General features: G+C 41.0%; 1 protein-coding gene across 2 annotated transcripts; it reads left to right on the forward strand.

The window, feature by feature from the left end:
- The first annotated feature begins 2,495 nt into the window (after positions 1-2,495).
- Positions 2,496-49,637, forward strand: draxina (dorsal inhibitory axon guidance protein a). 2 transcript variants are annotated; one of them, XM_051675380.1, is made up of 7 exons: positions 2,496-2,734; positions 27,125-27,611; positions 28,670-28,869; positions 43,803-43,920; positions 44,183-44,275; positions 44,384-44,473; positions 47,822-49,637. In XM_051675380.1, the coding sequence occupies exons 2-7, from the start codon at positions 27,143-27,145 to the stop codon at positions 47,932-47,934; spliced, it is 1,083 nt and encodes a 360-aa protein (XP_051531340.1). In that variant the 5' UTR covers positions 2,496-2,734; positions 27,125-27,142; the 3' UTR covers positions 47,935-49,637. The 2 variants fall into 2 exon arrangements, with proteins under 2 accessions (XP_051531340.1, XP_051531339.1); XM_051675379.1 differs by having other exon boundaries at positions 2,497-2,734; positions 43,800-43,920.
- The last annotated feature ends 22,452 nt before the right edge of the window (positions 49,638-72,089 follow it).

A 72,089-nucleotide genomic window follows, 5' to 3' on the forward strand; every position in this document is an offset into this window, starting at 1 on the left:
GCCACAACAACAGCTGTGTTAACTTGACAACGGAAGTATTGCCCATATTTCTCGCTAAACTGTACACCTATATACATAGAATGGCAAAAGGTCGGGCAGTTTATTAATTCTTGACTTTATTTTATTGGGTTTACTTGCATGCAGACATATAAATTGTAGTGTAGTGGTTTGGTTTGAATAATTTTGATTTGCTTTGGTGTCTTTTCAATAATCTTCAATAATAGTGTTGTACTGCACCCAGAGCCCCTGAGCTTAGTGTGAGCCATGCAGCAAAAATAGGCTCAACGCCAAAACTATCCGCTCATTGCCAAGTCTGGGACGCTTCACCTCGCGACTCACGCTTGCAGTGTAAACGGTGTCATCTGTTAATATGGATGCCGAAACGAAAATGTGCTGCTCGTGCTTCGCTCACAGATGATGTGTGAACTCGGCGTAAGCATCACGGGTTTATTGAGCAGGCACAGATAAGCGCGAGCCGAGCCTACTCCTAGAATGTCTTCTGCAGCGCTGGGAATTAATTGTATTGATTTGGTTCGTTCTGATGTTTCATTGAAACACGAAAATTAGTCACGGACATCACAGCACCATAGTTAGGAGAGAGTGCTCAAAACACTCGTGCATCTCTGCTTGTACTGCGCGCGCTCAGCTCGCACTTGCGTAACCAAATAAAAGGGAGCGCAATCATTTTGATCAAATAAAAATCATTTTTGTAACACAAGTAACTGCAGAACAGAAACTATGATTGATTAACTGATAAATAAACAGTAATTCCTTAAATCACGTCATAGAAGGAAAATGTAACGTATTCTGATTATTGTTATGCATCACACCCAAAACTTGTATTAAGCATTCACAGGGTTGGGAGGGTTACTTTTGAAATGTATGCCACTACAGATTACAGAATATATGCTGAAAAATGTCATTTGTAACGTATTCCATTAGATTACTCAAGGTCAGTAACGTATTCTAAATACTTTGGATTACTTCTTCAGCACTGGCAGATATTTTCACTTGTTTTGACTATAAAAACTCTGCCAGTACAGTAAGACAAAATACACATGTTAAAAATACATTCTCTGAAAAACCTAAATATCTTATGCAATGTTGTTTCTAAAACAAGATACTTTTTACAGGAAAACAATACAAAAACTGGAGTGGTAGTGGTGTAGTGGGCTAAAGCAAATAACTGGTAATCAGAAGGTTGCTGGTTCAATCCCCACACCACCACCATTGTGTCCTTGAGCAAAACACTTAACTCCAGGTTGCTCCAGGGGGATTGTCCCTGTAATAAATGCACTGTAAGTCGCTTTGGATAAAAGCATCTGCCAAATGCATAAATGTAAATGTAAAAACTATTATCAGGAATAAAATGTTTGCCCTAATATAAAAGGTATTACTAGAAAAAAGAAATTATGATCCAGTGTGAATTTTCTTGATAAAAATATATGATCGTGCCTGGTAACATGTGCATGTAAAATGGCTAGAAATAGCATTTTAGCTTAGCGTAAAGCTGACAATTTACACAAGGTTTATTTCTATTTCTTGTGCTCCAAACTTACTTCAAACTTACTTCTCTGTCTGCTCGTATGAATGTAACACTTCATAAGAAAATGTTTCACCGCTGTTCAAATGCACTTTGGATCGCATCATTTATATGTATACATTTTTCCATCTGAAAGGACTAAATATTAAATGAAACAAATGACAATAAAATGCAAAGTAATCTCTACAGTAATCAAAATAATTTTTTAATGTAACTGTATTCTAAATACCAATTATTTAAACTGTAACTGTAGTGGAATACAGTTACTTATATTTTGTATTTTAAACACGTAATCCCGTTACATGTATTCCGTTACTCCCCAACCCTGAGCATACAATATAAAGATGATGCAATAATGGCATCTAGCCTTTTTAATTTATTTTATTTTATTACGACGATGTGGCCCACGACACCTTATTTCTCTTTGGATCTGGAAGTTTGGTCACCCCTGGTGTAATGCATTGTTACCTCAGGATTACAGTGAATCCATATAAATGTCCACATAAAGATTATCATAAGTAAATGGGCACCATAAAATGAATGCAAGTATATTATCCTTTTAGGCCAAATGTAAAATATATCTCTATCAATTCATGCGCATCCATGCTCTTGCGTTCTCTGTAAATAAGATGGAGGTGACGCAAAAGGAAAAAAGATATAGGCTACCTACAACGTAAATTGAAACGCGTGCTCACGCAAAGGTATCTCGTGCGCACGCGACAGGCTATTCTCAGCTATTATTTTATTCCAAGGACACTTTAGGGGCTCCATTTTTCTCCCAGGTATAAAGCTTATAAAGTAAAACATAAGTTCTTCCCCGTGTTAGGCACTACCTCTATTTGTGAGGTATGTTGCTCAATCTGATCCCTGGTCAAATAGAATCGTATTATATCGTTTTTTCCGTGTAATTTCATTTTTCTTTTCTTTTTTGTCCTGAGGTGTGTGGCGATCTTTTTTTGCTGATCCCCAGCTAATTTCAATTTCCTAATTTAATTTCATGAGAAAGGTAAACTCGTTTTGGGATGTTCTCTCATCTTTACTGACATCAGCCCTTACAGCGGCGCGCGTCGGGGAGCGCGCTCGAGCCTCCAATTATCTCTCACGCGCTGGAGATCTCAGCGTGCGAGGCAGCCAGGGCATCTCCTATGATCCGCTTCTTCACCCGTCTCCTGCTCAACGGACAAATACACGGTAAGACCTCTGCTCTTATTAGTGTTCAGACATGTTTTTTAAATATTGTTATTGTTTGAGAAAATGGTTTGATGGACACATTTTGTTAAGCTCTTTGTACTAAAATCTGGGGTTGTTCTTTGGTTATTTGCTAACAGATGAACACAACTTTTGCCTCTCATTTCTTATTCTCGTCCTTTTCAATCTGTATTTAAATTTGTACCATTTTAAAAATAATAGTTTAAAATGAGAGTTGTCTCGACAGTATCGATAACAGTTTGATCTTAAAACTTAACCATTGCAATCCACATTTTGTCACGGTTGTATGCAGGATACACCCTCTGCACAATCCTTGTAGAGGGGGTTATACTCTGGATTATACTTTAATTTCTAATTGCAAAAAAAAAAAAAAAATAATAATAATAATAATAATAATAATATATATATATATATATATATATATATATATATATATATATATATATATATATATATATATATATATATTTTATTTATTGTTTTTGCTCGTTATTTCCAAATGTTTTATATACACATTATTTATTTATTTATCTATTTATTTATTTTTTATTATTATTATTTTTATTTTATTTTTTTTGCTCACTTAAAGATGTGCTGAGAGGCATACAAATGTGTGAGAGTGCGTCCTGTGCACGCTTTTGATGTCTTCATATTCTGTCTTTATTTGAGGGGGCATTATGAAAGCGTGAATTTCAATTAGATCCCTAATATAGATCTTTCTCTGTCTCCACACATCATTATAGGTTAATTTGGTCTTTAATGATCAAAGGGTAGCCTACCTTAATTTGGTCAATTCGACATAGACTTAGTAGCCTACAACATGTGACAAAACTACATTTCATTTATTTGCTAATAGAATCCTATGACATCTGAACATGGGTTGTAATTTTTATGGCTATTTGTCCTGCACCAGCGGTAGGGCAAAACTGTGGTTTAGGACTACCGAACATTATTTCTGATGCAGGTTTTGTTCTAGAATTAATAAATGCTTGAACTGCAGGTAAGCAGGATTGGTGCACAGCTCAGAAATGGTGCTGAGAAAGTGTGTTGTGTACATTTCCTCTGGTCATACTTAATGTGTCTGGAACTATTTTAAAGCTCATATTGTTTTAAACACTAAAGGATGCTTGGTAATTCATAGCGTGCTCTACTTTTAGAGAGACGCACTGCTAAATAATTAACGCATTGTATCAAATATGATACATGTATTGATGAGCCCATCCAGTGGCATCAAGAAATTGATTATACCACCACACAATGGTGAATGAATGTCAAAGAAGTCATCAACAGCCAAATGACGTTCTGCTTTTTCTATCCTGGGGCTGATTGTGAAAACAGAACAGACAGACCAAATGTAGACCAATTCTACAACACCTCCAATATCTTTGGCTATTAAGATACCCCAAATGAGATCAATAAAGACCTTTGTGTGATTTGTGCTCCTGCCTCGATCTCCTGCTGGTTAACTGGAGATCAGTCTTTGTGGGACACCAGAGACAGCTGGTCTTTTTTGCTCCACAAATAAGCCACTGGCCTTTTCTAACAGTTAGCTCGTACAGAAACTGCCTTGTCTCAATAGAGATGTTTGAGTGTGGAGTGGACTGCTTTCATGGTTGATTGTTCTCCAAGGTAAATTTTTCTTATTGTCTTCACACCTCTCAAAGTGCTTACAAAGACTGCAGGCATGCTGTAGAGTGTGAGCTTGTGCGTCAGGGTGTTTTTGGGACAGGATGAAGGAGGTTCCCCTGCTGTGAGGATGAGGAGGTCTCTGCCAGGCTAGAAAATAAGAGGACACATTGCAGGGACCAGTTACAATGGTGAGAAATGTGATATTTGATGGAGCCCTAAATGTGTTGTATCTAAAGCAGTCACACTGGAGACAGGATAGTTCCCTATCTCTTCCTCAGCTCTCTTGGCAGCAGATGGGCCCTCCTTATTGCAATTTTAACACTTAGGCTGTTGTTACGAGATTTGTGTCCTTGACACTTTTAGAGCTGCCAAAACGAACAATGTGTGGTGTGAAATTGCTGAAACAGTTTGAGAAGAGATGGCTGCTCCCATTTGTATATATGAGTTTATTTCCATAATTTGAAGCATTCTTTTGTTTGATTTTCGTAATGTTGGGGGACTGCATGTGAGATTGTAATGTTTTGGTGAGATTCAAATGAGTTTATTTCAGATTCCCAGAGCAATATTGAAAATATGTGATTTGCAAAGCTTTGCTTTTGTTTTTCCCCTCTGATTGATCTCAGTCACATATAGTGTAATGTGCTTATAAAGATCGACTCGCCAACAGCGCAGTATTTAACTGCTTCATAGCCATTAAAAATAAATTATGTGACAAAGCAATAATCTTTCTTGCTTGAAGTTTGTAATGATACATTTGATATCATTATTATAGGGTTTTAGTTTTATCATTGAAGAATGTATTTCATTTTTATTCAGTCTAAGGATGTGCAAAAGTACATATTTTCAAAATTGATTTGTTGGTGGGTTATCTGAACTACTAGTTGACTAGTCAGTCTTATTGAAGCCCTGTGTAATTAATTAGGATGCCCACAAGACACAGATTAGTGTTTTAATTCTATTTGGGACTAAGTGCAGCTGTTCAGTAGGGTTAATGACATACAGGGCCATAACCACAATATACACTGAGGGGTACAAGTCCCCCCCAATAATCAGATATGGCCAAATTGTTCCCCCCAATAATTGATATCCTTGTTGCTGTTCTGCTGCAGTCCATAATGCAGCTGTATAATTGTCATTAAGTTGTTGCAGGAAAAACATAATTTTTAGCATGCTCATTAGTCTAACACTGCTCGTCAATGTCATTTGAGATAACCAATCAAATCGATGAAGGCGGGACTCAAGTTTAATACGCTAAGTGGGAACCTCGTGGATTATTCCAGCACCGCGCATCAGCGAGCAGTTCAGGTTAAGAGTGTTTGTATCATGTGAGATGTAAGTATCTAACTAAACATGCAATATTTGACCACTGTTTTATCATTAAAATGTTAGCAACTGAAAGTAATTTCCAAGGGTGCAAACTATTTCCAATTTTGCGAAATTCGCCATTTTGAATTGAAAATATGTCATGTACAGTACGTGATTCGGATGTAATAACTGTGAATGTGAAAACATTAACGGAACCGTTTTCAGCATATCAGGCTTAAGACAAAGAGCGAATGTGTGCATATTGTAAAGGAATTGAATGAATGTGGTAATCTGGTAAGTTTCTGAAGTACCTTTTTAGAAAATTCACTTGATATTGTCTTAGAAAACGATCTATAACACAAAGTAGAGCGTTTTCACCCTCAGATTAAAACTAGAACATGGTAAGACCTGTGACTTGAGGCTTCAATTTAGTTTTTAGGTTGTGGCAAGGACAGTGTCATATATTTTTTGTGCAAATAGTATTAGGTAATAATTAACAATCAATTTAAGATTTTCTAAATAATTTCTTTATGTCTTTAATTAATTCTGAATTTTTTACAGCATCTCCTAAGAGTCTTCTTTTAAAAGAGACCATTTTATTTTGAGGATGAGCCACCAGTTAAAGGAGTAGTTCACCTAAAAATATAAAATGTACTTTTACTCACTCATTTACTCACCCTTATGTTGTTCAAAACTCATATGCTGTTACTTTTTCTTGGAACATAAAAATAGATATTTTAAGCAGCTTTATTCCATAGAATAACAGTTTATAGTGAGCAGGAGCTGTCAAGCTTCATAAAGGACAAATATTATCAATCGTTATTAAAGGTTCAGTATAAAGACGTCCTAACTGTAGTCCATATGACTTGTGAACTTTATTCCAATCTTAATGGGGCCATAGAAAAGCTTAGTGTTGTATGGACTACTTTTGATGGTGATTTTTTTCCCTCTTTGGACCTTGACAGCAGTGGTCAATATGAAGTGTTTTTGTATGTAAAAGAGGGGGGGACAATGAGGGACAACTTGAGGACAGTAAATAATTTTGTGTATTTTCTTTTTGCTAGCCAGCTGATGTCATCATTTTACAGATACATCAGTGATTAAAAGAAATTCTAATTATGCCTTTCTTTGATACAGCACAACAAAGAAAGAAAAGATGACTGAAACAGGCAAATTGCTAGTAGGGCTGCACAATTAATCAAAATAATTAATGGCGACTACGATTACGGCTGTCACAATTATTCAGTTTAAGTCTACTCCTGTTGCGTTAATGGTTTCTATTTAGAATGTGTTTTTGCAGCGATTGAGTTTCTAACCAATCCCAGACGTGTGCGTTGAGCAATGAAACGCCAATGGCCAATCAGAGACTCAGTGAGTCTACAGTCAATCAGTCATGACAGCCAATCCTTTTGCACACGTTTTAAATAGTCTGACATCCAGTTGCTTGCTTACAGTATGTTTCATCTCTGTTTGCGATGGCACATGAAAATTAGTGCTCAAGAAACATCATCTGACACTCGAAAAGAAGATGCAGAACAAAGTTTGAAATATTTTCAATTCGTTGCATGTCGCAGTGTTTTATTTACCGTAGGTAAACAAATCATAAACGAGCAATGCGACAACTTAAACAATCCCAACCGTTATAATCAATGTACAGACAGCGTCTAAATAACTGATTTATTGTGTTGTTTAAACAGCTATATTTATTATTTGAGCATTTGTGAGTGCAAAACTCTGTTCAGTGAGCTTGCCCTGAACTGCAGGGCTCAAACAGTGAGTGACAGCTTCAGTCATTATAATGGGAGAGTTTGAATATTGTTGTTTTGCTCAATTTTTGTGTACAATTTATTAAAAAAGAATAACAGTTGTATTTATGTATTAAACAGCTATAAAGTGGCTTGTTTTGAAGTCAGGTTGTTTTGGATGTTTTGGACATAGAAAAAGTCTTGAATGTCATATTTCACGGACCATCTTCTTTGTTATCGCGTCTGCTCAAATAAATAACTATTGACCTCAACTGCTGTTGGTAGATTTAAATTTTAATGAATCACACAAACTCACAAACTGGCTGATCTTACCTTCCAAAGTGCAACCACTGTGACAGATTTGAGGCCAAAAATGATCTAACGATGATCTTATGTGAACAAGATCACAATACGGGATTTTAAATGCAGTGAGTAAATTCAGTCTAAATCGGCTGTTCAGTTTGACTATTGAACATCAAATATTATTATTTACTGTATGTGGGCAAATAATTTAAGAAGTAAAGACACATATTGCATGTCTGATGGTAGTTTTTGATTTTTATGCCATGTTTTTCAGGCTTTGGAAGTGTTAAATGTGTGAGGATGTGAATACATCAGCATGATACATGACACAGGCATATTGACTGAAATTAAAACGTGTTTAGTCAGTAGAGAACCTACATAACTCTCTTCACTTTAAACCATAGATATACCTTTATAATAACCTTTAGTAACATTAACAAACATTATTACAGTATGTAATGCTTAAAAGAAACTGCAGCTCAGCCCATAACCTGCTGTTCTGAAGAACCTGGAAGCACGATTGCCTGCTTGGTGATGTCACAGTAATTTCATCAAATAATCGTCATTAATAATCGCGATTACAATATCAAGGGCAATAATCGACAATTATGATTTTTGTCATAATCGTGCAGCCCTAATTGCTAGCAATGCAGACTCAGTGTTTGTCTTGTACTGTGTGAACTTAAAAAAAACATATAATTTAAAAACAAAAAATATCAAATTTTGGTTGCATTTAAAAAACTTGAAAGCATTTAAAGCCTTTATTCAGAAAATTATTGCATTTACCACATTTACTATTTTAAAGGACTGATGACACCCGTGACCCCCCACCCCCAAAATAACTGGGCTAAATAACAAAATAATACTTTTTATTGCAAAAAAATATATATAAAAATAGTACAAAGTACAAAAGTTATTTTTTTTTAGTATAACATTTTTTTATGAAATATGCATAAAAATGGGAACGTTTCTCATAGCAGGCAATTTCAAGTCAGACTGCAATTAATTGTATTGAAATTAATTGATGAAAGTGGGAATGTGTTACAGAAGCTGTGCTTTGATGACTTTGATGGCAGTGCTTTAAAGGGGATAAATTTAGAGATGCAGCATTTTTTTTTTTTTACTTCTTTAGCTTTAAAATTTTATATATTTAGTAGTGGTGTAGTCAGTCTGCCGGCACACAGAAACCCTTTCAGAGAATTTGCATCTCAAAATAAGACTTTTAAAGGGGTTAGGGTTAACTAGAGCTTATTTTTATTTATTTTTTTTATAAATATACATTTAATTCGTTCAATACTAAAAAGTATTGATAAAAATGGTTTAATATAATTAAAATTCGATCAGTTTACTTAATATTTGTGTGTGCTATATTTTTTATGCTTATTAGAATATCGTGCCATTGGCTTAGAAACAAGCTAACACCAAACTTGACTGAAATCATGATTTGAGTCTCCCATGTATACACGCTGAGCTGCCTATCGCACAGGGCTGCATTTCCCAAAAGCATCGTAAGCCTAAAATGAAGAAGACATTGGTGCCAATGGTCTCTACGATCAACGTAATCTTGCGATGCTTTTGGGAAATGCAGCCCAGAGCATTTCAAATCGGTCACTTGTGAGGTTCCATTTCAGGGCAAACGGAGGTATCCTACCTACGTAGGCAGTAGAGAGCAACGCAGTTCGCTAGGTTTTGGAATAGAGGCAATGTCTTTGAGCTTCCTCGATACTCGATAGTGCTGCAACTTCCTCAATGGGTAAACTCGTCTCTGCATTCTGGCAGATTTGTTGGGTGTGAAATCAACCCTCTGCCATAGGCGTCGTCCCCTCATGTCATTCAACGTCCAGCCAACTGCTTCTACATCACTACTGATGGATCTATGTGCCAAACATAACCCATTCCTAAACATTATCTCATGCAAATTCAAACTAAGGTAGATCTACATGTGCTTCCCAGAACAGAAACTAATCAGAGTTGGAAAAAGTCCTTACAGCGCCGTATGTTGAATATAATGACCTCATTCAGCATCAGAAAACTCTCTGAAAGTTTTAACCTCCTTGGATCTTCCAGATGAAGTATGGATAGAGAAAAAGCTTCGTCCTTTCATCCCTTTGAAAAGCTTTTTTGTTCTTCTGCTTTCTGGAGGTAGCAGGGGTGCAACAGATGGCTCACGGAGCCCCAGATCTCAGCAGGAGGAGATGTTGAAGACCTCACAGTGGAGGCTCCATCCCTCCTCTTGAGATGTCACAGAGTTCATTAGTGAGCCTTTTAAACTTCTGCACAATATCACCCAAGCTGCTTGTGGAGGCTTTTATCAGTTATTCACACAGAAGTAGGATCTGAAGTGTCTGAAAACCATGTTGTGCTCACATATACCCTCTGTGTGGTAACTCCACCACCTCGCTGTCTTTCTCTCTCTGTCTGCCTTACTTTCATTCTCTTTCTGAGTCTGGGTCTCGTTGACTTTCACTGAATTTCCAGCAACAACCTCAGCTCCATGCTGTGACCCTTTGCTGAACATCATATATAAATCTAGTTTGCCTGCTGTTACTCTACAGATGCCAGAAGCAGTACTGTATGAATCCATGGGGATCTCTGTTTGTTATTTGGCTGCACTGTATGTTGAATCTCAGATGAATGTGTCTGACATAGAGCCAGGCTTTTTTGATTTTTCTACTTTGATAGTATAGAGGATTTTTGGTTACTGGAATGTCTTTTCAGAAGACACATTTGATTGTTTCTGTCAAAGGGGCTGAAAATTACAAGGCAATCTAAAATTCTGTCTGTGCATTTTAAAATATGAATATCAAGAAGTTTGTGGTGCTTATTTCTGTACCATGGACATGCAAAAAAAAGAAAAAAAAAACTAACCCTTTGTATAAAACTCTGGTGCATGAGTTTTCCTGTACCACTTGTGCTACGGACATGAATGTCATGCTATTGCTTTTCTAAAAGGAGCAAAAAAATAAATGGTTGTGAAATAAATAAATAAATAAATAAATAAATACCATAGTCTTACATTGAATGAAAGTCCAAGCCATATCTAGTGAGCAGAATCTCATAAACTTGGCTCTTTTGACCACCTACCAACATCCTAGCAACCACCCAGAATACTGCGGGCACATGCTCCCTCAGTTTGAATTTCCAGATTCATCAACATTAGAATGAGGGTAAGAACAAATTTATGAGCATACACACCTCCAGCGGAAATTTTGCGTGAGGACATTTTCTGCGCACATAAGAAAGAACACTTTACTAATTACTAGTGAATGAGACCCATGCAAACAGTTAGCATAAAATGGAAAAATCTAGTTATAGTATTTTTTCTTACCATCAAAGTCAAAATCAGAATTTATAAGCAGTGCATTTCTCAGCTTAATGATGTTCTGAGAACCCTTTGGATATCTAGTCTTTTGTTCTGACCAAGGCATTTTAAAATCTGGAAATCACATAATGATAAACAGCCATCATATATGGAACAAATAGGCAACATTTCTTAGCCAAAGGCTGTATTATTGATTTTGCACAGCCCAGCATCTTTATAAATCATGCATTGGATACAGGTTCCCCACCTCCCTCAATCTCTCCTCTTTTGTCATCTCATGGTCAGCATACTCACTTTAACCCTCTGGGGTCTGAGGGTGTTTTGGGCCCGGAGAAGTTTTGACATGCCTTGACATTTGTGCTTTTTTCAGTTGCTTAAAAACATATTAATGGCTAAAGTCTGATAACACTGTATTCAGCACAAACGGCTACAGTATGTGAACAACATGTACATACATGTTTGTATTTTTGAGAAAATAACGTTTATGCATGGTTTTTGAAAAAACAAAAATTGTAAGTCACTGAAATAAGGCCATACAGTGCATCCGGAAAGTATTCATAGCGCTTCACTTTTTCCACATTTTGTTATGTTACAGCCTTATTCCAAAATGGATTAAATTCATTATTTTCCTCAATTCTACAAACAATACCCCATAATGACAATGTAAGTTTGTTTGAAATCTGTGCAAATTTATAAAAAAAAAATATATATTAAAAAAAAAATTATTCACAGTATTCACAGCTTTTGCTCAGTACCTTGTTGAAGCAGCTTTGGCACCAATTACAGCCTCAAGTCTTTTTGAGTATGGTGCTACAAGCTTGGCACACCTATTTTTGGGCAGTTTCTCCCATTCTTCTTTGCAGGACCTCTCAAGCTCCGTCAGGTTGGATGGGGAGCGTCTGTGCACAGCCATTTTCAGATCTCTCCAGAGATGTTCAATCGGGTTCAAGTCTGGGCTCTGGCCGGGCCACTCAAGGACATTCACAGAGTTGTCCCATAGCCACTCCTTTGTTATCTTGGCTGTGTGCTTAGGGTTGTTGTCCTGTTGGAAGATGAACCTTCGCCCCAGTCTGAGGTCCAGTGCGCTCTGGAGCAGGTTTTCATCAAGGATGTCTCTGTACATTGCTGCATTCATCTTTCCCTCGATCCTGACTAGTCTCCCACTTCCTGCCGCTGAAAAAACATCCCCACAGCATGATGCTGCCACCACCATGCTTCACTGTAGGGATGGTATTGGCCAGGTGATGAGCAGTGCCTGGTTTCCTCCAGACATGACGCTTGCCATTCAGGCCAAAGAGTTCAATCTTTGTTTCTCAGGGTCTGAGAGTCCTTCAGGTGCCTTTTGGCAAACTCCAGGCTGGCTGTCATGTGCCTTTTACTGAGGAGTGGCTTCCGTCTGGCCACTCTACCATACAGGCCTGATTGGTGGAGTGCTGCAGAGATGGTTGTTCTTCTGGAAGGTTCTCCTCTCTCCACAGAGAAATGCTGGAGCTCTGTCAGAGTGACCATCGGGTTCTTGGTCACCTCCCTGACTAAGGCCAGCTCTAGGAAGAGTCCTGGTGGTTCCAAACTTCTTCCATTTACGGATGTGCTCTGTGCTCAGTGGGACCTTCAATGCTGCAGAAATTTTTCTGTACCCTTCCCCAGATCTGTGCCTCAATACAATCCTGTCTCGGAGGTCTACAGACAATTCCTTGGACTTCATGGCTTGGTTTGTGCTCTGACATGCACTGTTAACTGTGGGACCTTATATAGACAGGTGTGTGCCTTTCCAAATCATGTCAAATCAACTGAATTTACCACAGGTGGTCTCCAATCAAGTTGTAGAAACATCTCAAGGATGATCAGTGGAAACAGGATGCACCTGAGCTCAATTTTGAGTGTCATGGCAAAGGCTGTGAATACATATGTACATGTGAATTTTTTTGTTTTTTATTTTTAATAAATTTGCAAAGATTTCAAACAAACTTCTTTCATGTTGTCATTATGGGGTATTGTTTGTAGAATTTTGAGGAAAATAATGAATTTAATCCATTTTGGAATAAGGCTGTAACATAACAAAATGTGGAAAAAGTGAAGCGCTGTGAATACTTTCCGGATGCACTGTATATCACATGCTAAACATTTGTTCACAAGACTTTTGAGAACTGGATCTTGTAGCCTAGCGTTTTTGCTACAAAATGATGTGAAAACCATCCTGATCACTCATTCATACAAAACAATATAGTCATTTAACTTTTGTAAGACACTTTTAGTGTTAGAAAGGCCATATGCGAGGAGGCGTGGATGATCATGAATATTGATGTGATTCACACCTGAGGAGACAAAGACCCCTCCCCTGAGAGAGAATGAATGTGAGGAGACTTAATGATTGAGTGTATTATCTGACTATACATTTTCTTTACATAAAGACTTTACTTAAAAACTTTAGACCTATACTACCCTTTAAAAGTTTATAGATCTGTAAGATTTTTTAATTTTTTAAAAGAAGTCTCTTCTGCTCACCAAGGCTGCATTTATTTGATCCAAAATACAGCAAAAACAGTGATATTGTGAAATATTTTTACAGTTTAAAATAACTGTTTTTATTTGAATATATTGTCAAATGCAATTTATTCCTGTGATCAAAGCTGAATTTTCAGCATCGTTACTGCAGTCTTCAGTGTCACATGATCCTTCAGAAATCATTCTAATATGCTGATTTTCTAATATATTTACAGCACATTTTACACATTTACACCCGAACAGATATTTGCATGCACAAGCTTCGTTGATGATAATGAGGCAGCATAAACACTAGTTAAAACATAATCTAAACATTCATATTATTTTTATATCACATTACATATTTAAATCATACAGCATACAATTGAAATACCTGCTTTAGCCGAAACAACGTTTAAATGTAACTAAAACTTGCCTATTAGGACATATTTCAAATGTCAATACTCTGAATCCTGGCTGGCAAGTCTGGAAATAGTCCAGCAAGTAAAATATGTCCATGTTTATATAAAATAGCATGTCAACTAATGTAAGTAAAACTAAATTACTTACTCATCTGGAATTGTATCCTCGGCCGGATCAAGTCGCTCTTCAAAATGTAAACGTTCATCGTTGGAGTCCCGCTCTTCTTCTGAGGAAAATGTGAACTCTTCGTCACTATCCAGGACCATCTGTAGAGCTTCCTCACCTGTGTAGCGTGCCATCTTCCAAACGTGCAGGAAAGTGAATGAATCTGATGATGAAACTTGATGTTTTTTAAGGCATTGTTGTGGGGTCATTTACCATTTGCATATTTGCATAGATCGCCTCAACACATTACCGTATGAATAGCGTGCTCTGTTGGTGGGTGGGATCACATTAGCGATAATGAGCTGAGCCAGGAGAAACTGTACATCGCTTTGTTTCATACAGATTACATTCCAGGAGAATATTTGTTTTAAATTTGAAAAAGTATTTAAAAGTAGACATTTTAAGCTTTCTTTAGACATATGTTTCATGTTTGTGTGATAAGTATTCACGGAGATTCAGTTCATTTTTGTGACGTGTTTCAGAAAGATGCTCGCGGAGACAGAGACGGCTGAAAGCGCACCCTGTATATTTTCTTTATTTTACAAAAGCACAGGGTTTTGTTGTTATTGTGAGTGTACACAAATAAATGTAGACCCTTTATAGTTTCTAGTGATGTCTTACACTTATCTGTATGCCCAAAAATGACTTTAGTAGTATTTTAAGTTGTTTCCGCTGTTATGCGGAAAAAATCCAGCAGGATGCGCCGGCGCGTCCGTCGACCCAAGAGGGTTAAAGGGATAATTCACCCAAAAATGAAGATGCTTGCATCATTTACTTCCTCATGCCATCCCAGATGTGAATGACTGTCACATGTTTGTGTGTTTTTGTTCTCTTTCATGTTTTCATGTCTTTTATTTTGAAATTTAGTTCCTGTTTCATGTGACTTCCTTGTCTTGTCATGTGAGCCTCATGTTTCATGTGTTTTTGTTCTTATTGGTTTTTAGTCATTGTCTTGTTATCATGTTCATTAGTCTTGTCTTCTCTTGTTTTCTTGTCTTCCCACGCCTGCCACGGACCACAGGCCATCGCCCACACTTGCCACGGACCACGAGCCAGCGCCCACGCCTGCCACGGACCACGAACCAGTGCCCACGCCTGCCACGGACCACAAGCTAGCATCCACGTCTGCTCCATCCCAGAGCCTGTGCCTGAATCCACATCTGTACCAGAGCCAGCACCTGAAGCCTCGTCCATCCCAGAGCCAGCGCCTGAAGCCTCGGCCGTCATGTCTGCCTCATCATGCCATGTTTCCACGCCTTCCTCGCCAAGCCATGTTGCCATGCCTGCCTCACCAAGCCTTGTTGCCACGCCTTCCTCGCCAAGCCATGTTGCCACGCCTGCCTCGCCAAGCCATGTTGCCACGCCTGCCTTGCCAAGCCATGTTGCCATGCCTGCCATTCCAAGCCATGTTGTCATGCCTGCCATGCCAAGTCATGTTGTCACGCCTGCCATGCCAAGCCATGGGGCTTCACCCCGTGAAAGTACAACATACCACGCTGCCTCGTCATGCCACGTTGCCTCGTCAGGCCCTACCCCACGGCTCACATCTGTCTTATCAGGCCCTGCTCCATAGCTCAAGTCTGTCTTCCCAGGCCAGGCTCCACAGCTCAGGTCCTCCTTGCCAGGCCACGCTCTATGTCCGCCGGATCCACTGTGGTCTCCTGCCGCTTTGCCTGGACTGCCCTGGTCTCCTGGCCATCTGCCGGATCAACCGTGGTCTCCACCCGCCTTGCCTGGACTGGCCTGGTCTCCTGGTCCACGCTGGTCTCTGGGCCCTCCACCCGCTTCGCCTAGGACACTTGGTCCATGGCGGTCTCTGGGCCCTCCGCCCGCTCCACCCTGGTCTTCTGTTGTGATGCCTGTTCCGCCATGGTCTCCAGTCCTGTCTTGTTCCCTGTGGTCTTTAGCCCCGTTGGGTCTCTTGGTGTCCCTGCCTCAAGGTCCAGGTCCACCATTTCCCCAATAACCCCCCCTCTCCCCACGTGTTTGTGTGTTTTTGTTCACTTTCATATTTTCATGTTTTGATTTCATGTCTTTTCTTTTGAAATTTAGTTCCTGTTTCATGTGACTTCCTTGTCTTTTCATGTGACCCTCGTGTTTCATGTGGTTTTGTTCTCATTGTTTTTTAGTCATTGTCTTGTTATCATGTTCATTAGTCTAGTCTTCTCATTGGTTTGTTTATTAGCCTTGTTATCAGTTCTGTTATGTCATTGGTTTATGTGTTCATTGTCTTGTTATCTTGTTATTAGTTCAGCCTTGTTATTGGTTATCTTGTTAACTTGTTTACCCAGTCTGTGTATATATAGCCCTCATGTTTGCCTTTTTTTCTTGTCGAGTATTGTGATTGTTTAATCTTGTAATGTTGTTTTTGCTTGTAGTTCACTGTTTTGTCATGGTAAAGTCAAGTCAAGTTCATGTTTATGTTTTGTTTTGCTACTTTCATGTTTTTGCACTTGGGTTCTACATCATCTTCGTCATCTTGGCTCATCTTCATCTGCTCCTGCTCTGCAAATGCGTTACAATGACTTTTTCTGCTGAACACAAAGATTTTTAGAAAAATATTTCACCTCTGTAGGTTCTCACAATTCAAGTGAAAGGGTACCAAAATTTTGACACTCCAAAATGCATATAAAGGCAGCATAAAAGTAATCCAGTGGTTAAATCTGTATCATCAGAAGTGATATGATAGGTGTGGGTGAGAAACAGATAAATATTTATGTCCTTTATTACTAGAAATTATCCTCCCAGCCCAGTAGGTGGCGATATTCCCAAAGAATGTGTTTTGCCAAAAACAAAAGAAGAATGTGAAAGTAATAGTGGATTTTAAAAAAACGTATCACTTAAATATTGATCTGTTTCAATATTTGTGGAGTGGTGGTAGTGGTTTCGCTTTCGTCGTATCGTATAATGATGCGTTTGGTTTTTATTTCTGCGTTGTGGCGGCGGGCAGCCCCATCCACCGTTAAATCTCATTGGTCCAAAATCCAGCTTCTCATAACAGTACATTAAGCATCAGATATGTTTTGGTTGGCTATGATTGTGCCGCATCACACAGCATTATTGTGTTCAGTGTGGACAGTCTGTCCCTGGAATCTTATCATATGGCAGCTGGTTAGGACAAGGTGTTAGGTGTTCTATCTATTTTAGTTTTTTTTTAAACTTCATACTTAGAAATGTAAGACTTTGAAAATCTTCCATTAACTTACATTGAATGTTCAGAATTCAAAATCTAACTGACAGCGAAAACGGCATCACAATATTAAATTGTGATTGGTCTTCTTTCTTAAATCTATTTGCATACTAAACCGTGATTGGTCTTGTATTCTTTGCATATATTTATCCATATATTATCACCTTTACACTGCACAGTGACTATGTGTTGATTCTCATGCACAGCCGACGGAAAAGAAGACGTGTGTTGAATGTCATGACAATTGCAAAGCCGGTCTGTTGCAGCCATTCATTTATGCAGAAAAAGCCTAAAACTAAACTTACCTAAATTCGAATTTTTTTACTGCTTTGCAGACACTGGTATTCCTTCAGTTTTTAATGTTGTTTTTGTGTGGTAAATGAGAGATACTAACAGACACCCAAAGTCTACAAGGGAGTGCTTATACTGAATAGAGACCAGCAATTGTGTGAAGTCTAAAGCTCAGCAGTCGCTCCAAACTCTCTCCTTGGTTTTGAAAAGCGCACAGTACGTAGAATTCACTGCAACAGCCAAAAACAGTCAGCGAGTATTCTCAAATGAAGCCCCTGCAATCTCTATACAAATTTCCTCTGGCAGCAGTTTTGCTCCCCAGCCTCGTATGCAATTTCCTTCACTTAGCCTTTGTGGTCGAGCTCTTAAATGGCCCGCAGTAATCCCCCTGGCTAGCAACCCTACACAACAATCTCTGCAGGGTGTGAGATGCATTTTTGTGTCGTGATAAGGCTGGTCCAACTATCGACCCACACACTTACTGTAGCTCAATACCCCATCCCCATTGATTACCAGGTTGCCAGGGTGATGAACTACCTCTGGCTACATCAGAGAAAGTCTCAGAGAGACCTAAACATACTAATGCTGACATCAACACAATGCAAATACAACCCTAAACCCATAAAAGCATGAGCAATAGCTCTATATAAACACTAATTTATACTAATGCTAATGGAAGTGCTAACACAAGCACAAACAATGCCAAAACATGCTTACACTACCTTTACAAAAGTAACACAACCATTGATGTTCTTTGATTGAAGGAATATGCAGGTTCAAAACAATTGTTACAAAATCTGAGTAGCAGTACGGAAGTGAATGTGGCCACTTACATTACACTTACACGTACAATGGAAGTGAATGGGGATAATCCGTAAATGTTAAAATACCCAGTTTCAAAAGTATAGCCAAAAGACATAAATAATATGCATGTTAACATGATTTTAGTGTGAAAAAAAATAGCTCAGGAACCTTTTCTGTATAAAATTAGATGCAGTTATACAACTTCGTTGCCAATGATGGCATAATGCTGTAAACCCTAAAACCCTGAAATGACATAAAAACTATGATTCAAACAACTATGCAGCTAAAATAATACACACGTTTTTAACAGAACATTTTAACATTTTTTTTTTATTATTATTATTATAAGCTTAACATTTTTGCTTTTAAACCCTCCAAAAAGTGGCCCCATTCTCTTCCATTTTAAGTGCTACACTGTAACCATTCGATTATTATTATTATTATTATTTTTAGAAAAAGAGAGTCGAGTCTGAATTATATTTTGTCACAAATTCTGTCGACTGAGCTTCACTTATTAATCCTGGAGTATTCCCTTTAAAAAACAACTAAAACAAAAAAGATTGGATTTATGTTTCATTCTGTCTCACACATACTGTCAGAAAACTGCTTTGCTCTTTATTTTGTTGCATTAGTGCTAAAAGCATCCTGTCTTTGTCGTGAAGTGAAGAAAAACAGAAATTGTCCAATGTGTTGATTTTCATTCACTTGAAAGCAGTGACAGGTCTGGATTTGGAAAGTGAAAGTAAACTATAACATGGAATATAAACATGGGAGACCATAGCAAATATTGTTGCGATGTTCCCTTTTGCTCCAACAGCAAAAGGAAAATCTCTTATTACATATCCACAACTTTCCTAAAGAGGATAAAATACTGTAGAGGGAGATGGATTATGGCTGTCAGAATAGAAAAAGGTGTCAAATGTCACTGCTTCAGCGGCTGCATTTGAAATCACATTGCAGCAGTATTGGCTAGTTTTCTAGATTTATTTATTTTATTATTATTATTAATGCCAAGGTTATACAGTGATGTATATAATAGCACAGTGATATAATCTTAATCATTAAATAATGAACATGAAGTGAGGAAAAAAAAGATTTCTAGATTTACCCTGCTAAATTAAAGCTAAAGTAGGCTATTTACTAGTGTCACCAAATTTCAAACAGCTTTCCCGAATACTCTCCCCATCTGCCATTAATGAAACAAACAGATGGTCCCACCGAAAACTCTTGCCATTAGTTGACGGGCCGCTCAAACAAACAGCAATGTTCTGATAGCGTCACAGAGCTACAGTGTTTACAGTTTTTGAGAAAATCAGCTAAGGAATGGTTTACTTATAGTTGTTTCTGCATATTAGGCTGGGATAAGATAAAGTATTTCAACATTGAAAAAGTTACACACTTAAGCTTTAAAGAGGAAATACACCATCAAACTCTGTACAAAGAGTACATTAAAATGTATGAACTCGTAAGTAGGAATTTGTCAAGATGATTTTAAGCATAATGCTAATGGTAATGCTAATGACCATTGCTTAAACTGATGTACTCTACTATTAACTACACAAAAGTAACACTACCGAGGACTGGATTGAAACCTGAGTGAATTTGTGTTCTCTTTCTAACATCCATTTGGTATCTCACTATGGGAAAACACCTCAGGCATGTCTGACCCTGGAAGCACCAATGAAACCACTTCTGTCAGTTGAAAGACCACTCAAAAGTCAGGATAAATATTTATTCTGTTGTCTTTATTATAAAGCTGCCGTAGCTTTATACTCTCCGGCACGTTGTGGTGGTATGATGGATTGGCTGGTCTAGTCACATTTTTAGGAGAGTCTCACTAAAACAGTTGGAATGTCATGGTGAACTTGATTAGTGTTATTTTAAATTCAAGTCTCTGTCATGATGACTGTGAGCTCTTTGAGTGGTGGAGCGAAGGAAAAGCGTCCCTCCCGTCCGTGCGTCTGGGGGTCAGACACGCAAAAGCCACACTCGCTAATCCCAAGTTTTGCTGCACTGCTCTTGATTCGTGTTGCGAGTTTTGAAGAGAAGGGTGCGTGTCGTGGCCACAAATAATGGGGATCCCTGTTTTTCTCTGCTGTCCGCAGACGTCTCAGACACGGAGGGAACTGGGATTCATCCTCCGCCACCCGGACTGAGGTGCAACACTATGCGACCATGAGGACTTAAAAAGCACATTGGGAATTGGGCATTCCAAATTGGGAGTAAAAGGGGAAAAATAAATAATAATAAAAAAAAGCTCATTTTGCTAAAGGCAGCTTTGTTAATGGCTCTGACAACCGCAAAGTGAGTTAGTGAACTTCATACTTCGGTTCATCACTCTTTTATGTGCTTTGTTGTGGATTTGTCGAGAGTGTCTCTTAAGACGAATTCAGCCTTTGTGCCTAAGGTGAGCGACTTGCTGGATATTCACCTGCCGTCTTTTTCCTCATCTTAAGATGAGTGAATTAACTGTTTGTGTCCAGCTCGTACTCTGCGTTTGTATGTGGAAACAACGAAGGCATTAAGGAGTAATCATCTTTTCATTTTGTGAGCTGATTCTCTTAAAGGCAGACCCATATTATGACAGTGTCTCAATGGCTAGTGGAGTCTATTAAATTGAGTTATTATAGCCTGGGGGTGTATTCTAACAGAGGTGTTTCAGTTCAGGACATTTGTGCGGGTGCGAGTTGGGTGTCGCCTCACACTTTTACCAGTTTTATAGACTGGATGTTTCACTGGCTTATTCAGTCCTTGGTGTGGGTAGTCAATCTGTCTATAGGGCATGGAGGAGGGTGTGGCCGGGCTGTGAGTGTGCGCGCCTGGTGCTGAGCAGCCCAGTCAGCGGGAGAGAGATAAGAGGAGGTGTCGGGAGTGCTGGAGAGAGAGAGAGACACATTTGCATTTACCATCAAAGCTCAATCACCCTTTTCTGACCACAATCAGATCAATGTTTTCATTAAAAATGAAAACAAATCAGAAGCCCAAAATAAAAAGCCAACTGATCTCTATAACCTTAAATCATACAAATGGACTCATAGTACTGCTGGTACATATATTAAAGCATTAAATTCAAATGAAATAGTCAATTGTATCAGAACATTTAATAACTCAACATATGCTTACAATCAAGGAGTTGATTTGGCTATCAAACACATTTATGAAACTTTGGAAAATACAGTAAGAAAAGCAAAGTTAATGGAAACAAAATCAAATGAGTACGAAAGAGACAATAAACAAAAACCTTCCAAAAAATGGTTTGACTTTGACTGTAAATCAATTAGGCAAGAACTAAGACTGATTTCAGACCAAAAACACAAAAATCCAGACAACAAGGAGTTACGTTTAGAACACTCAAAACTTCTTAAACAATACAAAAGCACACTGAGACAGAAAAAACAGGAATACTACACCCAGACCCTAAAGAACATTGAAAACACAATAGACCAGAGTCAGTTCTGGAGCCTATGGAATGGCTTAGGCACTACAAAACCATATGAACTAGCCATACAAGATGGCAACATTTGGAAAGAATATTTTGAAAACCTCTATAACCATCAGATTGTTTATTTAAATAATCCCAATCAAGCAGAAATCCTTAAAAAATTGAATACTCTTGAGTCATGCATTAAAAACAACCAAAATCCATTAGATTATCCAATAACCCAACAAGAATTAATCGAAAAACTGAAACCCCCTAAATCCAATAAATCCTGCGGTCCTGACAACATCAGAAATGAGATGCTAAAAAACAGCTCTCCTATATTAAAGAATGCATTGCTGAAACTCTTTAACATGATTCTGATGTCAGGTGTTTTCCCTGATGTGTGGAATAATCCCAATAACTACAGGGGAATCTGTGTAACCAGTAACTTGGGAAAAGTATTCTGTTTCATTATCAACTCACAACTTTCATCTTTCATTAAAGATCATAATGTCATCAATAAATCTCAAATTGGTTTCCTTCCTGAACATCGAACCACTGACCATATATTTACACTAAACACAATAATTAACAAACATATACACCAAAAGAAAGAGGGCAAAATATTTGCATGCTTCGTAGATTTCAAGAAGGCTTTTGACTCCATTTGGCATAAAGGTTTATTATATAAAATTATTCGAAGTGGTGTAGGGGGTAAGGTATATGATATAATAAAAAATATGTACACCTAAAATAAATGTGCAGTAAAAATTGGTCAGAAAAGAACAGAATATTTTTCCCAACATCGAGGGGTAAGACAAGGCTGCTGCCTCAGCCTGACTTTATTTAACATTTATATTAATGAATTAGCAGACTTGCTTGTCAGACCCGCGAGACCAGGACTAGAACTACAGGACACGGAAGTCAAATATTTATTGTATGCAGATGATCTATTAATTTTATCTAAAACACCAGAAGGTCTCCAAAACAATCTAGACATCCTAAATCAATTCTGCCAAGACTGTGTCCTAGAAATCAACATCCAAAAAACTAAAATTATGATATTTCAGAAAAAAACAAGAAATCTGGAACAAAAATACAAATTTACTTTAAATAATACCACACTTCAACATAACTCACAATATACTTACCTAGGACTTGTTTTAACCCCCTCTGGAAATTTTAATTTGGCAATTAAAACATTAATTACAAAAGCCCGCAGAGCAACGCATGCCATAAAAATGAAATTATTCAAAATAAACATTCCAATCAGAATTTGGACAAAGATATTTGATTGTGTCATACTCCCCGTTGCTTTATATGGAAGTGAAGTCTGGTTTCCATTAAGTAATTACAGCCATAATGCTTGGGACAAGCATCCTATAGAAGGTTTGCATGTAGAATTCTGTAGAAGTGTCATTCATGTCCACAGAAAGACACCCAATAACACATGTAGAGTAGAACTCTGCCGTCTACCTCTCAACTTAAATATTAAAAAAAGAATGTTAAAGTTTTGGATTCACTTAAACTCTAGTTCTAAAGATACTCTTCATTATAAAGCACTGAAAACACAAGAACTCAATCCACAAAGTCCTCTCTGCCTATTATTGTCACAACTCACAAACAAAGCACCCAAAGTCAACTCAAAACAACTAATAAGAATAAAAGAAATAATGAATCTCCAAACCGATATACACATGGAACATTGGAGGGAACAAACAAAAACACAAAGTCGCCTACAACATTACCTTCAACTCAACAAAGGGTATAGACTTGCTGAATATCTGTTCTTGGTCAGAAATACGAAATATAAACAACTATTAACCAAATACAGACTAAGTGACCACCAACTGGCCATTGAAATAGGAAGGCATAAAAAGACATGGCAACCTAAAGAAGATCGAACATGTGTCCATTGTAAATCAGGTGAAGTAGAGACAGAAGTACACTTCCTCCTTCACTGTGAAAAATATTCACACCTCAGAGATTCATTACACATCCAGCACCTGTTTCAACAGTTTAGTTTAGCTACTGTTATTTATTTATTATTATTATTTTATTAATTTAATTACATTTTACTGTATATGTCAAGCACAATTACATGTCTTTGTTTCCTTAGTTGTTTCTTGTCTAGTTTTGTTTTGTCTTATTGTTCATGTCCATTTTACTGTATTCACCTATTTGTTTTTCTTGTAATGCTTTGGCAATATGTACTTACTGTATGTCGTGCCAATAAAGCAATTTGAATTTGTATTTGACACACACATGCCCTGACTGTGTTCCGTTTAAATTAATATTTTTAAGTTAAGGAAATAAAAGTTTACCTGTTTGAGTTGAAGTCACATTTCCTGTTTCCTCCTTGTCTCCACAAATGAACCCCATTACAATGAAAAAAATACATACGTAACAATAATAACTCAGTGAAAGCACAAGTGTGTTCTTTGTTTTCCCCTATCCATTCTTTGGGAATTTAATTGTGTGCTTGTACATTGGACACTACAAGCCGGTTGACTGGTCTGCTTCGGACAGCATATCTGCAATAATGCTGTTGGCTATATCCCAAAGTGACATAACAAACAGATGTTAGAAAGAGAACTTTAGGTTACTCACGTAACACCAGTTCTCTGATAACAGGAGTGATGTATCTTACCACACTTCCCTCCTCGCAGTTCCATGGAGAAGAGATATGCGGAAAATGAAGAAGGGACCCATGGCAGTGTCTTTTATGAGGGAGGTGGGACTCCCTTATCACTGCTGTGATTGGTCTGTCAACTGCCAGAATCATTTTCCCATAGTGAGATACCTCACTCCTGTTATCAGAGAACTGTGGATACTTTGATTTACCTAAAGTGTCATACAGACTCAAGTCAGATATGTGAAATATAAACCACCACATATCAAGTTCTCCAAACACCAGTTTAAGCAGATCCTTCTTCTCATTTAATTCTGCTGTATTACAATCAGCTTGATTCATTACCTGAATCACAGCACTGAGATACCAATTAAAAGACAGTAATGGTAAGAGAAGGAGCTGCAATCTGAGTTTTACCTTCTTAATGTGCTCTCCAGCCACAAACGCAATGGGGTAATTTTCTCGACTGATAATTTTGCACAGTGCTTAAGGTAGGCAAAACACTTTTGGGGCTCTTGTAAGCTGTATGAAAGCTGAACACATTGGAATTGTAATTTATTTAGCCAAACAATGTGAATTATGTCAGTAATGGGGTATATCTGGTTCATTCTCTGAAAAATATGTTTAAAGATGTACAAGATGTTCCAGTTCAGAAATGTGATTTGTAGGTACAGTATTTGCTCAGTTTATAAATAGTTTTATGTGGAAGTGAATTGGCCTAAAACATCTAATAGTCCTCACGGGAAGTTCCTAATTACAAGTTTGGAAATCGTTATTATGATGTGATGTGCTTTCAAGTGATTTTTGGTCAGAAAAAAATGCACGAGATTGGCAATTTCATATTTCTCTTTTGTACTTCCCGACAAAGACAGGAAGCTTTTTTTGCACTAAGTCAACAAAGTAAAATAATTGCTAATTAAAATAAATAAAGTTTTTCTTTTTCTTTTTTTTTTTTTTTTTTTTTATAAAACACAATCCCTAATAAGGAAATTTCATACAACTGAAGAAATTCTAGCCTTAAGGACAAACTTTGTTTTTGCAAATAGCAGTCAGCGGGGGGCACTAAGCACAACTCCAGCTGTAGCCAACAGGCAATGAACCACACTTAATAAGAGCAGGAGCACAAAATAAGCCACACCACAGGATACATTCTTGTGTTCAGATACAGCTAGATGGAGCGCAAACAGAATGCAGGGGACTCGAGGCATGTTTTTCGAAATTTTAAACTGTTAAAAAGATGCTGAAATTTAATAGGACAAGATGCAACCAAAGTGAGACACCATGAGAACATCTCATAAGTCTACCTCAGACAGATTGACAAACTCAATTGCAAAATGGATTGCTGTGGACTACACCAATCATAGGCTTATGGTCAATGTTATGGGAATAAAACAAAGACTATTTATCTCAAGACGGACCACTTGTATTTAAATAATTGGGAGAAATTGGAACGCCCAATATGGCAGACCTAGAAAAGGAAGTCTCGCCTTATAGGTAAAAGAGCCAATCACCAATTAGATACAGACATTGCCTCTCTGTCAACACGAGAATGTGCATGCGCATTAGCTGGACCAGCCTGAAAAATAGAATTTTTTTAGCGTGACCTAAGCTAAAGAAGCACACATTATGATACCTGTGTTGTCAGATTCTACTGCTGATTTGAAATATGTTCTTCGGTCATGATCTTGACCAACTGTATTGTAGATTTCGGTCTTTCTCCTTTCAAGTAGATAGGAGCTGTACTTTCTTGCCACTTATATCCATAGAAAATAGCTGCCCGATGGCCGCAGAGTGGACTGACTTGCCTTTAAAGGGACTTTCCTTGAAAGCAACATAAACACCAGCTTCAGCCCATCGTTACAAACATGACATGAATATTTGTTAAAAATAAAGATGTATCATCTTAGATAAAGAGTTACTGTAACATGTTTATATCAGTGGCTCTGGATCCACTCTGTGCAAATACATGGATAGAGGTCTGCTGTTGTTTCTAGTCAGTGTGAGCGGCTTTCAGGGACAAAAAGACAGTCAAGAGGATAGATTAACTGAGGAGAGCATCTGAGGATAAAAGGAGACCCCGGATGATCAAAGTGAAACCCGTGTCACTGATTTGCATGGTGAGATGCATGGTGAGAACCTCCTCATCAACTCCACTTTGATGTGCCACCTGAGGAAAGAGTCTTCCTTTGGATTCTCTTTTTCTTGGCACAGTAGGGATGCAAACATAACATTTAGTCTGGCAAGTTTTGTCAACACATTTAGGATGCCTTTGAGCTGTTGTTTTTTTAATTTTATTTTTTATGTAAAAGCAAAGCCATTATTTAAATATTAAAGTATGTTCGTGGGTAAAACATGGTGCTTTGGTTTGAGGTGTCCTGATTTAAACCTCTAGCCAGTGTTTCAGTCGAAAGTTCCTTTTGAAGGTTTGTCATATCTTCAGTTTTAATGAAAATAAAACTAAGCTAACTTTATAAATTTATTAAAAAAAAAGATAATTTCTTGTTTTCAGGGCATATTGGTTATAACAACCAAGTCATAACATCCAATAAGTTTCAAGATGTCTGGAGTTCTGAAAACATGGTCGGCCGGTCTTTCTGTCTGTCCATCTATCATTTAATTTTTTGTTTCTAACTAAACTAATATGACCGTATTCTGCAGGAGGCACTGTGTTTGAAGATGGAGGCTCCTGGCTGGTGTTTTCTCTTATCCCTGCTCCTCATCACACTGTTTCAAACCTCACATGGCTCTGAGACCCCATCTGCAAATGCCAAGTGGAGTCTGATCTGGTCCTCCACCTCCATCACCGACTCCATGCAAGACCCTGAGAGGGGACTTCCTCACAGCAACCACCATAGGAGACGAGGGTCACGTGAAGACAGGGATAGTGCTGGGCTGCTCTCCCGGAGGCCTGTGTCCTGGCCGGAGGATGAAGGGCAGAGTCTAGAGGGTTTGAGGTCTGTAAGGCTGGAGTTGGGGCCTGGGGACTGGATGGGGACAGGGGGTCAGGACAGAGGTCCTGGTCATATTCGGCGAGGTAATAATCCAACAGAGGGAGAGTTTACGCGTAAAGGCAGGAGACACAGTCACGGGCATCTGGCTGAACACAGGAAGCAGGGAGGCAGAAGAGACAAAGGCCGAGCTAAAGGTACAAGAGATCAGGTCACCGTTCTTTAAACCTGGATTGCTTAGTTTGCTAGATAAGTTTTGGGTTAACTGACATAAAAATTTGATTTTATTATCAGAGAAACATATCGAAATTCTCAGACCTGCTCATTGACAGGTTAACTATTGCACTACATATAGTAGCTTATATATTTTTTGCTAGTAAAGCTAGACAAAGAGACATCAAAATCCTTAAAAAAAATATTCTTTTGTGTTCTGCAGAAATCTGCAGTTTCAGACGGCATAAATGTGATGTAAACGATGAGAGAATTATCATTTTTGGGCAAACTATTCTTTAATCGATAGCCACGCAGTCAAGTTAATGTTAGTGGAGAGTCATTTCAGAGACAGAACAAGTTATTTTGATAAAAGATTATGAAGAAATTTTTATTTTTATTTATTTATTTATTTATTTTGCCAGACCATCCAAAACACCGGCTGTGAGCCACCAAGTGATAAGGTATTAAATGTCTCACGTGAATACGGGACGCTTGAGCATTTTTAGTGCATCAAGACAGGATGGGGGTCCCCTTCAAGAGTCTCACTGTCCGACCCTTTTATGCTTCAAAATGGGACACAATCAATGTTTCGCTGTCCGCTAAAATACAGGACAATAGGCATCCCGTATGGGACACTGTATTTTTGCCCAAAATACGGGATGTCCCAGCTTAAACGGGACAGTTGTAAACACACCACCTCTCCTGTTTTGTCGCTGTTGTCTGTGACGAATGTGTTAACATTTGGATACTGCCCTCATGAAAAACATAAACAATGACAAAACATACATTGCTAAACTCTCTTGCATGGTGAACATACACAAAAGTTTGCATCATTACTATGACAACTAATGTGGATGTGCTAGCAAAAGCGACTGCAGATTGAACAGTCTATATTTATTTATTTTTTTATTTATTTATTTATTTTATTTTTTCCCTGCAGTGTGAACAAAGCCATTTGAGGTGTTACCCAGGCCAACTGCTGTATATCCTCATCCTAAATTTAATCAGAACTAACTATGCTCTCACCCTCTTTCTCTCCTAGGGGTTTCCTATGACCCTGAACCACAATTAGGCTCATTGTTGAAGGACATGGATGCATTTGAGGATGTTTCCTACACCTCCCTGCCCAATCATGACACTGCCCCACCCACTGACACTCCCTCCCCTGTCTCACCCATTTTGGTAACCACGGCAATCAACGAGAATCACCCAACACTGGCCCCAGCCTCCACCAAACCCCAGGTACCCGGGCAAGCATAAGCATCTTTGAAAATGAAGGTCTATTGTGTTGCTCATGTTGTTTAGTATACACTAGACTGCTTACGTTATGTTCTACAGTGGCATTATTTGGGGAAAAAAAGACAGATGAGTTTGTCTGGATCTTGGTTGCACACCTGCCTCTCACCACCCTGATTTTATTGCTAGAAATTGTCAGTCAATTGCATGACTCTTGGTCGTTTGGCTGTCATCTTACGTGAAACTGCCCCGAGTCTTTTTCCGTTCTGTCATTTTGTTGTAAGATCTCAAAATGAACATCTTCATTTAAACTGCACACCTTGGCAGATATAGATACTGAAGTGCTGTTTATCACACAGATTTATCACACAGATTTAGTTACCTGTGCTTCAGCTCCACGCTTATTGCTAAGTGCCGCCTGGGGCTGGATCGTACTCGAGTAAAATTACCCAGCTCCCTCAGCTCTAGGGAGGAGATGGAGGAGGGGAGCTGTCACCAGCTCAAGTGTGGGGTGAGATGTCGCTCGCCTATCCTCCTGCTCCTCTTTCTCACAGCCATCTGTTCTCTTCCACCCTCCTCCCTAGATATCTTTTTACTAGTGCCTGCTTTCTTTATAATTCTCTTGAGTGGCACGGATATTCTGGGATACAGATATTAATTTAAAAAAAATTTGGAAAATCTAAAGGAAATGCCACTGCTTGCAAGGCAGCAAAAGAAGTGTTTTGGTTTTAAGCTTTGATTTTCTGTCAGTGAATTACTGCATCAGAGCTCCTTTGCTGTTATCTTGACATTCACTACTTTTCTTGTTTTCTGTCAGCTTTGTATGAGAATCAATACACAATGCAACAGTCTTTGTAGTATAAAAGCAGCTATATGGTTACATAAGCCGTTTTTCCACCATCGGGACAGTAGCATTTCCACTGGAGCACGGTTTGGCAGGGCACGATTATAAACCATTCTTGGCCTGGAATTCTCAGCCCGGTTAGCTAACTATACTCAACAATTCTCAAGCAGGCTGGTGTAATGGCTTTAGTATGTGGCAACTTGTTCAGTGTCTCTTCATGATTTTATTATGACGGTTTAACAAGTATTATAAACTACATTTATTTTTCTACATGCCTTTTTCATCAGGGAAGTAAATAAGTAGCTCATTTAAACTCAAAATACATGAATATATTCTCATTTACTACAGTATTTGCATATAATACTTATATCATATTTTTTCAATAAATATCATATTTAGCTAGTCTGGGAACTTTTACCTCTCTGCATGCTCATGTCCAGTGGTAAACACAAGGCCTCAGCAAATTATGGTAAACCTTGCGCCTTTTTCTCTATTTTCCTTATTGCGACATGATCTGTGTCTTTGCTGTTTGTTTAGTAGAGTAAAACCAGGGAAAAAGCAGTCCTAATCTGAACACTGAACACTGAACCTGATCATCCTCCATAGTGTGCCGCACTAGCTCCAATATTTACCTCAGTAACTTTTTTGTTTGTGTAATTTTTTACTTACAGTGACACCTAGCTGCGTGGATACAGCATCATTCAAAATCAATAGTTACAGATTTTAAAACAAGATATTCAACAAGAAAAAAAAAATGTAGTGCTGGACTTGATTTTTTATGTATCAGTAATCCATTGGATCATAAAAAGTGGTCTCTATATGACAGGTTGTTAGAGGGGAGAAATAAGAGGGTTTGGTGACATCATTTGAAAAGGAAAGTCTTTTCATAGGCAAAGAAATCTGTTAAAGTTTGATAAAACATTACAAAGACAAAACAATTTTTCCTTTGAAATAACTTGCACCAATGAATTGTTCACAATAAGACCAGGACTTGGTATAATGAAAGTAAATAGGGTAAACTGTGATTTCATGATGACATAATAAAAATAAAATAGCAAAACAGCACACCTAATATTGTGTCCTAACCAGGTGCAATGCCTGAGTTTTTGTCCAAACTATCCACACGAGCGACAGGACATTTTTGCGATAGCATGGTTTTCTGCAGCGTCGCACTGTGTAGCCCCGTCCGCAGTGTAATCTCATTGGTCTAAAATCACACTCCACATAACTCTCTTTTAAACATCAAATATATTCTGATTGACTGTTATTGTGCTGTATAATACAGCATTATGGCTTTCAGTGTGGACAGACACAGATGCTTGTAGCCTAATTACCTTCAAAAAAATGTTTGGATGGAGTCTGTCGTTAAATGGAGTTTGAATGGAATCTCTGTGCACATGTGAGTACTATCTGTGCACAAGAGACTGAGCACTATGGTTACAAAAACTATTAAGTGATTCATAAGCACAATGGCCAGATTGTTTGTGATGCTGTTTGCAAACCAGCTTGTGTCTTTTGAGAACTGAGACGTCGCACAAACTCCCTGGCTGCTACTGAGACGCCGTTATGGATCTGAGCTCAATGACATAAAGTCACTCAGAAAGTAATAATTAAGCCTCAATCAGACAAATCCTCTATTTGCAATTAATCTGACTGCCATTATTCTAGTAGTTCAGCTTTCATCTAAGAGAATATATCGTTTTAATTCATGTGTTTTTATCAATTAATACATTTTGTACTCTAGACGGAAATTGAGAGAATGTGCAATCTTGATGGCATCTGAATCAATACCAAAGCATGATGCAAAGCAATTTTTGAATAGTGTGCACACACCGTACACGTTTTTTTTTGCCCCCTATGTAGCTGAGGCTCTGAGCAGCAGTGATTAGTCTGACCTTATGCGCCAGAGAAACTAGCACACAGCCATCTTGAAAATTTTATCTTTGAACTTCCCAACCAGCGGTTGCTATATAGAAAATGTACACTTTGATATATGGTGTTGATGTCAAAGTGTAGTTAGCTAGTGAAGTGGATTTACAGGTTATAGAGTTGTCAAAAGCTATCATGAGTATTTTAAAGTTTTCAGGGGATGTCATAACAACTGGAAACAGAGCGCGGAGATTTTAAAACAAGAGAACTTCATTCATAAATACACAAGATCCTACCTTACCTCCGTGGATGTACTTATATGCCTCTGTGCTCATGAAACTCCAAGAGACAACACAAAGTCATTAAAAATATCTCTGTACGACACCTCTGGCCATCATCTAATGTCATTCACTCATCATGTTATAGTTAATGAGAGCAGATTTGAAACCGGGAGAGGGGAAAGGATGCCACTATATTCACATACATGTGAAAGTGTAGCCTACGTTTTATTTTATATTCCGTTTACAACTATTTTAATCACATTTAAGCCTTTTAAAAATGTGGCGTGACAAATAAATTTTAAAAAGTACAAATGTAATTTCCTGTCACTGTTTGAAATTTCATGTCAACTAACATTTTAACAAATTATTAACAAGTTAAAACTTAAAAATTAAGCCGAATGACACATGTAACTATTGAAATGTTTATATCATGATAAAGTGCAGTGTTTCATAGCTGTCCAAATGTGATCTGCCAGGTCCAATTTACCTCTGTGGATGTCGGAAAAACGAACATTTACAGTGACAGCAAAAACACCTCACGAGCATTTTCACATAACAAAGTGGTAGTGCCACACCATCAACTCTTGCTGAAAAATACTTTCTGTGTTCCCACACGTAATCCATTTTTATCGACTCTTCTCAGTAACTTCAATTTAAACCAGATGCTTAGAGACAAAACACAAAAGTGTGCAGCACTGAAAAGGGGCGGGGCTGAATAAGGTCAATGCTCTGGTTAGGTTCTTCTCTCTCCAGTCGCTTGACTCCCTGAGAATCACTGTCCTCAATACTTTTCGCTTGGACTGCGTCAGTTTGCAGTGTTTCTGCAACCTGCTGGCAGAGACATGGATGTCCTCCGTAGGATCTCTTTGTCTCTCTCTCTTTCTCTCACATACTCTACACTGTCAGATTCTTTAGAGTGCAGACTTCACTGTAGGAAATGTAGAGGTTAACCTGTATTTGAATGAAAAACAAGACAAGAAGAAATCAAAATCTTAATAAGTATCTCTGGTCTTATTGTTTACAATTTACACGGACTAGCCTCTGCTTTATAAGCCAACACATCTGTCCCTCATCTCTCATTATGCAGTGTCGCTCTCAAACTTACCAAGGCTATGCAGAAAAAAATATTTTAGGAGAAAACAATAAAAACAATATTCCAAAACCAAATACAGGGCCAAGCACTAGTTACATCCCACTAAAAGTCAATTTCAACAGAGGTACATGTTGATCAACTCATTTTGGGATTCAAACCTACAACCTTGGGGTTATGAGCTCAGAGCTTCACCAATATGTCACACCATCTACAGCTGCATCAAGAACTTTTTTTCTTTTTTTTTCTTTATACTTTTTTTCTGACCAGTAGATGATGCTGTTGTCAAACTTGGCAGGTATGCTCAGATCAGGTAGCTCCTACCGAGTTTTATGTTAATTTGACAAAGCATTGCCAAGATATAGTCAGACATCCAGTTTTTCACCCTACACCGTTAAATTTGTTAGGGTGTAATTTGTTATAATGTAAATTGGCAATGGTTCCAAAAAAACAAAACAAAAAACAACAAATAGCAAAAAACAAAACAAAGAATAACTGTTGTGATGCTTGGAGTAAAGACTATGTTAGCCAATTTAGGTGAAGATTTGACAAAATTAGTTGGAGGAGAAGTGAAATAACAGTAGAACAATAAGCGAAAATTAGACTACAGAACTTTTGTACTTGGTCCCTGAAAATATCATAGCCTAACATGTTTTCATCAATCATATACAGATGAACAATACAGTATATGCGTGGTCAGTGTTCAAGATGATCACATGGGAACTTAGAATGTTAGCCCCATTATGCTGAGTTACTGACCAGCACCATCTTCCATCAGACATTTTTGCATCAGTTTGAGTATGTTCACCTTCTCCTGTGGCATGAACGGGAAGCGCGTTGCGTCAGCCATGTGAAAGACCTGGGTTCTCATCCCGCGTTGAGAACAGGAAGCAATTGCATTTGCATAATCAGTGATGTGTGCGATTATGAGGTTCCATTTTCCCCCTAACACCTTCACTGATCACAATTCTCCGTCATTTACTGATTTTTTTTTTTTTTTAAAACATTGACAGATCATTTCAAATGCTGTTTGTCATTTTGACAGATCAAAAAATAAGAAAAAAATGTTAACTTAGTGTATCAGTTTTGACTTTGCTGTCTTTCTCATGTGTGTGTGCCCTGTTTATTTCCTGGGAGTATTAAAATGTGTATTTACAGGCACCATCACCATTAACACCTGGTAATATGTGTCACTTTTGACCAGTTGTGTTCAGATTTTGAGGAGAGGGTCTCTAAATTAATGACTGCATACATAAGTGTTACTGCATGATTAGTGTGATACTTTATTATAATATAGCGCAAAAAAGAATAATAACAAAATTAAAGCACAGAAAAAAAAAACAGTGGCGGCCTGTGCATTTAAAGTCTAGTCCATCAGTGTGATTCATGCCATTAAGAAAACCTCGTTTCACAATTAATAAGACACCCTATGCCCATGGACATCATACATGACGTTGTAGCCAACTAATAATACCAACTGACCCTTCGCGAAGCCCCACCTTAAAAACGCTTCTGACCAACCCTGTCTTAGCAACTGTTGCCGCGCCACCATTACTCTGACACGCGTTTGCTATATTCCAATGAAAGCCTATGGAAGTAATGTATGTTCGAGTACTTTTAAGTGGGATTTTATCAAAATAAAAATAAAAATGTAAAATACATTGTTGGCGGGTCATTTGTAATAGTGACACGAGTTACCCTGAGAGGTTACACTCAGTGTTTTTACTTTCTTTTTTAAAAACAAAATTTAAATAAATCTCAGCAGTTACAGAAATACTCAAACGAGCTCATCCGGCACCAACAATCATGCCATGCTCCAAATCACTGAGATCAAATTTTTTCCCCATTCTGATGGTTGATGTGAACATTAACTAAAGCTCCTGACCCATATCTGCATGATTTTATACACTGCACTGCTGCCACACAATTGGCTGATTAGATAATCGCATGGCTGTTTGTTGGTGCCAGAGGGGCTGGTTTGAGTATTTCTGTAACTGCTGATCTCCTGGGATTTTCACACACAACAGCCTCTAGAATTTATTCCGAATGGTGCCAAAAACAAAAAGCATCCAGTCAGCGGCAATTCTGCGGACGGAAATGCCTTGCTGATGAGAGAGGTCAACAGAGAATGGCCAGACTGGTTCGAACTGACAAAGTCTACGGTAACTCAGATAACCACTTTGTACAATTGTGGTGAGAAGAATAGCATCTCAGGGTTGGCGCTGTTTTGGAGGCATGAGAGGGACCTACACAATATTAGGCAGGTGGTTTTAATGTTGTGGTTGATCGGTCTATATATGTGCCATTATAATTGATGCTATACCACTGAATGTTGTTGGCTATTTATAAATGTAAAACAAGTATGATGGATAAAAATGACCATGATGGACATTGTACAATTTAGGCTGAGTGACGGATAAAACATTTTTCTAGTGCAGCCTCTGGTGTAGGGTGTAATCTTATTACAAAGTAATTAATTATGGAATAACTATTTGCACTAGGTGTACTTTAAATAGCACCTGCCACACAGGGTGGCTATTTGCACTCCAATAGTCTGGTTGCTGTAGTGGCATGGGATGTTATGATGGTGTGGACAGGGTTGGGTGGGTTACTTTTGAAATGTATTCCACTACAGATTACAGAATACATGCTGTAAAATGTCATTTGTAACGTATTCCGTTAGATTACTCAAGGTCAGTAACGTATTCTAAATACTTTGGATTACTTCTTCAGCACTGGCAGATATTTTCACTTGTTTTGACTATAAAAACTCTGCCAGTAAAGTAAGACAAAATACACGTTAAAAATACATTCTCTGAAAAACCTAAATATCTTATGCAGTGTTGTTTCTAAAACAAGATACATCAAATTGATCTTGTTTTAGGAATTTTTTGAGATTTTTACAGGAAAACAATACAATCATAAAGAATATGATTTTTGCCCTAATATCAAACGTTTTACTAGAAAAGAACAAATTATGATCCAACGTGAATTTTCTTGATAAAAAAATATGATCGTGCCTGGTAATGTGCATGTAAAGGCTGGAAATATCATTTTAGCTTAGCGTAAAGCTGACAATTTAAACAAGGTTTATTTCTATTTCTTCTGCTCAAAACTTGAAGAACTTACTTCTCTGTCTGCTTGTATGAATGTAACACATCATAAGAAAGTGTTTCATCACTGTTCAAATGCACTTTGGATCGCATCATTTATATGTATAAATGTTTTCCATCTGAAAGGACTAAATATTAAACGAAACAAATGACAATAAAATGCAAAGTAATCTCTTCAGTAATCAAAATACTTTTTGAATGTAACTGTATTCTGATTACCAATTATTTAAATTGTAACTGTAGTGGAATACAGTTACTTATATTTTGTATTTTAAATACGTAATCCCGTTACATGTATTCCATTACTCCCCAACCCTGGGTGTGGATGTGCTTTTTTCGAGCGGGCGACCCGGGTTCGATTCCGCCTTTTTTTGCAGTGATTTGGTCGCGGTGAAGGTCGGGGAGTTTAGAGAAAGATTTGCTCTGGGTAAAATTACCTTTGGCTTTACTATCGTGATATTATAGTAACCATGTTTTTTGGCAGAAGCCATAGTTTTAGTGGAATTAACCATGGTGTTGCTACAGTAATATGGTGTTAATATAGTAACCATGCTTAATTTTGTGGTTGCAATGATTTTACTACAAAATACCATGGTGATACTATGGTTACTGTTGTAAAACCAAGGTTAATTTTTGAAAGGGAAGGTTAGGTTTAGGGGCAGGGGTTAATGTTGGGTGTCTGTGGGACTCATAATAAACATAATAAACATGCTCAGTGATGCCCCTAGACTGCATGTTAGAATTTAACTAGGGGTATAAATAATATCTGCCACTATTTGATCGGGGGTGCAAATAGAATCTAGCACTATTTGCACTTAGTGCAAAGAAGATGATTTTTGTTGCTATTGACACTAAGTGCAGTTAGCCTGAGCCAAATAATTATTGTAATTAAATACTTTTTAGTACGAAAAGTAGTGTTGCACATTACATCTAAAATTGTTGTAATCAGATTTATAGGTACTGACTTTCAATTAATTTAATTACTTTTAAATACTTCTAAAATAATATCATATACTGTATTTAGAATACATTTAAAACATGAATTGCTTTAATTAATACATCTGTTTGCATTTTGTGACAGCTGAACAGTGCGCACCCCCTAATGAGTCAATGAACAAGGAGGATATATAGACATTATTTTTAATTTGTTGCATGAAAAAACAAAAGCTTTTCTGTGAAAAGTATTTTAGAAAGCCACTTTAAAGCTGCACTATGGAACTTTGTGCTCTCTAACGACATCTGTGGTTGAAACTTAAAATTGCAAGCAATTTACGCAAGAGCACTTCACGTGAGCTGTGTTTCGCCACTGCTCTTCTGCGCAGATGAATCTCATGGTTTGAGCTTACCTGGACATCGCCTTTGTGTGATCATGTCTAGGAGATACTCAGAGCCGGAATCATAATGTTCTATTTTAAATATTACTTACTTTGATAAAGATAAACAGCACTCGTATTTGCATATTTTGAATTAATTAATTTTTACACTTTTAGCGCTTTTTGACACTACACTGTAGTTACCAGTATATTTTAATATGATTATTCAAATATTTTGATGTCAAACTCGTGATATGCATGAAATGAGTTCAATGGGAAGACTTCAATAATGATGATTAACAATAATTTATTAAACATGAAAATAATATGCTTAAATATGCAATATAACAATTACAAGAAGTCAATTTCAGAAGTCATGAATATTAGTAAACGTAACAATAACTTCACCAGAAAATGTAGATACATCGCGATCGGTTAACACGAGTATTGTTCGATTCATACAAGCCTGACATGCAGTATAAGCTTCAACAACCCTACCAGACAACATATCCAAGCATTATAGCAGGTAAACACCTTCGCCAAACAGTTAACAGATAAACATCCATCCAGACTGCAGTGATGCTCTCCTGAACTGTGTGACAGTGACTTGACTGAACTGAACAGCGTAGTTCCCCAGTTGGAACACGTGACAGCCGGTACTTCTTATCTGTGTTTACGGACATGACATGATGTTGCAAGGATGAATGACATAAGCCTGTGATTTAGTGCCAAATCCGACCCGACAGCTCAAAATATAAATCATTTTTATAGGCTTACCTATAAAAACCTAGCTTTTTTCATGTACTCAATCAATTAATGTATTTCCGTAGAGCAGCTTTAAAGTAATTAGAAATGTGGGTAATTTTCAACAAAGTAATCTGTAAAGTCAGTAATCTAATAACAATTTTAAAGATTATGTTCAGCGGAATATTCTTCCTTATTATGAAATATATCACTTTATGAATATGGTTTAATGTTCATGTCTTTAAGAGGGTGTGAAGAGGAGGAGGGCGTGGCCGGGCCGTGAGGATGCAAGCCCGGCACTGAGTTGCCCAGTCAGCGGGAGAGGGATAAAGGAGGAGCCGGGGACGCCAGAGAGAGAGAGAGAGAGAGAGACACACACACAGAGCTGTGTGTGTGTGTCAAAGTGTGTTGTTATGTTTCAGTTCAGCATTTTATGTTGGAATTAAAGTCTTGTTCCCTATCTGTCACTCACTCGACGTTGTGTCGATGTAGTGACACTAGGGGTCACTCTTGGGAGCCCCAAACACCTCTGATCTTTTTTTTTAAAAGACCAATGAGAATTGGCGAGTGGAATTTGCATGCCACTCTCCCGGACATACAGGTATAAAAGGAGCTGGTGTGCAACCACTCATTCAGATTTTCTCTTCGGAGCCGAGCGGTTCTATTCATTGAGCTGAAATCATCCACCGAGTTCATTCACCACTCTCTGCTGGATCTTACGGCGCATTTCAGAGGCTTCTCCCCTTCTGCATCTGTGGTTTGCAGAGAACGCCCCTGGGTGCTTCGGCAGAACATTTAAAAGAGTATATTCTAATAGAGTATGTTTTCTTTCTGAGCGGCACACACGGAATGTTTTTTTAAAGACGCGTCTTTTGAAAGATGCCTTTCCGTTTGTGTGTTATTCCTGGTTTTGGTCATTATCTCTCCACTTCCGACGGCCACGATCGCTGTCTTACGTGTCTGGGCACTGCCCATGTGGAGACATCGTTCGTGGATGGATCATGTCCTCATTGCGAGAACATGACCGTGGCAACGTTGCGGTCGCGGCTTGCATTCGTAAGAAAGCAAGCCACCCCAGCGGCTCCCCGCCTCAGTCCTTCTACCTACTGGTATGAGGCCATGCCGGTCAGCACTGGGGGCGATTTGGGGATCTCAATGGGACCACCTCCACTGGGTATCCCCCCACGGACCTCCCATTCCCCAGCACGCTCGCTTGCCCCGGTCGCGCACTTGGACGAGATCGCCGGCTCGTCTCAGGGCGAGTTCGACCCCTCGTTCAGAGCCCGGGAAGAGGATGAGTTATCGAGCGCAGCATCGGAGAGCGGGCTCGTCCAGTCAGACACAGAGGCTTCGACTGGGCTTCCTCCTTTGGGAATGGTCGCCCAGTCCCAGGCTGAAATGATGGACATGCTTTCCCGGGCGGCCACGAGTGTCGGGCTAGAGTGGAACCCTCCACTCTCCCCGGAACCCTCGCGGCTCGATGATTGGTTCCTGGGCTCCGCCCCGCCCCCATTCCTTTGTTCCCGGAAGTGCATGAGGAGCTGACAAGATTGTGGGAGGCACCTTTTACTGCCCGGTCCCGATCTTTCAGCTCCCCCGCTCTTGCTACCCTCAATGGCGGAGTGGCCAGGGGGTACTCGGTGATCCCCCAGGTGGATAAGGCACTTGCGGTGCACTTATGTCCACAGAGCGCTGCCACCTGGAGCGGGCGCCTGAAACTCCTGTCCAGGGCCTGTAGGTTTACGTCGTCCCTGATGGCTAAGGCCTACAGTGCCGCTGGACAAGCCGCCTCTGCCCTGCACACCATGGCTCTCCTGCAAGTACACCAAGCCAAGGCGCTAAAAGAACTGCACGAGGGTAGTTCTGACCCAGGATTGATGCAGGAACTGTGCTCAGCGACCGACCTCGCTCTCCGGGTGATGAAGGTCACGGCGCGGTCTCTCGGGCAGACGATGTCCACCTTCGTGGTCCAGGAGCGCCACCTTTGGCTCAACTTGGTTGAGATGCGAGGGGCTGACAAGGCACGGTTCCTTGATGCCCCCATCTCCCAGGTTGGCCTATTCAGCAACACTGTCAAGGACTTTCCCAGCAGTTCTCGGCGGTGAAGCAGCAGACAGAGGCTGCTAGACACCGCACCCCATCTGCTCATCGCCAAGTTGCATATCACAACTCGCCCACCGTCTCCTCCTCTGGAGTCAGCAGCGTCTCAAGTCGCTACGAGCCACTCACATCCCGGGCGACCTCAACACCGCAGCGGATGCGCTGTCACGTCAGGTTACCCTCAGGGGAGAGTGGAGACTCCACCCTCAGGTGGTCCAGCTGATTTGGAGTCGATTCGGTCGAGCACAGGTGGACCTGTTTGCTTCCCAGGAATCCTCCCACTGCCCGCTTTGGTATGCCCTGACCGAGGCACCTCTCGGTATAGATGCGTTGGCACACAGCTGGCCCCTGGGACTACGCAAGTATGCATTTCCCCCAGTGAGTCTACTTGCACAGACCCAAGGTCAGGGAAGATGGGGAGCAAGTCATCCTAGTAGCACCCTACTGGCCCACCCAGGCATGGTTCTCAGATTTCACGCTCCTCGCGACAGCCCCCCCCCGGTGAATTCCTCTAAGGAAGGACCTTCTCTCTCAGGGACGGGGCACCATCTGGCACCCACGACCAGACCTCTGGAATCTCCACGTCTGGCCCTTGGACGGGACGTGGAGGACTTATGTGGCCTACCGCCCATGGTGGTAGACATGATCACTCAGGCTAGGGCTCCCTCTACAAGGCACCTGTATGCCTTGAAGTGGCGTCTGTTCGCTAAGTGGTGTTCTTCCCAATGCGAAGACCCCCAGAGATGCGCAGTCGGATTGGTGCTTTCCTTCCTGCAAGAGAGGTTGGAGGGGCGGCTGTCCTCCTCCACCTTGAGGGTGTATGTAGCCGCTATTTCGGCTCATCACGATGCGGTAGATGGTAAGTACTTGGGGAAGCATGACTTGATCATCAGGTTCCTGAGAGGTGCTAGAAGGTTGAACCCCTCTAGACCGCACCTCGTCCCCCTGTGGGACCTCTCTGTAGTCCTTCAGGGTCTACAGGGAGCTCCCTTTGAGCCCTTGGAGTCAGCTGAGCTTAAGGCACTCTCTTTGAAGACTGCCCTCCTGACTGCGCTCACTTCCATCAAGAGGGTAGGGGACCTGCAGGCATTCTCTGTCAGCAAATTGTGCCTGGAATTCAGTCCGGGTTACTCTCACGTGATCCTGAGACCCCGACTGGGCTATGTGCCAAAGGTTCCCACGACCCCTTTTAGGGATCAGGTGGTGAACCTGCAAGCGCTGCCCCAGGAGGAGGCAGACCCAGCCTTGGCGTTGCTGTGTCTGGTGTGAGCTTTACGCATCTATTTGGATCGCACACAGAGCTTTAGAAGCTCCAAGCAGCTCTTTGTCTGCTTTGGTGGACAGCGGAAGGGAAGCGCTGTCTCCAAACAGAGGATCGCCCACTGGGTCATTGACGCCATCACGATGGCATATCAGGCTCAGGACGTGCCACCCCCTGCGGGGTTACGAGCCCACTCTACCAGGAGTGTGGCGGCCTCCTGGGCCCTGGCCAGTGGCGCATCTTTGGCAGACATCTGCAGAGCAGCAGGCTGGGCAGCACCAACACCTTTGTGAGGTTCTACAATCTCCGGATTGAGCCAGTCTCGTCCCGAGTAGTGGCAGGCATGAGCAGGTAAGTTCCGGGACAACTGGCCGGGTGTACCGCTTGCGCATAGCGCCTTTCCCCTACCTTGAGGGGAAGACGTGCACTCTTGACTCCCAGTAGTGTTCACAGACTGCGATCCCTGGATGACTTTCCTCCTTAGCCCTGTGGCAGTTGAGTTTGTGGAGAAACTCACTGCCGGATCAGTAAATGCACTAATGAGGCCCTGTACTGAGGTAGGTGCTCCGCATGTGCTGGTTCCCCCGAAGGCAACCCCATGTGATATTTTCCGCAAAATCGTTTCCCGTCGGTAAACTGCGTCTTCCTTGGGCAGGGGCCCCTCTGCGTCCGGTCGCCATGCTTTGTAGAAACTCCTCCTCCTCTGGGTAGGACCTACCATGGGACCTCTCCACATGACATACTTCCGACAAGGCTCGGTAAAGACCATGTGACGTATTTCCACTCAAAATACCCCCCCCCCTTTTTGGACAGGGTGTGGTCTCCATGGTGTCTTCCCCTTGGGAGTGACACCCCCCCGACGTAGACACTTAGGACTCCCAGTCAGTTAACAAATTCCACTCTTTTTGGAGAGAAAAGAGAAGGAAAAGAAGCCTCGGCTGGGCTAGCCTGTCCACCTATTCGTCGGGCAGTCGACTTGTTCCTGAAGGGCTGTTCAACGCTCATAAAGAACGTTGGGGAGGTTACGTGACGGCCTGGTGTGCTGGCTACGAGGCATACAACATTCTGCCCATCACACACCGCCACTTCACGTAACACAGTTCAGTTAGTTGTGGCATTTTGTATAGGGACCCCTAGTGTCACTACATCGACACAATGTCAAGTGAGTGCCAGATAGGGAACGTCATGGTTACTTTCGTAACCTCTGTTCCCTGATGGAGGTAACGAGATGTTGTGTCCCTCTTGCCACAACACTGAACTACCTGCTGAAATGGCCGGGACCTTATCTCGGCTCCTCAGCACAAAACCTGAATGAGTGGTTGCATACCAGCTCCTTTTATACCCATATGTCCGGGGGAGTGGCATGCAACTTCCACTCACCAATTCTCATTGGCCTTTAAAAAAAATAGATCAGAGGTGTTTGGAGCTCCCAAGAGTGACCCTTAGTCGTTCCCTCCATCAGGGAATGGAGGTTACAAAAGTAACCATGACGTTAATTGTTAATCAGGTTCCCGCATCCTCCTTTATCTCTCTCCTGCTAATTGGGCAACTCCTCCTCGTCACAGAGGGTATCTAGCAGAATTTCTGTACATTTGGACAACATTTATACTTTTTAGCACACCTCATCTGTGCAGGATTATTTTCAACATTAAGGCGGCATCTAACTAGCTGATTTTTCCAATGATTTTCAGGTGTTAGCTTTATTAACAGAATCACCGGCCTGGCAGAGGGAGACAGAGTGTGCATTAGCATCTCTCAGCGGGAGGCGTTAATCACTTGACTGTCGGGACTCCCTGCTGAGTTTAATGGCTTCAAGGACTGAAAAAACACATCTGTTTTGCTTGAAAAAATCATTCTGTCAATGAGGCGGGGTCTTGTGTTCTCGTCAAGTCACCAATGAGCTTCTTCTTCTACTGAAGACGTCAAGCTGATGTGAATGTTTTCATCACACTCAGATTCTGTCACCAAACTTTATTCTTGCACTAAAATGAACCACAACAGTCTGTTTTTATTGGATGCATTTCTTTATTTACTGAAAGCTGCATATGGACATGCGTTCTACGACAAGCCTCAATTGGATAAATAAACAATCACGCACTTTCCCCACCCCCACTCCCGGAGGCGGCATATTGCTGGGCAGCACACAAAAAAGTCGGCACCCAGAAGTCCACCAGCAATCTCATCTCCAACTACCTACAACCCGCAGCCACCCCATCAACAACCTGCTGAAGGGGGTTTAATAAGCAGCTTATCCAGAATAAACCTATTTAAGGTGTGAATCTCTATATCTTTTCCTTGATTCATGTTCAATCTGTCTTCAGAAGTCAGGCCATGGGAAAACCCAAGGGGAGGTGATGCCCACCCTAGACATGACGCTCTTTGACTGGACCGATTATGAAGATATGAAGCCTGTTGACTCTTGGCCATCCAGCAAAAGAAAAGGTATGAAAGCACATGCTCAAGTTACAAACTGTCATATTTGTTTCCTTTTTTTAATTTTTTTTTAATATATTTTAAGGCCAATAGCTTTTTTGGTGACCAAATTATATTCAAAGATCCAAAATAAATATTTGATTGTAAGATCGAATGAACCTCCGATAGATCGTTAAACCACTAAGCATAAATCATTTGCAGTCTCACAACTGATTTGGAAATAAAAGGTTTGAAAGGAGGCCTGTGTCTATATCTATTTCCCCCTACAAAGATAAACGGCGCAGCAAAAACAAGAGCAATGGAAACTCAACGTTTGATGCTGATGTCATCGAACCATGTGACCATCATCTCGACTGCCTCCCTGGTTAGTGCACCCCTTTAATCATGAAACATTACCCATCTACAACCATTTGCATCATATATATTAAAAGTCCTTACCTGTTTGTGTTTTATCTCACTGTACCTTGTTCAGGTTCCTGCTGTGACCTCAGAGAACACGAGTGTAAACCTCACAACCGTGGCTTGAACAACAAGTGTTATGATGACTGCATGTGTGAAGAGGGTGGGTGTGCCACAAGTAACAGACTTGTATTAAAGCTTTTGAAATTAATTTGCAAAGGATGCTGGTAAAAGAAAGTACTGACTGCTACAGTGTTCCAATAAGAGAACTTGGAGCCAGGTGTAGGTGATATAAACTCAGCAAAAAAAAAAAAAAAAAAGTCCCTTTTTCAGGACACTGTATTTTAAAGATTATTTTGTAAAAAATCCAAATAACTTTACAAATCTTTATTGTAAAGGGTTTAAACAATGTTTTCCATGCTTGCTCAATGAACCATTAACAATTAATGAACATGCACCTGTGGAACAGTCATTAAGACACTAACAGCTTACAGATGGTAGGCAATTAAGGTCACAGTTATAAAAATTTAGGACACTAAAGAGACCTTTCTACTGACTCTGAAAAACACCAAAAGAAAGATGCCCAAGGTCCCTGCTCATCTGCTTGAACATGCCTTAGGCATGCTGCATGGAGGCATGAGGACTGCAGATGTGGCCAGGGCAATAAATTACAATGTCCGTACTGTGAGATGCCTAAGACAGCGCTACAGGGAGACAGGAAGGACAGCTGATCATCCTCGCAGTGGCAGACCATGTGTAACAACACCTGCACAGGTTCAGTACATCCGAATGTCACACCTGCGGGACAGGTACAGGATGTCAACAACAACTGCCCGAGTTACACCAGGAATGCACAATCCCTCCATCAGTGCTCAGACTGTCCGCAATAGGCTGAGAGAGGCTGGACTGAGGGCTTGTAGACCTGCTGTAAGGCAGGATCACCGGTAACAACGTCATCTATGGGCACAAACCCACCTTCGCTGGACCAAACAGGACTGGCAAAAAGTGCTCTTCACTGACGAATCGTGGTTTTGTCTCACCAGGGGTGATGTTCAGACTCACGTTTATCGTCGAAGGAATGAGTGTTACACCGAGGCCTGTAATCTGGAGCGGGATCGATTTGGAGGTGGAGGGTCCATCATGGTCTGGGGTGGTGTGTCACAGCATCATCGGACTGAGCTTGTCGACATTGCAGGCAGTCTCAACACTGTGCGTTACAGGGAAGACATCCTCCTCCCTTATGGGGTACCCTTCCTGCAGGCTCATCCTGACATGACCCTCCAGCATGACAATGCCACCAGCCATACTGCTCATTCTGTGCATGATTTTCTGCAAGACAGGAATGTCAGTGTTCTGCCATGGCGAGCGAAGAGCCCGGATCTCAGTCCGATTGAGCACGTCTGGGACCTGTTGATGAGGGCTAGGGCCATTCCCCCCAGAATGTCTTAGTTGTGTATGTCTTAGTTGTTGAATCTTTTTATGTTCATACAAATATTTACACATGTTAAGTTTGCTGAAAATAAAAGCAGTTGAGAGTGAGAGGATGCTTCTTTTTTTGCTGAGTTTATGAGACCTTTAATGATTGCTCAGATGGGGAGATATGCAAGGTTTCAACAAATAATCAAAAGAATACAAAAATAATCAGCATTTGAATCACTGAAGCATCACCTCATAATTGTGTCACATTATGAATGTAAATAAATTTAACAGAACACAAATATAATGAAATTAAGCTATTCTCTTGACTGACTGAAAGTTATCATGACGGTTTCTCTTTGATCAATAACCATCTGAATAACAATGAAGACTGTATATTAAGGCACACTCAGATTCACGAGTGAATATAAACAAATTCTATCAACATCATGACATAGTACTTATAAACATTCAAAATGACAATATATGCAAACAAGAATGCAAATATTGAGAAACTTACTTCGTCCTTTACTCATACACTGTCCCCAACAACTGGTGCCATGTCTATTCACTAATTACTCCATTTCTTAGCAATACGTTTTGCAACACGTTTCCTGCTGCACTACTGTACATTTAGAGGGCTATGAGAGGTGCTTATTCACACAGCTCCGCAACTGCGCCAAACTTGAAGAATTTTGAACAGCATTTATTCGTTGTTCAGTGATCTTTCACCCAAAAATGAAAACTGTGTCATGATTTACCCACACTCATGTCATTCCAAACCTATTTGACTTTCTTTGTTACAAGACACACAAAAGGAGAACTTTAGAAGAATGTCCAAGCTGCTGTTTTCCATTTAACAAAAGTTAATTTGAACTGGTACTAACAAGCTTCAAAAGTAACAAAAAGTTTAAGAGCAGCTATTATGGTTTTTCAAATATTACCTTTCATGTAGTGTGTTATATAGCTGTTTGTGAATGTAAAAAAGTCTGCAAAGTTTCAAAAATCAAAGTGCACGAAATATGGAGTTATTGACACCCAAAAGAAAGAACCGATTTTGAACACCTGAAACGAGTCGTTAGTAATTCCACACTTACTTCCAGTACTAACCTATGTAATTTGGTAACAAAAAACCCGCCTCTGGTCTGTTTACATGTACGGCCAGTGCAGGCTGTTAGCCTGTTAGCTGTTAGCCTCTGCTAACTGGCTAACTCACGTTATTGTCAAACTACATATAAACTTAGCACTGAGAAACATCCTGTTCTCGTCGTGCTTGCGTTGGTGGTTCGGGTTGATCTTCCAATGTATCACTGTCAGACTCGGGCTCAAATTGGTAAGGTAAAACAGACATTTTTTCAGACGGAGCTGAAACTCGGATATGGTAGTGGCCGTTTCCTTTCCGCCACGTGCTGTTAGCGGTAGACCAATCACAACAGACTGGGACATCTGACCAATCAGAGCAGAGTAGGCTCTCTGAAAGGAGGAGTTTAGAATGATTCCTTTAGAATGGATCATTGAAGGAGTCGTTTTTGAAACTGGGAAAAAAAGTTAATGCTGCAGTTTAAATTATGAGCAAATTAAAGTGTTTTTTGACCTTGGATGCATGTAAATCTATTGTATGAGACCTTTAAAACAAAATGGCATGTTTAAAAATTATAATAGGTGCATTTTAACACACAAAAAGTAAAAAAAAAAAAAAGAAAAGAAAAAAAGAAAAAAACTAAAAAGGATCATGAAAGTAGTCCATACAACTTGTGTGCTTTATTCCAAGTCTTCTGAAGCTTTATGATAGTTTTGTGTGAGAAACACAAGTCGTTATTGACTGAAAATCTTCCCCTCCGCCAGAATTTGCAAATTGTTTTGGTGATGAAAATTGGTCATGAGTCACTTGAGAACCAATGACGTTTCCTATATACCAAGCCTTTTGTGTTCCACGAAATAATGAAAGTCATATGGGTTTGGAACAACATGAGGGTGAGTAAAAAAAAAATATTTTGGGGTGAACTATCCATTTAGTGTTTAATATTTGGTTTTATAAAGTGCAAAAATCACATCTATAGATTTGATTTTTTTAGACTTTTTTAAATTCTTTCAGGTCTGCGCTGTTACGCCAAGTTCCACCGCAAGCGAAGGGTGACCCGAAGACGTGGCCGCTGCGTGCAACCGGAAAGAGCCAACAGCGACCAAGGAGCCTTCATCACCATCTGACATCGTATATAGAGAGATAATGAAAGAATGACTGATGAGAAAGATAATAATAATAACATCCACATTCTCATCCTCCCATGGACTGCAAGATAAACTGAGCTCAGCCTGAACAAGAGATCAGGTCAAAGTTAAAAGCTCCTCAAAATTAGCTGGCACTCAACCCACAGTATAAATGTACATATACAGATCTGTCATAAGTTACATGTGCATTGTGTAGCCTAACTGTTACCTGTGTTTCTCAACTGGTAGGTTGCAACCCAAAAATTGGTCATAGGTCTATTTTGATAGGGTCGAAAACAGTGCTAAATGCAAATAAAAAAATGCAACTAACAGTGCATAGTTAGAATAGCAGAAATAAATAGGCTTATCGATAGGCTTAATAGGTCCAAATAATAAAAAATAAAAAAATAATACAAATAAATTAATACATTTTTTGTTGCGTCCACTGTATTTTGGAGCAAAATCATCTGTCACTAGATTATACTAGTATATTATGTGGCTCAGTGTTTGTTCCATAGGTCAGGCTGGTAAATCACACTTCTGCTGTTGTTAATGCGTTTATAACATTTTCAGTTTTCCTGTTCAGTCTATGTCATGGTAATAATTTTGCATATTGTTGGACCTATGCAGTTGCTTGGTAAAAAATGAAAATAAATAAATCTATGTTTGATTTTATTTACATTTTTTGTTTACTTTTGTATGATTTTTGTACTGTGTAGAGTTGTCACTTGATGTCCAATGTAAAATCTGGGTCCTGAAGCACAACCAGTTGAGAACCACTGACCTGTACTGTACAGATGAATTTGTGTCTAAAAGGAAGTTTTTTTTCTTCTACTGATTAATCTCATTGACTACTACTCTTGTATTCTAAATGAAGCTGAATTGTTTGGTTTGATTTGTAATATATGCTTTATGTATTCTAGTACCAAACCGCTTTCTTTATTGAGAGATGTTATTGTGAACTGGAAATGTGCTCTTTAACAATGGCTGTGTCGTGACAGAATGATGGATTGATGAATGAGTATCTGTGATGGGTTAAAGGAATAGAGGTGGACAGAAGAGAGTGAAGGAGAGATGGATGACTTGTCAGTTTAAATCGCTGTGCTTCTTTAGGGTGCGACACACCTCTGTGTCCCATCAACCGTTTAAGAGAGTTTTACGTTAGCAGGGCTGTAGAATTGCCCTAGTCTTTGTAAAGTCCTATAAATCTACATTCTGTCACATTGTTTTCCACTTGAGACTTCTCTAGCTCCACAAAATATAAATTATTTTTAACTGAAATGCCAGAGAAATAAACTTCTCGATGTTACGATCCTAACAGTATTTTTTTTAATGTTTTTTATTTTACAGATAGATGTTCTGCAACAATTCCACACTTTTTTTTAAGAACACAGGCGAGTGCTCAAAAAAGGGGGTGTGCAAAGACAACAGTTATGTTTGGAATGGAATACTATCTTAAGCGGGGTGGGGGGGGGGCACATTCTAAATCTCATCAGCCTCTCTTCACAATATGACAGTTTTAAATCATTTTTGATAATATGTGAAAAGTATATGTGATTTTTTTTTTTTTTTAGAATATGTGAAATAATTTGAAAGCATATCAACTTAACTTTTAAGAACCTCAGCATTTTTTTAATTTTAGATCTTTAATAATTACAACTGAAATGTAGCAACCATGTATGAATGAAAATGTTCATATTAAACAGAAGAATTATCATATATTTTTATGACTCCTGTCAAATATTTCAAACAGTCCAGACAGCCAGAACCAAAGAATCAAAGCATAAGTGCCAAATATGATCTCACCAGAACAGTTTCAGAAGCTTGTGTCACTTCTCTGTCTACACTGTTGACTTGGTCACTGACGTTTTTTTGTTTGTTTTTTTCCAAAAAATAAATATGCCACAAACATTACCATTACCATTAATCTAATTTCAACATAATGGCCAAACAAAAACATGGAAAAGTCAAAAAACAATATCATTGTTAAGATGTAGGCTATACTATGACATAAGATTATTGTTGTCACACACATGACCACATGCAAGAAATCCTGAATGTCTGTTCCCTGGCTGGTTGCATGAGTCATTATTGGTGATTCAGCGTTTCAGTGAAAAAACTAACAATAAAGAGGTCCAAGATTAAGAACTCGCTAAAAGTGACCAAAATGTAAAATGTTTTCATCTATTTAACAACATTTACTTACAATAGTCAAAGATGTCTTTACAATAGTCAGAGTTGACTTAAAATAATTAAAGATGGCTCAAGCCTTGTCTTTGGTAGATTGCATATTGTCAACAGCTGTCAACAGTCTGTTGCACTAATGCCTGGCAGGCTGTTGAGCTCAGTAATATTAATCACATTGTCTGCCTTCACCCAAACTGATTTGTTGAATCAAAACGCAGATGGTGACATGTGAGCGCTAGCCAATGGGATTACTGCTTTTGAGTTAGTTCCGCCCACTTTCAAATAATCAGTTAGCAGAGACTTCTGCAGGGTCTTAAAGCTTCGTTTTAGGCGACAGACAAACTTTTTTCCCCCTGCATTACGATTAAGCAAAATAAACGTCGTAAAATGTGAATATTATTTCTCAAAAAGTGTGGGGAGGAGGGGGAGAGCGAATTTAGTTATTTCTAAAAGTGAGGGGGACATGTTCCCCCAGTTATATTGGTTGCTATGCCCCTGCTGTCTTACTATTTAATAAACAGTGCGCAGTCTACACTGCATTCTAGATTTTTTTTTTAAAGTAATTAAAATAGTATGCAGTATGACAGGATAAACATAAAAAAAAAATACGAGACATTGTCACATGCCACATGACCAGTGTTGGACAAGTTACTAAAAGTAATCCGCTACCAATTACTTCCATAAAATTGTGACCAGATTACTTTACTGAATACTTTATCAAAAAGTAATCACATTACTTATTACTTTTAAGGTACTTTTTAAAACACTTCTCTCAGAAAAGTTTTTGTTTTTTGGGGGGGAGGGGGGGTTTGCTCAGTCTATTTTCTCCTCGTTCACTTTCGCACACAAGTCACACTCAACACCACATGCTTCTCCTTTACAATGACTTATTAGGGGGCGTATGCCCTTCAGCTGTCACAGAATCTTAAAAAGACAGACATTTGAAGGTAATTTATGTTTTAAATTCTACATAAATACTGTATGATTTTAGAAATGTGTTACCCAAGTAATTTACTTAAAAGTAATATTATTAATTAAAAGTCAGCAACTGTAACCTGATTACTAGAATTTAAAATGTAATGTGTCACTACTTTTTGACTTAAAAAGTAACCAGATTACACCCAACACTGCACATGACCTAGCTGATCATTATAGGATTTAGGATTCTGTACATGGCAGATTTTTGTCCCTGGAAGAGCTCTTTTTGTGTAAAGAAGTCTTTTTTGCCATTTTAGTCTGCCCATTATTACCAGAACTCCAAGCAACAAGGGAAAGAGTTTGGAGATGTAGTGGGCCTGTCACTGAACCTGGATCCTCAGGGCGTGGTTGATGCCTCTGTAAAGCTTCCTCAGACACCTCTACAATGCACAGACATGTCCTCTGAACTGACTAATAGTCTGTGGCATCGTATCTGTCTTGGGACGGAACACTCTCTGCCTGCAGAGCTGGTGACCTTGCCTTCTCTTTCTTTGTCTTCTGCCTTTCTTGTTGTCTATTTATCTTACTTTTCTCTTTGTGTAATCTGTGTTGCACTTCCTTCACAAGTCTCTGTTTCTTGTAGTTCACCTTCTCACCATATATGGAGTTTTATCCTTTAAGTGAGATTTAGAGTCCAAATAGATTTTTGCACACTAGGGCTGGATTAAAGACCGGGCTAGTGGGGCCAGTGCACCTTGGACTGCCAAAGGAAACTGAACACCAGTGCAGGCCTTTGGTGAATACAGTGCAAGCTGACCACCTTGGTAGGGCCCTCAGTTTTATTTTTGGCAATTTGCACTAAGTATAAATAGAGATAGATGCTATTTGCACCCCGGTGCAAATAGTGGCAGATACTATTTCACCCCTAATTAAATACTAACATACAGTATAGGGGCATCACTGCAGTGTGTTTATTGTGTTTATTCAGAGTCCTACAGACACCCTACACCAACCCCTAGCCCAAAACCTAACTCTAACCTTACCATACAAAAATTAACCATGGTTTTACTACAGTAACCATAGTATCACCATGGTATTTTGTAGTAAAAATATAGTAACCACAAAATTAAACATGGCTACTATATTAACAGCATATTACTATAGTAAAAACCATTGTTAATTTTACCCAGATCAAACCTTTCTTTCATCTCCCAGACTGAAGAAAATCAAACTTTAGATTCATTTTTATTTATTAGTATTAGTATTAAAGGAAATATCAACAGTGGAGACAGGACAAATTATGGGGAAAAAAGGGAAATTGAACTCGGGACATCCGCTTGATAAAAACACATTCACATTGTCTACACTCTACACCATTAAAGTGACACTTGAGGGTGCAGTTTGACTTTAATTTTTGTGTTTCCACTAGACTATTGGAGTGCAAATAGCCACGCTGTGTGGCAGGTGCTATTTACACCTAGTCCCAAAGTTTTCTGTTTAAATTTGCCTGGATTTCATGTTTTCTTGTTTAATTCCATTTTATCTTCAAAAAGGTCATATGAAAAAAATTTTATATAACAAATAATTTTAAACTTAACATTGCATTTTTTTAAATCAAATAAAGTGCTTCAATACAGATCTTCACAGCATAATCTGAAACAAAACATATAATATAATATAATATAATATAATATAATATAATATAATATAATATAATATAATATAATTATTATAAGTGTCCAAATACTTTTTGGGTCCATTGTATATTCAAATTTTAATGTGATTCATCAGTAAACAACTTTTGTGATTGTTTGTTAATGACTGTTTTAAATTATAAAAGTGATACCAAATTTCTCTATTAAAATATTACAGAAATATTTTAATACACAGCAAAAGAAAAGAAAATATTTTTAAAAATTCTATAGGTTTTACATATCAGTTCATGGACACCCTGCAGTTCCTTCACGCACCCATAGAGGTCCACCCTTAAAAATTTAAAAATGTCTTAGCATGATTTTACAAAATATGAAACCAATGGCATTTATTTTTTAAAGAAGTAGCACAAAGACACGTTTTTAGTAAAACATTTAAAACAATAAAATGTTGTTCAAAATGAAGAGGATTGTGACCTGGCTTCAAACATTAGTGGAACATGTCCATAGTTATTGTAATGAACTACATCTGTGGTTACCCTGCTGGGGAACTGACTTCAAACAGCCACTAAAAAACACCAGTTGGTTAAAAGACATTGCAAAAATGGCCCAGAAAAGTGAAATTAGTCCTGAGAAAACTTTGTTTGAAGCTGCCACATTTGATATTTCGATTCTAATGCAATGACATTCAGACATTTAAAAGTGTCTAAATACTTTTTGGGGCCACTCTATATGAGCTTCATGATACCTAATGTACTGTACATTATCTAATGTTGTTAATGAAATTTATTACAAAGTAACTGAGAAAACTGCGATATACTGATAAAATCTAGCTTTTTATTTCGGGGGTATCTGGGTTGGCTGAGAGTCTGGGTCTAAAAAGGTTAAAAATCTGTGTTCTGCTGCACCAAGAACAAACTAAAATCACAGCTGCGATGCAAAAAAATCAAAAGACACACTGCCTTCCTCTCATCCAAATTTTACTATACCCCCACAGCATGCTCTTATGCTTTTAAACCCAAGCTGATGTATTTTTGATACAATTTCATGCTGGTCTCTGTCGGCCTGGGAGTGCGGCCATAGGAATGATAGATCACACTCACACACATCCCGACTGGACACACACTGCACAACACATCACCCCAGGAGCTGCCTCGACTGTAAAACAACTCATAAAGCGTGAGATAAGAGCCAGAGAGAGAAGTTTTCTTATGCACTGCCATTGGAATACACTGAGAAGAGATATCATTCACTGAGAGAAATCATGTGATTTAAAAGAAACATCACTTTATGAATGAAGTAACTGGGGAAATTTCACCATGATGCAGGAGAGATGGGTTCCCTTACGATACAGTACACTTGACATCGCATCACTGGCAGGAGTTTATATCCTTATAAGCTATTGTTTATACTGTGTGTATATATATATATATATATAGATATATATATATATATATATACAGTGGCATGCAAAAATTTGGGCACCCCTGATCAAAATTTCTGTTGCTGTGAATAGCTAAGTGAGCAAAAGATGGCCTGATTTCCAAAAGGCATAAAGTTAAAGATGGAACATTTCTTTAATATTTTAAGCAATTTTACTTTTTTATTTCCATCTTTTACAGTTTCAAAAAACAAAAAAGGAAAAGGGCCCGAAGCAAAAGTTTGGGCACCCTGCATGGTCAGTATTTATTAACACCCCCTTTGGCAAGTATCACAGTTTGTAAATGCTTTTCGTGGCCAGCTAAGAGTCTTTCAATACTTGTTTGGCTTGCAAAAGGCTTCTAGTTCTGTGATTCTTGGGCCATCTTGCATGCACTGCTCTTTTGAGGTCTATCCACAGATTTTCTATGTTTAGGTCGGGGAACTGTGAGGGCCATGGCAAAGCCTTCAGCTTGCGCCTCTCGAGGTCATCCATTGTGGATTTTGATCTGTTCCGTCAGATCAGCATGAGATCTGCATTCACTGTCTGGGCCACGTCCATGCAGAGACAGCTCTCATAGAGACTGACTGCCCTCACTGTGAGAGCATGAGTCTCAAGATGCTTCGCTTGCAAATTGCCATCGTTCTGAGGGATGATTCAGCCTCCTGCGCCATCCCACCCGCCTCTTCTGTGACTCCTGAGGGATCACATGAGGAGGCATAGTGGGTCTGTGAGGTCGAACCGGATGAATTTAAGGTGGACTTCGTGTCGTCACACTCCCCACGAGCCCCTCAATCTCCATATACTGCATCTATACCGTTACAGTATGTGCATAACGCATGACCCTGTCCCGTTTGGCAGTTCCGATGCTGGGGATGATGATGTTATGTCTCTCGCTGCATCTGGCAAGTGGTCAATGGAGGACGTTGCCGCCCCTTCCCACAGCGAGGGCGAGGGGCGTGCACTGACAATGAGATGCTTCGCGTCCTTTCAAGGGGGGTCGAAGAGCTCGGTCTTGAGTGGTCTCCTCCAGAGGAACCTGAAAAATCTCACCTTGATGAATGGTTCTTGCAGTCCGGACACCGTCAAGCCCTGGAAGTTCATAACGAACTGACAAAATCCTGGCATGTGCTCTATTCAGCTCACTCGCACAGCGATTCCACTCTCCTCACTAAAGTGGACCACGGGGAAGACAAAGGTTATGCCCAACTACCCCTGTGGAAGAGGCGATAGTGGCACAACTCTGCCCGGCGAGTAGCAGGGCGTGGAAATCACACCCCATTCATCCTTCCAAGCAGTGTCGACTGACGTCCGCAACAGCTGGAAATGCATACTCAGCAGCAGGCCAAGTTGATTCAGCACTCTACACAATGGGGGTGCTCCAAGTTTCCCAAGCTAAGTTCCTCAAGCAAATGGACGAGCAAGTCTACAATCCAGAGATGTTCAAAGAGCTCCGCACTGCTTGCACAGGCCATTGACAAGTCAATGAGCAACCTGGTGGTTTTGGATCATCACATCTGGCTGACCCTCACGGAAATGCGTGACGTAGAAAAAGCCACTCTATTTGATGCTCCGATGTCTCCAGCTGGCCTTTTCAGTAGCTCTGTGGATAGATTTGCTGAGCGCTACGTCACGACTCAGCAACACTCACAGGCTGTACTTCAGTACTTCAGCACAACTGACTCTCTCCAGACCTGTCTCGGGCCAGCTCCTGGCTAAAAACCCCACGCCTGTTGCCTCAGTGCCACCAATGTCGCCGCTGAGCTGCTGGTAAAGCCACATAAGCCATGGCCTAAACGAAGGCAGCCACCTCAGCGCAAGCCCCGTGGTGAGCAGAAAAACCCCCCATGCAGCAAAAGCGCTCCTGACTGGCACAGCTCTATGAAGTGGAATGTAGAGCTTGCCATTCCCGAAGAAGGCTTGATTGGAGACACACAATGCTGTTCCCCTCTTCCCCACTGCTGTTTGTCAGGAAAGGAATATTGTTGTTCAAAATGTTTTTCGATATGTTGTATCTGTCTAACATTCAATCACATGCAATAAAGAATGCAAAAAAGAGTACAGCGCTAGTTGAACATGCACGAGACGCTCACACTTTTTCAATAAAGAGCTCTGTACAACCGCTTCCCAATGGTGAGCGGCACATTATATCATACAATGAACAAACCAAATTGCCCTCTGTCCCGTACGCAATGTGTGGCGAGCCCTTACGGACATTTCCGATTAGGTGCTAAAAACAATCTAACATGGTTATACGATCCAATTTGCACGACGGCCTCCCTGTTTCAACGTTGTTCTGTCTTCCACAGTTCTGTCTGAAGACGCACGGTATTACGAGCCGAAATACACAATCTTCTCGCAAAGAACGCAATAGAGATTGTTTCAGATTAATTAATATCCCACTACGCAAATGCGTAGCAAACCCTCATGGGCGTGTCAGACTGGGTGTTTAAAACGATCGAGCACGGTCATACGATTCAGTTTGTATGCCGGCCACATTGCTTCACCGGCGTTTTACAATCTGTGGTTTGACTCCGTAAGCATGCGTGCACACCTCACGAACGAGCGAGTACAGACCATTCTTCTGTGTCTGTCTCAGTTCAAACTGAAAAAACATTACCACTGAAGTCATTTCAGAGAATGCTTGGTTTTATGGTGGCAGTATCTGCCATCATACCATTAGGTCTGTTACATACGAGACCTCTCCAGCACTGGCTTATGCGATGTTCCACATTGCGCCTGGAGCCTCGGGCGCATGCGCATCAGGGTGACTCGCCGCTGTCTGGCTGCTCTAGCACCATGGACAGCACCGGCCTTCTACCAACAGGGTGTTATGCTGGGTCAAATTTTCAAAAGGAAAGTGCTGACCACAGATGCATCCAACACAGGTTGGGGTGCGGTGTGTGATGGATGCCTGATTTAAGACACCTGAACAGGTGTGAAACGGGCATGGCATGTCAACCACCTAGAGCTACTGGATGTCTTTCTAGCTTTGAGAGCTTTTCACTCCGACATTGTGAATCACCACATTCTGATTCATTAGGACAACACAACAGTAGTGGTGCATATAAGTCGCCAGGACATGCTGGCCCACGTATGGCCGGCGAAACATAAATATGCATTTCTCCAGTGCACCTCCTTCATTCTGTCATCAGCAAAGTCCTAGTTGACATGGAAACAATTCTGTTAATTGCACCAAAATGGCCCAATCAGTATTGGTTTCTGGAGATGGTAGAAATACTGGATGGGCCTCCATGGGAAATACCGCTGAGGAGAGACCTTCTCTCTCAAAACCAAGGCACGATTTGGCATCCCCAGCCAAAGCAGTGAAGCCTATACATGTGGCCTTTAAATGGAGCATAACGGACGAGCCAGAAATGGCTCAGTCAGTTATGAACACCATTTTTCAGGCTAGATCACCGTCTACGAGATGCCTTTATGCACTGAAATGGAATGTGTTCACTAATTGGCATTTTTCACACAGCAAAGACCCATTGAACTGCCCCATACCTGATATTCATACATTTCTTTAAGAGCGATTGGACCCAGGGCTCACTCCATCAATGCTCAAAGTTTATGTGGCGACTATATCTGTGTATCATGCACCTGAAGCTGGCACCTTGTAACAAAATGTTAGTTGTTGGGCAGACAGAAGAGGAAGTAGGAGCCGGTTTCCATGTTCCAAGTGAGTCAGCTTTTATTAACATAAACAAAAGCAATCGCTTTCCAGTGCAAATTTAAACAAGGTTCAGCTTTTCAGCAATAACAACACAAAATACTGCTTTTCAGCCAGCATAAAACAACACTATGTTAATAGCCACGCAGTCTTGGTGTGTGTGCATCAGCCTCTCTTCCTGTGGACTGGCTGTCTTTAATCTCCCCTGACTCTTACTGTGAACATAGAGATGGTAATTAGTCACAATTCTTCTCAGGTGGATGTCCTTACTGCTCTTTCTCTCCCCAGACGGGCGCTCAACCACGCCCTCACCTCTACATACCCCCACTGCCCAAATCAGGCCGGGGGAACCATCCGGATTGCCCCCCCCCCTTTTCTGGAGAGGAAGTCTGTGACAACCATCTGTGCCCCCGGTCTGTGGACCACCTCGAACTTAAACGGCTGGAGTGCCAAATATCAACAGGTGATCCGGCCGTTGGCATCTTTCGTACGGTGGAGCCATTGGAGCGGGGCATTGTCTGAACAGAGGGAGAATGCCCGTCCCAATAAACAGTAGCGGAGAGTGAGGACCGCCCACTTGATGGCCAAGCACTCACTTCTCCATGGTGCTGTACTTAGTCTCTTTCATAGAGAGCTTCCGACTAATGTACAGCACTGGGCGCTCCTCCACCTCCACCACCTGGGACAGTACAGCACCCAGCCCCCTATCCAATGCATCCATCTGTAACACAAATGGGAGAGACAAATCAGGGGAGTGTAGAAGTGGCCCACCACAAAGCGCAGCTTTTACCTGCGTGAAAGCTTGTTGGCACGACTTTGTCCACTGAACCATGTCTGGGACTCCCTTTTTAGTGAGATCAGTCAGCGGGATGGTGACGTCGGAAAAATTAGGCACAAACATTCGATAGTAGCTGGCCAGCCCCAGGAACTGTCTCACCTACATTTTGGTCTTGGGCCTTGGGCCTTGGGCAGGTCGCAATCGCTGCAGTTTTATCAATTTGGGGACGCACCTGCCCACGGCCCAAGTGGAACCCCAGATACCGTACCTCCACCCACCCAATTGCACACTTCTTCGTGTTTGCCATGAGCCCTGCTCGTTGCAGTGACCTCAGAACCTCCCTCAGATGCTGCATATGCCACTGCCAATCATTATTGTAAATAATGATATCATCCAAATAAGCAGCAGCATACACAGCATGCGGTCTGAGGACTCGGTCTATAAGACGCTGAAATGTAGCCGGGGCCCCAAACAAACCGAACGGAAGTGTCACAAATTGGTGTAAGCCAAACGGTGTGGAGAAGGCTGTTTTCTCACGGCCAATATCCCTTTGTCAAATCCAGTGTCAAATAAAAGCTGAGCCTAACCGATCGAGCGGTTCAGCAATACAAAGCATTGGATAAGCATCAAATTTCGACACCACATTGACCTTTGTATAATCCACACAGAACCGGACTGAGCCATTGATCTTAGGCACCAGAACCACCGGGCTGGCCCAATTGCTGTGGGATTCTTCTATTACCTCCATATCGAGCATGGCCTTTAATTCTTCCCGTACTACTCGTTTCTTGTGTTCGGGGAAGCAGTAGGGATGACTACGATGAAGTGTTTTATGAGATTAGTGCGGCCGGGGAGAGGCGAGAACTCATCAGAGAAATTATTTTGCAACCTGGCAACCTCTATACATTGTGACGGTGAGAGGTGGTCTTCACTAGGGACCGGGGTGAACTGACTGGCTTTTAGACTCACCTCCGGACCAAGCTCCTCCCTCTCTGGAAGTACTGTCGCCAAGAATATGGGGATTGCCACTCTCCATGGTTTTATTAGTTTGAGGTGGTAAATTTGGCAAGCCCCACCCATATCTGTACGCACTACCTCATAATTGACTTCCCCAAGTCGCCGTGTGATCTCAAAGGGCTCTTGCCACTTTGCGAGTAATTTAGAGCTCGATGTGGGCAGTAATACAAGTATTTTATCTCCCTGTGAATACTACCGAGCTCCCCTGTTATATAGTTGGGACTGACATTCTTGTGCCTGTAGCAAATTCTCCTGTGATAGACGCCCCAGTGTGTGGAGTTTTGCTCTCAAGTCAAGAATGTATTGAATTTCATTTTTGCTCTGTGAAGGTCCCTCCTCCCAATTTTCCTTCATGACGTCTAAGACGCCACGGGGCTTACACCCATATAACAATGCAAAAGGGGAAAACCCCGTGGAGGCTTGCGGGACCTCTCGCACTGCAAATAACAGGGGTTCAAGCCACTTATCCCAATTCCCAACATCTTCGTGCACGTACTTACGAATCATATTTTTTAAGGTCTTATTAAATCGTTTGAATTTGTGGATGGTACACACTTGTGTACCCAAAATTATTGGGTTTAATACCCAATAATTCGTACAGCTCGCGTAGTGTATGTGACAAGAAAGTAGAGCCCTGATCAGTGAGGATTTCTTTCAGAATCCCCACTCAGGAGATTATTCTGAAGAGTGCCTCCGCAACACTACATGCTGAGATGTTGTGAAGAGGCACTGCTTCCGGGTGTCACGTTGCGTAGTCCACCAGAACCAACACAAAGCGATGCCCGTGTGCTGACTATTCTAATGGCCCGACAAGGTCCATGCCAACTCTGTCAAAGAGAACCTCGATCAACAGAAGAGGACACAATGGTGCTTTTGGAGTGGCCAGCGGATTCACCAGCTGACATTCGCGGCATGTCGCACACCACGGGCTAACATCCCTGCGAATGCCCGGCCAATAGAAACAGGCCATGAGACGGCGTAGTGTTTTCCCCTGTCCCAAGTGGCCTGCCATCAGACTATGATGAGCTGCCTGGAACAACATTTCACGACGGCTCCTTGATACTAACAACTGAGTTGTATCTTCTTTTGTCTGAGCATCCTGCATCACTCGATACAACCGATCGTTTATAATTGAAAAATACGGATATGTGAGTGCAATGCGCAGCTGAAGGCATTGACCATCAATGACTTTCACTTGGTCAAATGCGTACTTAAGAGTCTCACATCTGCTCCAGAGGTAAATTCCCCTAAGGGCTGGGGAAGCCGAGGCCCATCCCTTATGTCATCCTGAAGCAGAGCTCCGCCTCCCCCATCAGCGCATTGCACACCCCACACCATCCCACTGTATCACAGGACCCATCCACACACAACCCCTTTAACAATTCTGGAAAAGCCAGTCAATTAGTACCCAAAATTAGTGGATGGGTGAGTCTGGGATGCAAGAAACCTATAACGCTGGAGAAGAGTGCGTGAGGTCTGAACACCATCTAGAGTGCTGTTGTCCTCCCTGCCCCCATCTCAGGTGAAACCGATGCCTGGTTATATTGTGTTGCCAACTGGATCACAAATGACTCTGCTGCATTCTTTAGTGGCTCCATTTTCTTGGACAGAAGGATAACAGAAATGGTTGGTTCCATCAGACATGCAGCTGATGGTGTTGAATCAAACCCAGAAGACTCTGGGTTTAGTACAATACTTTTTGTATTGTCTATTCAATCAATCACCTATATTTGGGTGCATACTTTTTCAGAAAATATACACTACCAGTCAAGTTTTTAAACACTTGACTGAAATGTTTCTCATGATCTTAAAAATCTTTTGATCTGAAGGCGTATTATTAAATGTTTGAAATTAGTTTTGTAGACAAAAATATAATAGTGCCACCATATTAATTTATTTCATTATAAAAACTAAAATGTAATTACAATTTTTTTTTTTTTAAATTGATGACTTGGACCAAATAATAAAGAAAAGCAGCCAATAAGTGCCCAACATAGATGGGAACTTCTTCTATACTGTTTAAAAAGCATCCCAGGGTGATACTTCAAGAAGTTGGTTGAGAAAATGCCAAGAGTACATGTCTGCAAATTCTAGGCAACTTGAAGTTGACTTTGAAGATGCTAAAATATAACACAGTTTTGATTTATTTTGGATTTTGTTTAGTCATAACATAATTTCCATAGTTCGATTTATGTTATTCCATAGTTTTGATGACTTTACTATTATTCATAAATGTGAAGAAAAAAATTATAATAAAACTTTTGACCGGTAGTGTATATAATTGTGATTAATTGTGAAAAAAATCGATTCATTAATTGCCATACCATGTAATTAATTTGATTAAAAATGTTAATCAGCTGACAGCCATTTCAACCTACCTTTTTCAGAGTCCGAATCCTCCAAATGCACATCTGGATTGATTTCATCCTCCATCTGCCCATCCCTTCTCTGGTCCCCCAGCAGCCTGACTGCTTTAACGATGTTAGCACCGTTGTTAGTGATGACCAGCAAAACTTGATCATTATGTATACCCTACTCATGTAATGAATCATCAATGCAACATGCCAGCGTGTTACCAGTATAAGGATGCTCCAGTCGCCGTAGATTTAATATGGCATGACATGGCTGGCCAGCTGATGGGTGATAAAAACATGCAAAAATGCCCAGAAAGGACGCAGACAGGCCTTTCTTGCTCCACCCGTCCACACAAATTGTCACCTTCCTAACTTCCTTAAGTATTTCTCGTTGTTTTAGCTTTGCTGCCTCCATTTTCAGGTTCTGTAATCCATTTATCCTAGCAGATCAGGGCATTTTGAATTTAGGGTCTAAAGCTTTCAGAAAATTGCGGAACGCAGCAGATTTGCACAGTCTGGTGCTTATTCCGCTGTCTAACATATTTACCAGTGCATCCTCACACTTTTGATATTCTTGTGAGTTTGTTGACCAGCTTTGGCACCGTTCAAAGCACTTCATCAACATCTGTTCTGTGCCTACCAGATGATATGATGAATTACATGATTTCCCTAGTCCACCACCAGAGCTGGACGGCATCTCACTGGTGTGCTCCCCGCTTTGCTGAGCCCCCCGGGCTTCTATGTCTTTGTACATCTCTTTGTGCATGCTTTGCAGATGCACTTTTAAGTTTGTTGGGTTTTTACCTTTCAGAAACATGCCACATGTGTTATTCAGAGAAACAACTAGACATTTTGATTTGTCTGTCAATGCACAATATTCAAAATACACCCAAACCCCGAGGTACGTCTTCTTCCGGCCATGATGTTTCCCATTTGAAACTCATCAGTAGATGGCATGTTTGCGATGCAATACGTGGAGACGTCAAAATAAACAAAAACAGTTTTGTAACATGCAAGTCCAGGTATTAAAAACGAAAACTGATTTTTTATTTTATTTTAATGAACATTTCTATTTCATTTTAGTTAGTTTTGAAGCAATGCATGATAGTTTAAGTTTAGTTTTAGTTTTTTGGAAAATTTTAGTTGTAATTTTTATTTAGTTTTTTTTAGGTTATTTTTTGGAATTTCGTTCAGTTTTAGTTTCAGTTTCAGTTAACTATAATAAACTTGCTACACACATACTTTGAGCACACCTGCCAATTCAGAATGTCTGACCAGCTCTTTGTGTGCTATGGAGGACGCATGAAAGTAATGTCCGTCTCCAAGCAAAGACTTTCTCACTGGATCGTTGATGTGATCGCCCAGGCTTACAAGTCAGCGGGTGCGAATTGCCCAATTGGTGTTTAAGTACACTCAACTAGAGGCGTGGCCTTTTCATGGGCATGAACAAACGGTGTCCTTCCAAGACATACGTTTTGCAGCAGGATGGTCTTCTCTAAACATTCACAAGGTTTTACAACCTATAAGTAACGTCTCTCTCATAGCAAGTCCTCTCTGTCTAGAGCGCCTGCTATTTCATTGGCCAAACATACTTACACCCCTCTTTTTAAGTACGAGCTCCCTGTCATTTTACACAGCCGCCTGCATTCAGACCGTTGTATTTCAGGCACTTTCATTACAAACAAACTTCCTTCACAACTGGGTTCGGGGAGGGGTTAATTCATACTATATGACCATAGTTCACATATATATTCTGAGTGTTCCCCTCCTGGCTCACCATGAGTTTCATTCACTTGTGGCATACTCATGTCAGTCGCCGTCCCACAGGACTGCGGCGTCATGTTTCCTCTCTGGGAAGGTTATGTCGTGTAGTGCGGCATGATGGGAATCTGTTCCCCATAGCGTCAGCTTAGTGACGCAATGTCAAGTGTACTGAATCGTAAGGGAATGTCTCCGTTACATATGTAACCTTGGTTCCCTGAGATGAAGGGAACGAGACATTGCGTAAGCTGGCCGCACTACGAACTACGAAGTTTTTGAGGTGCAAGTGATGCGCTCTTTGTCCCTCAGTCAGAAAATTCTGAGGAATGATGTTTGCGTGCCCGCTTTTATACCGGACAGCTTCACACCTAAAAGGCCGGGGATTAAACACCATAGCCAATCCTGGCGCTATTGTAGAAAGGTTTCAACTAGGTCCTGTAGAAGGACACTCCCCATAGCCTCATCTCAGGGAACCGAGGTTACACATGTAACCGAGATGTTTTGTGACTAATGTGGCAATTAATATTTTTTTTTTTTTTACAAATGCACTATAGATTTGTGAGGGTTGTATGTTTTGTGTGTTTTCTAAAGAAAATTGAAGTGCAAAACACAACAACACAAAAGTTCACCCATTTTAGTGCCCACCAGGTGAAAATCGTAAAGCTGATTGCTTACTAAAGTAATAGTACACCACTCCTCAACAAAACAAATAATTTGCATTATCTTTCATGTCACACGTTTTATGTAGCACAAATGGAGCAGGATGATCAGGTTATCCTAATACTTAGGGTTAAGAGTTTTGTTCTAATCCCTAACCCCAAGGATGTACGAGTAAAGGTAATTGTGAAATTTGCCTTAGTTATCATCACTAATTTCACATACTCATCTGTTGTACTTACCTACACAGAGTAGAAAAATTATTCACCAGCCATAGACAACATATTATAACCTCTCTTGTGCATCGTAATAACACTGTCATGTGGGCTAATAGAGTTCAGAGGTCACCGTCAAATAGGAAGCTGGAACCCTCTGCCAGGCAACTCTCAAACAACAAAGGGACTCATTTCCCAAAGGATGCGAGAAAACCATCCAGATTACACTTGGACTTTTCTAAGCTAATTAAGCAAATCAGAGGCATCAGTCAGACTTAATTAGTGACATGCGCTTGTAATGAACTGTCACAGTTGTTATTATAATCATGGACCACAGCTGGCTAATTGGACAAACAGCATGATCTATCCAATTCTGTTTTGTGTTGTATTTGGTTATTTCTTGTCTATGTGCTTTTGCGTGTGCATGTGTATTTTCAGACAGACATACTGTATAACAAATCATTCATGAGCAATGGCTATATATGTTATTAAGTTATAATAAATGGAAATATTTTCTGTTGTCAATCTAAATGAGGTAAATTGTCACAATGGAATCTGCCATTAAATAGCCCTGTATTTAAAAAAAAAATGCAAACAAATTTAAAACTATTTTAAAACAAAACAGCCAAAAATTGAAATGGTAATGTACAAAAATATCTAACCATTGTTTTGGCTAACAAAAACATAAAAAATTAAAATTCTCTCATAATTTACTCACCCTCATGCCATCCTAGATGTGTATGACTTTCTTTCTTCTGCAGAACACAAACAAAGATTTTTAGAAGAATATATCACCTCTGTACGTCCAAACAATGCACGTGAATAGGTACTCAAATCTGAAGCTCAAAAAGAACATAAAGGCATTATTATCTTCAGAAGTGATATAATAGTTGTGGGTGAGAAACAGATAAATATTTAAGTCCTTTTTTACTATCAATCTCCACTTTTACTTTCACATTCTTCTTCTTTTGTTTTGCCAATTTGCATTCTTCATCCATATCGCCATCTACTGGGCAGGAGAATTTATAGTAAAAAAGGACATAAATATTTATCTGTTTTTTACTCACACCTATCACATCGCTTCTGACGATATAGATTTAACAACTGGAGTCGAATGGATTTCTTTTTATGTTGCCTTTATGTTCATTTCGGAATGTCAAAAGTTTAGTACCCATTCACTTGTATTGTGAGGACCTGCAGCTGAAATATTTTATTAAAAATCTTCGTTTGTGTTCAGCAAAGGAATACATATCTGGAATGGCATGAGGGTGAGTAAATTAATTTTCATTTTTGGGTGAACTATCCCCTTAAAATACTTACCATTTCAAAAGTATAGCCACGGGATTTAAACATTATACTTGACTTTACGTGTTAACATGGTTTCAGTGTGATAACATTGCTTAACCCTACCTGTGTAACGTTTATCCAGTACCAGGATTTGTGATTTTTCTTGTCACAGCAACAAAGTTGTAATATTGGATGTAACTTTACACAGATAAAATTAGTAAGCGATTTTATCAACTCTTGTTAACATGTAAAATGTTTACATCCTGTTCCTATCCTTTTGAAATGGTTTATATTTTAATGTTTATAGACAGGCCACATTCACTTTAATTGTAAGTGCCTTTCTGTAATTGCGATTTTTGATTGATTTATTTATTTTTGTCATTTTTTTTTTTGTGTGTTTTTTTTTTTGGTGGAAATCAACATAATGCTGTGCAAATGCTATTAATTGAGCTTAAATTGCATTGAACCCTGAATATTTTTTATTTTTTTGTGTTGTTTTTATTGTGTTTGCTTGTTTACCCAACAACAAAAATATGATAATGTTGACATCTTAGTTTGACGGATAGAATTACCCTAATTTAAAACCAACATTCAAAAACCTCTTATAGAGACAACACTTTGACTCCAAACCTTAGTTATTAACTGAGAGACTTGTCAACTTCCTCATATGACAACTATCTGTGGTCTCACCTTATAACTTTCAGAATAAAAGAATGTTACTGTAAACATGGACTGTAGAAATTAAAGAAACGGTTTAATGCATATATAAATATAGGGTCCGTGTACCTTTGGATAATTTGTTTTCTCGTTTTTGTCTTCAAAACAGAATAACCAATAAACCAATCGTTTACTCATTTTTCATCTAGAAAGATAGATACAAATTGAGAAAACATCTTGGTTACTGGTGTAACCTCTGTTCCCTGATGGAGGGAATGTGTCTTCAGGGACAAGGTGCTGAGCTCGGTCTGCTCCAGGGGCTCAAAGGGGGCTCTCTGTATGGCAGGTAGGACCATAGAGAGATCCCAAGAGGGAATCAGGCGCGGTCTAGGGGGATTCAATCTCCTCGTGCCTTTGAGGAACCTGGTGACCAGGTCGTGCTGTCGAGAGGGTCTCCCATCCAGTGTATCGTGATATGCTGCAATAGCAGCCACGTACACCTTCAGAGTAGAGGGAGACAGCCGTCTCTCCAGTCCCTCTTGTAGAAAGGACAACACAGACCCAGCTGGGCATCTCCGTGGATCTTCCCCGCGGGAAGAACCCCAATTTGCAAAGAGACGCCACTTCAGAGCATACAGCCTCCTCGTGGAGGGGGCTCTGGTCCGAGTGATTGTGTCTACCACCACTGGTGGAATGCTTGCTAGGTCCTCCGCGTCCCGTCCAGGAGCCAGATGTGGAGATTCCAGAGGTCTGGCTGTGGGTGACGGAGCGTGCCCTGCCCCTGAGTGAGAAGGTCCTGCCTCAGGGGAATGAGCCAGGGAGGGGCTACTGCCAGGAGCATCAGGTCTGAAAACCAAGTCCGGTTGGGCCAGTATGGCGCAACCATCAGGACTTGTTGCCCGTCCTCCCTGACTTTGCAAATATCTGTGCAATGAGGCTCACTGGGGGAAACGCGTACTTGCGCAGCCCCCAAGGCCAGCTCTGTGCCAAGGCATCCATGCCGAGGGAGCATCAGACAGGGAGTACCAAAGGGGGCAGTGAGAGGACTCTTGGGAGGCGAACAGGTCCACCTGCACCTCTCTGAATCTCTCCCAAATCAGCTGGACTGCGTGGGGGTGGATTCTCCACTCTCTGCGGAGCTTTACCTGCCGTGAGAGAGTGTCCGCTGCATGGTTGAGGACACCCGGGAGGTGAGTGGCTCACAGAGACTTCAATGTCTGCTGACTCCAAAGGAGGAGGTGGTGGGCAAGTTGCGAAATGCATAAACCACCCTGGCAGTTTATGTACGCCACAGTCGCTGTGTTGTCCATCCGGATCAACACGTGCTTGCCCAGAATCAATGGCCGAAGCCTCCGCAGGGCCAGCGATACTGCCAGCAACTCTAGGCAGTTGATGTGCCATTGCAGGCGGGGCCCTGTCCAGAGCCCCAATACTGCCTAACCGTTTCACACAGTGCCCCAGCCTGAATTCGAGGCATCTGTCGTGACCACAACGTGTCTCAAGACCTGCTCTAAGGGAACCCCTGCCTGTAGAAACACCAGGTCTGACCAAGGACTGAAAGTTTGATGGCACCGAGGCATGATAGTCACGCACTGGGTGCCGTGGCGCCATGCCCACCTCAGGACTGGAGTCTGTAGCCAGTGCTGGAGCGGTCTCATATGCATCAACCTGAGGGGGAGTACCGCTGCCGAGGATACCATATGCCCCAGGAGCCTCTGAAATTGTTTCACTGGGATCGCTACCTTCTGCGTGAAGGTTTTCAGGCAGACCAGCACCAACTGTGCACGCTCATTCGTAAGGCGTGCCACCAGGGTGACCGAGTCCAACTCCATACCGAGAAAAGAGATGCTCTGTGCCGGGGAGAGCTTGCTCTTTTCCCAGTTGACCTGAAGCTTCAGTCGGTCGAGGTGCCAAAGCACAAGGTCCCTGTGCGCACACAATAGATGTCGCGAGTGAGCTAGAATCAGCCAGTCGTTGAGATCATTGAGAATGCGAATGCCCTTCTCCCTCAGCGGGGCCAGGGCAGCCTCTGCGACTTTGGTAAAGACTCGAGGAGACAGGGACAGACTGAAAGGGAGGACCTGTACTGGAATGCTCGTCCCTCAAAGGCAAACCGAAGTAAGGGTCTGTTTCGGGAAGGATCGATACATGAAAGGTGTCAGGTCGATGGCCATCTTGAACGGAAGCCTGTGTAAGGCTCTGTTCAAGGCATGCAGATCCAGGATTGGGCACAACCCTCCCTCTCTTTGGCACTATAAAATAAGGTCTGTAAATGCCCTTGTGAGACTCGGCTAAGGGTACGGGTTCTATCGCTCCCTCCGCCCAAAGGACCGAGGCATCCTCACCTCGCACAGCGGTGAAGAGGACACCACTGGACCTGGGCAGCCGTCTGGTGAACTGGATCGCGTAGCCGAGGTGGATCGTCCTGATGAGTCATTGCGACGAGCTGGAAAGCGCTAACCAGGCTTCCAGCCTTTGCGCTAAAGGCACCAGGGGGATGATTGGATTTATCACGCCCAGGGTGGGTGGTTCTCGGCAGGTCAGGGCAGACGCCCCATTGGGAGGATCGTCCAGGGGAGGCGTGCTACTTAGTGAGCGAGTGGCCCCAAGAACCATCGTACTTAACTATTTGCTGGCTTTCTTTCGACAGAAAACAAGGGAACGTGAGATACTCGCGTCCCGCTCGCTGACCGGAAAGACATTCAGCACCTGGGCATCGTGGGTGCGAGGGCCGGAGGGGCTGAGCATTGGAGAATGACCCAGGGAATGAGGAAACTGCTCTTTTATTGACAATTTGGGTGCCGGAGCCCAGAAGGCATCCGGTGATGTTGGGATACCCACCTCGTGCTGACCCAGGGGCAGAGTGGGGCCCGTGCGCACACCTGGGTCGCCCATTTCAGGACCGCCTCAAAGCCTGTCCGGGGTTCTTGGCGGCCGGCTGGCGGGCAGGCAGTGCCGCCTTCCTGCAAGAGGATCTTCTTCTCAAAGACCGGCGTACAGGCTCCGATGATGGGGGAGCCGGGGCCGGCACCGCAGGAGGATGCCCTGGTGAGAGGCAGACAGGCGCGGGACTTCGGAGGCCTATAGGCGGCCGAGCCGTGCCACGGCAGGATGTGCTTGATGGCCTCCATCTGCTTCTTCACCGTCGAGAACTGGTGGGCGAAATGCTTGACAATGTCGCCAAAGAGCCCCCCTTGGGAGATGGCCACATCGAGAAAGCGGACTTTCTCGGCATCATGCATCTCCGCAAGGTTGAGCCACAGGTGCCGCTCTTGGACCACCAAGGTGGACATCGTCAGGGCGCGTGCCATGACTTTCAGCACCAGTAGAGCGAGGTCGGTCCTACCCTCGTGCAGATCTTTGAGTGCCTTGGCCTGGTGGACCTGCAGGATGGCCATGATGTGCAGGGTGGAAGCGGGCTGACCCGTGGTGTTGTAAGCCTTCGCCACGAGTGACAAAGAAAACTTACACGCCTTGGAAGGGAGCCTTCCTTGGTTGGTTCCTCCAGGTGGCTGCACCCTGCAGGCATAAATGCACCTCGACGGCGTGCTCTACCTGGGGAAGCTCGACATATCCCTTAGCCGCTCCGCCAGTAGTTAGAGTGGACGAGCCAGCGAAGCGTGTACGGGCAGAGAAAGTTGCCTTCCATGACTTCACGAGCTCCTTGTGCACTTCCAGGAAGAAGGGCACTGGGGCGGGGTGCGGCCGTGAGTCACACTCTGAGCCCAGAAACCAATCATCTAGCCATGAACACTCAGGGCAGGGCAGAGGGTTCCACTCCAGCCTGATGTTCGCAGCCGGCCGGGCAAGCACGGCTGCCAGCTCAGTGTCCGCCTCATCCGAGAGTGGGAGCTCAGAAGATTGCAGAAGCCCACCCTCCGATGCTGCAAACGATAACTCATCCTCGTTGTGAGCCCCGAACGAGATATTAAATCCGCCCTGAGGCGGACCACCTACCTCGCTCGTGAACTCTACCGGGAAGAATGAGCGTGCTGGGGGCTGGGAGGTCCACGGGGGTTGAGCCGGTGGAAACGCTCCCATATTCAAATCCAGATTGCCCGCGCCACTCGCTGACACAGCTGCCTGAGTTTCAACGCAGGATGGACCGGGTCGGGAAGCAGCCACGGTGGCTCTCTGCTACACAAAGAAGGAAGAGAGCCATGACCGCAACGTTCTCATGGGCATGTTCTCGCAGTGAGAACATGATCCCTCCATGAAAGGGCGACCCAAGCACTCGAAACATATCTCATGGCCATCCGGTGGGGAGAGATAACGGACTCAGCCACCGAAGCTCCCAGGGGAAGCACAACACTCGACCATGTGAGGGCGACCGCTGATATGCGCCGTAAATGATGGGATGAACACACACACACATGCGCTCGGCTCCGAAGAACAAGTCTGAATGAGTGGTGCACGCCATCTCCTTTTATACCCGTATGTCCGGGGTGGAGAGTGGCATGCAAATTCCACTCACCAATTTTCATTGGCCTTTTCTGAATAAAGCAAAGGTGATTGGGGCTCTCAAGAGTGAACCCCTAGTGTCACTACATCGACACAATGTCAAGTGAGTGACAGACAGGGAACACTTTATTTTTCTTTTTTTTTCATTTCATATAAGAACTAGAAAAACACGAATTCAGCTCGATTTCTCATTTTTTCATTCAAGTGCTTAAAATAAGTGTAAAATCTTATTATTTGATTTACACAAGTGGATGGATGTGATGCCCATTTCTACTGATTGGTTAAACCTGCAATGTCATCTGCTCTTCTTCATTCCTTTTCTTCAGAATAAAAGCCTTTTCACACTGGACATGGCGAGCGCTAAATCACCGCAAGTTTATCACATTGAGGACAACTTTTTTTTTTTTTACAGTCAATGCATTGCTCGCGATGAGGTTTCAGGTGTGCACGTTGTCATGGCAACAGTCAGAAAGGACTTTATTTTGCTGGACATGTCTATCTGTATACATTTTTTAAAGTGATTTATTGGTGGGGGTGTATATTTGTGTCCATATACAGTGTTAAACAGACCAGAATGAACCTTACATTTTTAATGGCTACAAATAGTTTTAATTTAATTTTAGGATACAACAACTAACCAGGAACTGGTTAAAGGTACTATATGTAATATTTTTCATTAGAGAATTAGGAAACATGCTAAATTGAAATACTGGCTTCTCCGATAACAATGCTACATTCTAACAATGCTATATTGATAACAATGCTATATTCTACTTTGAAGTTTCCATTCCAGGCCAGAATTTCTGTTTATGTTTTAGCCTGTGTGATCCCGCCCACTGCCCACTCACCAATAGTATTTCGACACCACCGGGTTGCCAGATTTGAACAAGTTTGCAGGCAAACAACACTGCGTGCTGCAGCCATGGAAGCCAGCAAACGAACTGGATTAGTGATAACAGATTCCACCCGACCTAAATAGCCTCGCCATCCATCTAAAAACCACCATGACCAGAGGCGCAGTAAAACAAGGATAAATGTTGGAGATGCCTTTGTAAGATGGAGACAGCTTAAAGCCCAGAAATCCTTTAAAACGGATGCTGAGTTGGCTAATTTGC

Source organism: Myxocyprinus asiaticus, chromosome 37 (assembly GCF_019703515.2).
Source record: "Myxocyprinus asiaticus isolate MX2 ecotype Aquarium Trade chromosome 37, UBuf_Myxa_2, whole genome shotgun sequence".
NCBI classification, from domain to species: domain Eukaryota; kingdom Metazoa; phylum Chordata; class Actinopteri; order Cypriniformes; family Catostomidae; genus Myxocyprinus; species Myxocyprinus asiaticus.

Coding starts and splice junctions, on each gene's coding strand:
- draxina (XM_051675379.1), top strand. CDS start 27,143: ATGGAGGCTCCTGGCTGGTGTTTTCTCTTATCCCTGCTCCTCATCACA. Junction 43,921..44,182: donor GCCATCCAGCAAAAGAAAAG/GTATGAAAGCAC, acceptor CCCCCTACAAAG/ATAAACGGCGCAGCAAAAAC. Junction 44,474..47,821: donor TGACTGCATGTGTGAAGAGG/GTGGGTGTGCCA, acceptor AAATTCTTTCAG/GTCTGCGCTGTTACGCCAAG.